This window comes from Vipera ursinii, assembly GCF_947247035.1.
Source record: "Vipera ursinii genome assembly, chromosome: 3".
NCBI classification, from domain to species: domain Eukaryota; kingdom Metazoa; phylum Chordata; class Lepidosauria; order Squamata; family Viperidae; genus Vipera; species Vipera ursinii.
In genome coordinates this window covers 199,068,532-199,140,620 of record NC_139516.1, presented here as the reverse complement: position 1 = coordinate 199,140,620, position 72,089 = coordinate 199,068,532, and the positions used below count along the sequence as shown (strand labels likewise).

Sequence of the window (72,089 nt, the reverse complement as noted above, 5' to 3'; positions counted from 1 at the left end):
TCCTTTCTGCGGGGAAATGAGGGAAAGGAAAGGATAAAGCGTTGAAAAGTCCCGAAAAGTGTTTTGGGGGTTTGTGTGTGTGTGTGTGTTAAAAAAAAGGGGGAAAAAATCCTGTTGGATCCCACGTGGGGAGAGAGAGAGAGAGAGAGAGAGAGAGAGAGAGAGAGAGAGAGAGAGAGAGAGAGAGAGAGAGAGAGAGAGAGAGAGAGAGAGAGAGAGAGAGAGAGAGAGAGAGAATAAATAAATAATAAATAAAACCCTGGGAATGCCGTTGATGAGCTCATTGAATGGAACTTCCCGCCTCCCTTTATGACCTAACGCCGCACCCTCTCCTGATTGGCTCCGGTCATGTGGAAGGGGTTCCCCGACAGAAGCAGAAGGCTGAAGTTTTGAAAAGAGCTTTTAGTGGGAACTGAAAAATCCTTTCTTTCAGCGGCCGAGTAGAAGGTTGAAGGAAATAATAGGAACTTTGTAGCCGGAGCAGTTTTCATTTAAGGGGGGGGGGAAGAAGAAAAAAAGGCTTTCCCATTGAAATAACGGTTTATAAGGTGGGATGTACGCCATCCAAGGGTTTTTCAGATGCAAGGCGATTAAAAAGAGATTTATCAGGGCCGCGTGATGAGAAAAGGAATTCTTTTGGAGCTGAATGAGCCTCGATTTGGCTGGCCGGTGTCTACAATTCTCTGTTTTAGATTCTGAAATCAAATGATGGTTTCTTGCAATGTAAAGTATTCAGGAAGAAGAGTGTAGCAAACTAAAGCAGTAGACTTGAACTGATTGTTCAGAATCTCAATGGGAATAATGGATTTTCTAGTTTATTATTTTATTATTCAAGTATATTGAGGCACTTGAACTAAAAATATTTTAGTGGGGGAAAGCAGAATTGTTGGCTCCCTTTAGTTATGTTTTGGTAACACTATTAAGGGAAAATAGTAACTTTTTTTCAGTGACGTACAGGTAGTCCCCGACTTACAACCATTCATTTAGTGACCATTCAAAATTACAACGGCACTGGGGAAAAAAGTGACTTATAACCGTTTTTCACACTTATGACCATTGCAGCATCCCGTGGTCATGTGATCAAAATTTGGATGCTTGACAACTGACTCATATTTATAACAGTGTCCCAGAGTTGTGTGATCCCTTTTTGTGACCTGGCAAGCAAAAGTCAAATGGGGAAGCCAGATTCACTTAACAACCGTGGTACTAATTTAACAACTGCAGTGATTCACTAAATAACTGTGGCAAGAAAGGTTGTAAAATGGGGCGAAACCCACTTAACAAATGTCTTGTGTAGCAACAGAAGTCTCGGGTTCAATTGTAGCCCTAAGTCGAGGACTATCTGTAATTCTTACTCTCCCCTGAATGACCTTTGACATTACACGTATTTGGCAAATTACAGTTTTCCTCCTAAAGCATCTCTTTTCAAAATAAAGTTTGTTTGCATTTCCAGTTCTAAGGTTATGTGCATTTCTGTGCAGCCAGACTGGCACTGTCTTCACTTTCACACTTTGACCCTCCCTGAAATGAGCTTGGAGTTAAAAAGAGAGAGAGAGAGAGAGAGAGAGAGAGAGAGAGAGAGAGAGAGAGAGAGAGAGAGAAAGAGAATGAGAGAGAGAGAGTTATTGGGCAGGTAGAAAATTCAGGTCTAAATGGTTAGCAAACTGTGGCTTCACCAATTGATTTCTGATTATTTAAACTAAAATTACCTTGATTTGATTCGGTGTTACCCTCTTTGCCTTGTAATAGGAATTACAAAAATTATCCAATCAAGCATCATAGAACATTTGATCTATGCTCCATGCACAGCATGCCATACTGCTGTTATTAAATTTATTGCTGCAAATTTCTACAACATTTCTGTCCGATATTTGTATCCCCATCACCATTCTCTCTGTTTTCATTGGTTATTTGCTTCCCTTCAAACTGGCCTCCCCATGCTGACCAGGGAATTCTGGGGAGTTGAAGTCCACACATTGAAAAGTTGCCAACACTGCTCGAAACATGTATTTTCTTGAGAGAGGAGAACAACCGCCTTAGATAAACACAAATATTTCATTCTCTTTGGTTTGGCCTATCATTGGCTTTCTACTCTCAATTGATGTCATCCATATTTGGCATCCCAAGCTTATTTGGCTAAAAGGTATATGAAAAAGATAAATAGGGAGACAGATGGTTCAGAGATGAGGTCCTTTGATCCAGTTTTTCTCAAGCAAGAATCCTGAAAAGGTCCTTCTCATCAACCTGTCTATTCCTTGCTTGGAAATTAGCAGTGTTCCAGTATTTGAGGGGCTGCCACAAAAAAAGGGGGGTCAACTTATTTTCCAAAGCAGCAGAAGGCAAGACAAGAAACAATGGATGGAAACTGATCAAAGAGAGAAGCAACCTGGAATTAAGGAGAAACTTCCCAACAGTGAGAACACTTAACCAGTGGAACAATCTGCCTCCAGAAGTTGTATGTGCGTCATCACTGGAGGTCTTTAAGAAGAGACTGGACAGCCACCTGTCTCAAATTGTATAAAGTCTCCTGCTTGAGCAGGGGGTTGGACTAGAAGACCTCCAAGGTCCCTTCCAGCTCTATTCTGATTATGATTAACAATCACCACCATCAAGAAGTTGAAAGATTTAAAACTGGTCCACAAGAACCAGACTAAATTGGTTTGATAATACGCCTTGGTTCTCTTGATGTTAGTACAAGGATGAGGATGGTTCCTAATTACCCACAATCTATCAAATGGTTGTGACAGGATTTAGCACTTCTGAACAGATCATTCTTCCCAACGATAGCTGAAATGTAGCTGGAATATATTGTAATACACACACTGTTCCAAGTAACACAGGTTTTTTTTAACTGATGAGTTGAGATTCTGTCCATTCCTATCATCATCATCATCATCATCATCATCATCATCATCATCATTATTGATAGTTTGCCATTCCTGAAAGCTGAGCTTGCATCTTCTTTCATTTGCACTTCAAACAGAGAACTGATGCCTTTCCCAACTGAGCCCTGCAGTGAAGATCATAACATGTAAAATCTGGAAATGATAAATGAGTTGGAGATGAAGTAGCAGAATTTCAGCAGGAAAGCCCTACAGATGTAACATAGCTGTACAGTTTCTTCTTCATTGGCTGTTAAACTAAAAGGCAAGGAATGCTGACAGCTATTTTATGTTCAGAATGAATGAGTACCGCAAATCATCTGTGCTTCAGAATTAGATTTACTTCTGCTATATAAGGGACGCGGTGGCTCAGTGGGTTAGGATGCTGAGCTTGTCGATCAGAAGGTCGGCAGTTTGGCTGGTCGAATCCCGAGTTCCGCATAACAGAGTGAGCGCCTGTTACTTGTCCCAGCTTCTGCCAACCTAGCAGTTCGAAAGCACGTAAAAATGCAAGTAGAAAAATAGGGACCACTCCGGTGGGAAGGTAACAGCGTTCCGTGCGCCTTTGGCATCTAGTCATGCCGGCCACATGACCACAGAGACGTCCTCGGACAAGCGGCTTTGAAACTGAGATGAGCACCGGCCCCTAGAGTCGGAAATGACTAGCACGCATGTGCGGGGGAACCTTTACCTTTACATACATACATACATGTGTGTGTGTGTGTGTGTGTGTGTAAATTTTTTGGATTACACAAATATGAGCTGTCACTACTGTGACCACTGCCTGTGGATGGCCTTGGGTTAGGCTGAAACAGGAAATAAGATTTGTCCCGTGTTTGGGGCCCAGCAGTAGCCACAGCAGTGGCAGCTCATATTTGTGTAAATTTTTTGGCTTGCTAACAAAGAATAAAGGGAGACTGATATGATCATTTCAAACTTATTTGTTCTCATCAGTCAGCCATACCCTTCTGAGATTCGAACCTGGGCCGACTGCTGTGGCTACTGCCTGTAATATGGCCTTGGGCTAGGCTGAAACAGGAAATAAGATTTGTCCCTTGTCTGGGACTAAGCAAGTGTATTCTGAATGCTTAACAAACATTTAACACATATCTCCCTTGCTTCTCAGCTAACAGAGAGAGCGAGCCTGTGGCCTAGGGGTTAAAACAACTGCTTAAGACGCAGTCGGCCCAGGTTCGAATCTCAGAAGGGTATGGCTGACTGATGAGAACAAATAAGTTTGAAATGATCATATCAGTCTCCCTTTATTCTTTGTTAGCAAGCCAAAAAAATTACACACACACACACACACACACACACACACACACACATCATAATCTTAGCCTGCTCCACAGAAATCTGGATTCCACTTAATATTTGTAATGGGAAAAAGGGGGATTGTGTGGCTACAGTATGTGCACAGATTCACATATTTGGAATTCATTACATTGATCTGCAGAGTAAGTTGATGGTTCCTATGAGCAAGACCAACAAATTCAGAGATCACGCAGTGTACTTGCCCAACGTTATCTAAGCCACAGATTAATTATATGTTCTGGTTGTGGATGACACAACAAACCACAATCTATAAAATATAAGTTATTAACTTAAAATATGGTTACCTAATTTGTCATTTAGTATATCATGTAAAATGCTGACATGACATTGGTAGTCTCACATTGCAATGAACGACATTCAATTTCACAGCTACTAAGATTGTTGGCTGAGCAGGTACAAAGACAGCCAGGGAAATGATTGAAGCCTGGGAAATGGGCTTCTTGTCAGTCAATAGAAGTGCTGATTTACCACCAGCTTATCATGTATTTAGGAGCTAAGGACTTGGCAGCACAAGGAAACAACAACCAATCACCGGCTATCAACACACCAATCAACCAATAGGAAGACACCACTCAAATACTGCACACAGAATATCCCAAAGCACACATTCTGGTGAGAGAGAAGTACCCTGAGGATGGGCTTCAGCATGAGTCCGAAAGCTTAGAGGACTAAACCTTTGGTCCCAGTGACCGACCCAGATTGGATCTTGCAATGCTGACATGATCCATATATGGAAGAGGGAGATCAGGAGGTTGGGCAGAATTGTGAAATATCATTAAGGATGGAATCCTTTCTCTATATAGTAATTTTATTAAAAGTTATAATGAAAAAAGATATAAATCAATACAAACTAAAGGAAAAAATAGTGCAGTAAATAAAAAATAGAAAAGTAACACACTATTGTCTGATAAAACTTGTTCCTCTTTCATAACATCTTTGAAACACAAAGACAGAGGCAGATACTCTTCAAGTTAACTTCTAGGTCCATTGTTCAAAACTATCCTTTAGTATCTTCAGTGTTAAAATATTTTGCTTTATTCTCTATTAATTGATATGGAATAAATATGAAATTAATAAATATGCATGGAAACTTACCAAGGAGAGATCCAGCATGCAGTGTGCTCTAGGACTTACAGGAACTGCAATCCAGCACATCTGAAAGGCACTAAAATAGTTATTAGACTATTTTTCAATCAGACTCATGAATAAGAAATTGGATGTTTTTTGCAGCTTTTGTCCTGAGGTGGGAACTGCTCCAGCCGTGCCCCCTTCCCCTTTGAAGGCTTATTCATTTGGGGCCTGGAACAGTGCTAGGAAGAAGCTGGGGCAGTGGCAACCACCATGTTGTTCTCTGGCCTGGCAGATCCTATCATCTTCTGGCTATCTGTTTGCAATCACTACAAATCCCATTACAACCTCAGGGATGAAAAGTCAGCTTTGCCCCCAGGGCTGCAATCTTGCACAGTATTTGGCTGTGTCAATCTGCTTGCCTTCCGTTGTGATTTAGCTGTCTTCCAGATTACATCTTGGACAGCTTGACAAGACAATCTTAATAGCAGCACTGATTTGGAAATTGCTTAGTGAATATTGTATAGTTGGGAAACTAATTTCACCTCCCAGTGACCTGATGTAACCTCCCCATCACAAGACCTATCACAAGACTCACTGATGACTCACATCTGACCCATCACAAGACCCTCACTCGACACACCCACACCTGAAGCCCTTATAAATAGAAGAACACTGACGCTGCCCAAAGTCTGCTGAAGATGTTACCTAGCCTGGTAACAAAATGTTTGGAAACCAACCCACAAGCTTGAACAACGTACCCTCAACCTACACCAGGAGTCCCCAACCCCTGGTCCATAGACTGGCACTGGTCTGTGGCATGCCAAAAACTGGGCTGTGCAAACAAGTGAAGCCCCATTTGCAGGATGCAGGCAGCACACGAAACCAGGCCCCCTCCAGTCCATGGAAAAACCACTCTCCATGGAAACGGTCCCTGGTGCCCAAAAGGTTGGGGACCGCTGCCCTACTCTTAAACTACAGATATTTGCCACTATTGCAAAACTAGTTTGTTTTCATTCCTGCTCCCTTCCTCAACTTGGTGCCTTCCATATATTTTGGCACTACAGATAATCCTTGACTTAAAACAGTTCATTAGTGACCATTCAAAGTTACAACAATACTGACAAAAGTGACTTATACCATTTTTCACCTGGCCATTTGCAGCATTCCCCACAGTCATGTGATCAAAACTCGAGACGTTTGGCAACTGACTCATATTTATGATGGTTGCAGTGTCCCGGGGTCATGTGATCACCTTTTGGGAACTTCTGACAAGCCAACTCAATTGGGGGGGGGGGGAAATTCACTTAACAATTAGGTTACTAACTTAACAACTGCAGTGATTCACTTAACAACTGTGGCAAGAAAAGTCGCACAACGGGGCAAAACACACTTAACAACTGTCTGACTTAGCAACAGAAATTTTGGGCTCAGTTGTGCCTGTACAACATTAAAGCCCATGCTGGTTGGGTCACCTGGGGGTTGTTGTCCAGTCAATCTGGAGGTCACCTTGTCAGTAGCAGTGCACATGGATCTTGAAGCAGAATTTTTGCAGGTCTGGAAATGAAACGAGGATGAATTTATTTATTTATTTATTTATTTAGTTATATTTATATACCGCCCTATTCCCTGAGGACTCAGGGCGGTTTACAGGAAATTAAAAAATCCAAAATACAAAAATTAAGAACCAAATTAAAAAATATTAAATTAACCCTGTAGTCAATTAAAAAGAACCCCAAATTAAAAATTCCTCCTCAGTCTGGGCCCGAGAGCTCGAAGAGCCAGGTCTTCAGGCCCCGGCGGAATGATCGAAGGTCGGGGGCAGTTCTCAGCTCCACCGGCAGCTGGTTCCAGAGGGCAGGCGCTCCCACCGAGAAGGCCCTATCCCTGGGTGTCACCCGCCGGCAGTCTCTTACCGGCGGGACCCTGAGCAGACCCTCCCTGTGGGAGCGCACTGGGCGAAGGGCATTTGATGCCGGCAGCAGGTGTTCCCTCAGATATCCCGGACCCAGGCCATGTAGGGCTTTATAGGTGATAATGTGTGGTAACAATGCAGCACCCAATATATGATAAAAGGATGGATTTCCCCATCCATTACCTTAACCAGATGATCATAGTGAGCTATAAAATGGCTTATTTTGGCATAGCATCTTCAGTGGACACATGAATTGCCTTAATCCAGATTTGTAGCAGTGTGCATAAAAGGAAGCCTGATATTAAGATTCAGGAACGTGGAGAAAAAGGATTCATAACTTGCCTATGGAGATTCTCAATCATCCAGGTTATGGTTGTCCCAAAGGTGCTTTTTCCAAAAGGCAACTGGACTCTCTTGGCTTTTTCCTTTGAAAACATTTCACTTCTCATCCAAGAAGAAGAAGCTTCTTAGATGAGAAGCAAAATGTTTTCAAAATCCAAGAAAGTCCAGCTGCCTCTTGAAAAAGCATTTTTGGGATGCAATACAATCCAATCAATACAATACAATTAATGCAATACAATCAATGCAATACAATACAGCCAGGACCTCAATCTGGGCCAGGTGTGGGGAACAATGGTCCCATTACGACCTGTGGACTTCAACTCCCAGAATTCCTGAGCCAGGCCTGGGATGTATCAGAAGTTGGGGAAGGCTTAGTTAACTAGTCTAAACTTCTAACTAAAGGAGAGCTGGGATTGGAGTAGGAAGAACAATGTAAATAAACAGTTGTACCAAAATTTCAGGATTAAGAAGTGACCAAGATTGCAAGAGCACACAAAAAATCTTTTGGTCTTGTTCCAAGTGTAAAAACATTGTCATACAGGAATATACAGTCTACACCTTCCTCTCATCCATGTGGCCTTCTAACTTCTACAAGTTTAACCCCGTAGATTATTTACCCATGAATTTCAAGATCTCATAAGTAATCTTTACACTTTGGTAGTTACAGATCAATCTGTAACTGACAGTGAACAATCAACTGAAATTGAAATTATCCACTATTCTGGGACCAGTTAAGTGCGTAAAAAAGTATTTTAAGGATAGTCCAAAATGGTTATGCGGAGAGAAATTGTTTCTATTTACCTTCTTTTATGTTTTCTTATTTTCCCATCTATCTCCTCTCCTAGAATTTCTTAGGGATCTTAATTTGGAATCTGGGGATAGAATGTATACTTTTGACAACCCGAGAATCTTTTCCATACATGCCAGACCACTTTTGAACACTGTGTGCTTTGTAGGAGGTCGAGTTAAAAAGTCTGAACTCAGAATGGAGATGATTGGAAAATGAGGAGGTTGCTACCACTAAGAAAAAGCAACTTTTTAAGAGTGAAATGAAAAGTTGATAGAGCTGTAGACTGGCTTTTTCTTTAGGACAAGTCCCCAAACTTGGCAACTTTAAGACTTATGGACTTCGACTCCCAGAATTCCTCAGCCAGTCAGGCTGACTGGGGAATTCTGGGAGTCAAAGTCCACAAGTCTTAAAAGTTGCCAAGTTTGGGGACCCCTGCTTTAGGATTTTGGCACTTAATCAAATGAGTTCAGAGAATACAATGAAACCAAATTCATGTAGGCAGGGGTGCTTTCAAAACTTATTGTGGGTAAGCAATTGTGTATATAGGTAGACCAGAATTGGGACCAGAATTTTTATTGCTAAGCAAGACGGTTTTTAAGTGAGTCGGGATTTTATGAGCTTTTTAGCCACAGTTATTAAACAGATCACTGAAGTGATCACCTGGTCATTGAGTAAATCTGGCTTCATCCATTGCTTGTTGGAAGCTGGCTGGGAAGGTCAAAACAGTGATCATGTGACCCAAGAATGCTGCAACTGCTGTAAATATATGCCAATACCCCAGGGCCCGAATTCTGATCACATAATCACTTTTTTCAAGGCTGTTGTAATTTTGAACAGTTACTAAACAAATGCTTGTAAGTTGAGGACTACCTGTATTGCAGCATATATATTTTTTCTTATGTAAGAAAAAAAAATCTAAGATGCCCTTAAATCAAACTCAGCATGCAATTTTCTTAGCAATGGCTTGGAAGAGGTTTGCGACTGTCTTCTATTATATTTTTCAACTTTCTTGTCTAACCTGATCCTACTTCCTCCTCCAAAGGCAGCCTGATATATATATAGTGGCTGAGAATTGGAATTGTTTTATTATGTCCTGAAATAGCCAAGCCAATAGGACGGGTATTTTAAGAGTATTAAACCTCCATTTCTGGAAGGCACCAGATTGCTACAGGATGACTAAAAGCTGCAAACCACAAGTTGAATTTTCACATAATTAGAAAGGTTTACTCTTAGTGGATAATTATCAGATCCCAACCCTTTGTATTCTTCATGGAAGAAAAAAAAAGCTGAGCTACCATGTCCCAGCAGTTTGATAGCTTTATTAGAAAGCACTGAAGTAAAAAAAAAAAGATGATTGTGCTTTGTTTTAACTCAATGACAAAGTTTTCCCTGAGTTCAAGGCAGCCCAAATTACATCTGTCAGATTGATTGGAGTCATTTGAAACAGTGGGCTTAATCATGGATGCCCAGGGCCGTTTTCACATGACCATTTGGCTCAAAACAAATAACCTTTCAATTCACCTTCAACCTTTTTTTTTTGTTATTGTTGTGTTGTTGTTTTTTACTTTGTACCATAAATGTGTCAGGAGCTTTGCAAGACTAAATAAACCAACATCTTTGCATCTAAGGGGAAGGAAGGCAAAGCAAGGAAGGGTGGGAAAATGGGTGTTGTTTTTTTAAAATGTCAGTTTATTTATTTGCAGTAAAGGGAGGGTGGATTGTTTCTTATCTAGTATTGGTCCATGGCACATCTTCCAGCTGGTAGATGGGTGAGATTTGAATCTGCTTACTGGTATGAAGAAGAGTTCCACCTTTTAGGAAAAACAAGACAAGAGGAAGAAAATACTGTCTTAGTTCACAAGTAAGGATAGTATGCATTTAGTGTGAGTCATACCTGATGGATTGATTTTACAAATTCATTGTCTAGAAACAGATTTATATTACAAGGTTCAATCAATCAGAATAGAGCTGCAAGGCTGAAAGTGAGTGTCTGGCCTAAAGCCACCAAGTGTGTTTCAACATTTGAGAGATGACTTAAATTTGGGTCTCTCCCATCATAGCACAGGAAAATGCCACAGGGCAGGTTCTCTGCTTCCTTTGAATTGCTGCCAGCATCATGATGAAGTCCATCCGAGTTTTCCTTCTCATGGGCTATGATAGGAGGAACGTGCCATCTGTCAGCTCCACATTTACCCTAATCAGTCCTATTGTGGACACGGGAGGCCAGGCCTGGATTTAGTGGTTCCCAAATGGATTTTCACTGTCCAAAGGAAACCCTATTCCTGGACTGTGAACCATCAGTAGACTTATTAAAGGAAGGGCCTCACTAATCACATACCATGAGCATTCTCTGCAGTAGAGGTATCTTCAATTTACCACCACAATTGAACCTGGCAATTACAGTCATAAATCGCGACAGTTATAAAACAGTCACCACTTGACCATAGCTGCTTTTTACAACCCGTTTTTGCACTTTGCTGTGCTAGTTAAGCAAACACTGTGGTTGTTAAGCAAAGCGAATCTATTGTTTGGATGGGCTGGGTTTTGCCTGAAACCAGATGTAAAAGCCAGGTTTCTGGCGGAAACCATCGTAAATCATTGTTATGTGACTGTAGGTTGCTACAAATAGCCATAAATGCAGGCCAGTTGCTGAGTGCTCCAAAAGTGGTCACATGACCATAGGGGAACAACGTCATAACTTCAAAACTGAGTCATAAGTGGGGGGGGGGTCCGTTGCTAAGTGACAGGTTGTAAGACGAGGACTACCTATAGAGTTGCTTTCTCCAGTTTTCCTTTCCTGGTGGAGGCACTTGGTAACCTTTTCCTGCCATTAGTGTGAATGCTTAACCTCTTTCAAATGGTAACAAGAGTGTGCAACTCCATTTGGCCATCCACCTTTGTGTGCAAGGGCAGCTAGATTCTTCTGGCATTGAGCTGAGAAGTGCTGCCATTATCTTCCTCATGTTACTGATACATTCTCTGGGATATTTGATATACCTGAAGAGCAAATTCTTTCTCCAATAATGTTGTTTACTACATGAATGGAAGAGTAGAAGGTGGTAGCAATAAAGCACTTCTGATAGAATTCTAGAAGTTATTAAAACAATCTGGTACCTGTATCTAGCCATCTCCATGTTTGTTTTACTTTGGTTCACAGATGTGAGCACCTTGCTTGATTCCTCAGTAATTGATGAAGCATCCTGAATGTGCAAATATACTCCATTGACTACGTATTGCATCATCCTTGGGTGACATTCAGATGAAATCTATGGCGTTGTGTCTTAGATGTCATATTCACACATGCAAATTGGATTTGGATTACTGCAAATGATTTGATGGACTGGTTGACTGATTACACGCCATTAGGTCATTGTTGACTCTTAGCAACCATATAGGCAGATTCTCTTCATGAAGATCTGTCTCTAACCTAAAGCAACTAAGTCCATCCATTTTGCTGCCAGTTGTCCTCTTCTTCTCTTTCCTTCCACCTTTCCCAGCCTCAGAGTCTTCTTCAGAGATCTCCAGACTATACTACTTCTGTTTTTATTTTATAGACTGTAAAGAGGATAAGGCTAATTTATATTAAATTGAGGGGAACAAGATTTGAACCTGCTACTTTTTTTGTCACATGTCATTTCACTGGACTTACTGTTTGGACTGGTTTCAAAATGCAGTCATTATGAGTTTTTGCAAGTCAAGCAAATGGTGTTTTGAAACTGTCTAGCTTCCAGATATGAAAACAAAACATTATTAGTATACGCAGCTCAGGGCTGAACTGTTGGGTTCCTGGTGTTCTCTGAGCTTGGCTATTTTCTACAGATATTTCATTACCAGGTGATGTTTCATCATCTGAATATGGAAATAAGGCAAACTATTTTCTCATTTTTAGCCCTGTACTTCAAGAAGTCAATTGACATCTTATCATCTGGCATCTAGAGATGAGGGATCCTTGGTGCTCTCTGAGCTTGGTTATTTTCCTGCAGACATTTCATTACCCAAACTAGGCAACGTCAGCAGTGCTAGGTGGACGTGGGGTTTGCTCTCAGTTTATATTCTGTGAGTGTTGGTGGTCTTGGAGGTTCTTTGGTTGGGCCAGGGGTGTCAAACTGCTGGCTCACAGGCCGGATGCATCACGTGGAAGCCGTGAAACATCATGTGACATGGCGAGTTTGACATCTCTGAGTTGGACTATTTGCTGTTACTTTAGAAGATGGTAGAGGACAGGAAGGCCTTGAGAAACGTTGTCCGTGGGGTTGCAATGGGTCGGACATGACTTCACAACTAACAACAACAACTGTTAACTTGTTCGGCAGATATTTGGGATATTGTTTATTTCTTGATTATTAATGTTAATCTTGGTGTTAATCTATGCTCATCTGGGTGTTGGTTGCTGGTGGGGAGATGTGTTGATCTTTTTTGTTCCATTTTTTGCTTGTTGTCTCTTTTTGCGCCCTGTCTAGATATTGTTTATATCTATGTGTCTGTTGATCTCCAATTCATCAGAGTGCCAGACTTCTAGGAATTCCCTCACATTTTTTGCATTGGATTGGTCTAGGATGGTTAAAGTTTCCCACTTGCAAGAAAACAACCAAGCTCACCCAGGGGCCCATCATTTTAACCCTGAACTACAACTATTCCCCTTTACCGGTACCTAAAGATGAAGAAATGAGTGTGGTAATGTTACAGACAAAAAATAGTTCTTTATTAATTTATGCAATTTACCTACTACCTGAAACCTGCCAGATTCTAGGTGGCTTCCCGAATTTCCGATATAAAACACCACATAATTTAGTACTCAAAAATGACTTCACAATAATGCAATCCACACAGTCTACTATAAATATAAAACGCCATATAAAACACCAGTATAAAACACCATATAAATCAGTATTCAAAAATGACTTCACAATAATGCAATCCACACAATCTACAATTAAACCACAATTTAAATACTAAAAATAATAGCAAAAACTACCCACTTGCCTGTGATGGCATGATGCAAGTATCAAAGGGTCCTATAATGTCACCATGCACATTTCATTATCTTGGCATTATGAATAGAAATGGACAACCCAGGTATACGGAAGCCAAGTGACAAGCCCTGATTGCAGAAGAAGCAACTTTAGAACCAACATCATTAGGGTGCATGGATGTGCGGTTTGCACTTTGTTTATATAAAGTGGCTTGTCTTGCCAGTGTGGGTCGGGGTGCGATTTCCCCCTTGGTAAGTTCCTTTATTAGGGTATGTCTTTTGCTTATTTAGGGACGCGGTGGCTCAGTGGGTTAGGACACTGAGCTTGTAGATCAGAAGGTCGGGTCGAATCCCGAGTGCCGCGTAACAGAGTGAGCGCCTGTTACTCGTCCCACCTTCTGCCAACCTAGCAGTTCGAAAGCACGTAAAAATGCAAGTAGAAAAATAGGGACCACTACGGTGGGAAGGTAACAGTGTTCCGTGCGCCTTTGGCATCTAGTCATGCTGGCCACATGACCACGGGGACGTCCTCGGACAAGCGCTGGCTCTTCGGCTTTGAAACGGAGATGAGCACCGGCCCCTAGAGTTGGAAATGACTAGCATGCATGTGCGGGGGAACCTTTACCTTTACCTTTGCTTATTTGTCTGTAGTCACAGACACACCGAAATAAGCCACATTTGCACACTAGTCAAAAGAGGCAATAATAAAAAAGTTAAGAAAGAAACATAAAGATCAGAGCATATCGTCTCCAGCAACCAACACCCAGACAAGCAGAGATTAACATCCAGATAAACAGGGAGCAAAGCCCATACTTACTAGCACTGATGATGTTACCTAGTTGGGTAATGAAACATTTGCAAGCAAACAACCAAGCTCAGAGAGCATCAATGACTCCACAGATGGATATTCTACCTTCATTTTGTATCGTTCAAGGCCGCATACCTAATGCTTCTTCCTCCTATGTTCCCCATTTAAAACAGCCCTGTGAGATGGATTGGGCTGAGCCAGAGTGATAGATTTAAAGTCACCCAGCTGCTTTTAATGCCTAAGGGAGGACTATGACTCATGATCTCTATCATGAGTTCTAGTCCAGCACTTTAACTAGCTCTGTCATATGAAGCCTATGTAGCCTTGCATCTCCGTCCTAAACTCTACTCTTAAGCTCTCCTTCCTTTCCTTTATAATTCCTGAGTCTGCAATCCTCAGGATGATCCTTTTCCTTTGCAAACGGGTCTTTGAATTAAAAAAAAAAAAGAGAGAGAGAATTTTCTCCCTTCTGGCTGCCAGTTTCACATGGATTGTGAACAGCTGATGTTGAACATAGTATGGCAGTAATTAAGTAGCAGCTATTTTTCCCAACCTTTCAAAGAGATGATCCTCCAGTTTATATGAAGTCAGAGGGCGTAACTCTAAAATCAGATGTGGCCAGCAGATGGTGCGGTGAATATTTTCAGTTTGTGTGTGTGTGTGTGTGTGTGTGTGTGTATTCGTAGATTTTCATGGGTATAGGTATTGGCGTATAGGTATAGGTATAGGTCTTGGCGTATTCGGGTCTTTTCCCGTGTAGGATTGAGGGTGTCTTGGCGATGTTTTGACGAGGTCCCACTCATCATCTTCAGGCTGGTGTCTTCAGTTTTGTGCTTGTGTGAGCGAAGCGTGATCAGAGCTGCCGTCTCTCCACACATCCCCACCAGTATTTATAGAGAGACGGCAGCTCCGATCACGCTTCGCTCGCACAAGCACGAAACCGAAGACACCAGCCTGAAGATGACAAGTGGGACCTCGTCGAAACGTCGCCAAGACACCCTCAATCCTACACGGGAAAAGACCTGAATACGCCAAGACCTACATATATATCTATATATCTATATCTATATCAGTCTCTCTACAGTTTTTTAAGGTAATATTCTGGGTTGTTTCTCATGTGAAAAAGTTCCATCTTTATCTTAGGTGAGTGAATGTATTACTTTTATTAAGGTCATGATTCCCAGCTGAGAGGTCAGAGAATTAAGTTTCATTGAATTGAAGGAGTCTCGTTCTTCAGGACATCTGCACAAACTGAATTAGAGTAGAGCAGGTAGTCCTCAGCTTACAACGGCTCATTTAGTGACTGTTCAAAGTTGCAGTGGCACGGGGAAAAAGTGACTTATGCCATTGGAACCTGATCTGTGGCATGAGGTTGAAAGGAATACAAAATGACACAGTTGGAAGGGACCTCAGAAATCTTTTGTCCACCCACTGCTGAAGCAGGAACCCCTATACGATTTCAGACACATGGCTATCCAATCGCTTCTTTAAAACCTATAGTAATGGAGCGATCATAATTTCTGAAGGCAAGACATTCCTCTGATTAATTGTTCTCACTATCAGGAAATTTCTCCTTAGTTCTAGGTTGGTTCTCTCTTTGATACGTTTCCATCTGTTACTTCTTGTCCTGCCCCCGTGTGCTTTGGAGAATAGATTGTTCCCTTCGGTCCTTCCGCAGTGACCTGAAGACATGGATGTTCCAACAAGCGGGCCTGGTTTTAAATTTGGCTTTTATTGGGTTAAATTGTCATTTATTTATTACATCCATTGTTTAATTCTTTTTTAAATTTTGTACTTTATGTTTTTTAATTTTTTTATTGTTGTGAGCCGCCCTGAGTCCTTGGGGAGAAGGGCGGCATATAAATTTAATAAAATCTAATCTAATCATCTTTATGACAGCCTTTCAAATATTGGAATACTGCTATCATGCCATTCCTAGTCATCCTTTCCATTAAACTAGACATACCCAATTCCAGCAACCGTTCTTCATATGCTTTAGCCTCGAGACCCCTAATTAATTCTGTCTTGAGTTATTATGTAAAAATAATAATATAGGTGGGATATAAACGAATATCAGTCAATCAATCAATAAAGACATTCTGAAGAACAGTGTTTAGAGGATTGCACAGACTTCTGAAAAGGTAACCTAGGACCGTTGGAGCATCCCCATGGTCACGTAATCAAAATTCGGATGCTCGGCAACTGGCTCATTTTTATGACGGTTGTAGTGTCCCTGGGTCACGTGATCCCCTTTTGTGACCTACTGACAAGCAAAGTCAATGGGGAAGCCAGATTCACTTAACAACTGTGTTACTAACTTAACAACTACAGTGGATCAACTGTGGCAAGAAAGGTCGTAAAATGGACTAAAACTCATTTGAGGAATGTTCAGCTCAGCAAGAGAAATTTTGGGCTCAATTGTGGTCATACGTTGAGGACTACCTGTACTAATCTAATATCCAGATTTAATATTAGACTAGCTCAAGTATTGGATGGCTTTTAAGAGGCCATGGATCTCAACAAAAGAGGACAAAAGATGAAGCAGACTTGGTTGACCTGATTAACTTCCATGGTTGGAAATAATTACAACAGTCCGAATTCAAAGAATTACCATAATTTGGTATATTTATTTATTAATCATTTATTTGCCATCCATCTTGTTTGGAAGCTGAGAGCACACAAACATTAAAATAATTAGAAATAAGTATTCTTTTAGCCACCTAATGAGAAGGAAGGACTGACTGGAGAAGAGCCTAATGCTGGGAAAGATTGAGGGCAATAGAAGAAGGAGACGACAGAGAATGAGGTGGCTGGATGGAGTCACTGAAGCAGTACACGTGAGCTTAAAGGGACTCCAGAAGATGGTAGAGGACAGGAAGGCCTGAAGGAATGTTGTCCATATGGTCGCGACTTCGCAGCTAACAACAAGTATTCCTTAACACAATGAAATGAAAATACCATCAAAGTACATATTACCAGAGTGGGAAAAACTGACCTACTCAGTTTGCTTAAACAACCCATTAGCTTAAGTTTCTTTATCTTTAAACTGGACTTGGATCAAACAGCCTTTCAAAGAGGGGAAAACTTCAAAAGAATGTCCCTTGGGGAGGCAGGAGGTATCATCCAAACTCAAGTGTCTCCGGCATGCAGCCCAACAGATGCATTTCAGAAGTATTTGTAATATTGCAAGGATTATATATGATCACATACAAGCAAAGACAGCTGGGCTCCCGAATCCTACTTTTAAATTTTGAAACACTTGTTCTTCTATTTACTTGGAACACCCGTCAATCTTGCAATTCCAAGCTATTGCATCAGAACGCTTCCATATTGAAACTTCAAGTGCATCGATTCAAATTTAAAGTTTAGGTCATTTGGGGAAAAAAAGATTAGAGTGTAATTAGCAAAAAAGAATAATTACTTTGATATTTAAAGCTGAGAATGCCAGGGAATTTATCCACATGGTCCCATAATTGGGTAATGAATGAACCGTAGTTCGTATTAAATATTAATTTGCTGGTTTTCTTGGCTGATATGTGTGAGAGACATTGCAATCACTCTTCATGTTTGAAATTAATATAATAGAGCAGGAGTGAGAAATCCTTCTTGATTTTCACTTTCTTCCATTAATTTGTTATTTCTCCAGAGCAGTTGAGATGAATTGTTTGAAACAAAGTCAATGGGAAAGCCAGATTCACTTAACAACTGTGGCAAGAAAGATAAACGAAATGGGGCAAAAATTCACTTAGCTGTCTTGCTTAGCAACAGAAATGTTGGGCTCAATTGTCGCAAGTTGAGGACTTACTGTAAAGAGTTATGTTTTAGAAATGTACTGTGGTAAGCAAAAATAATGACCAACCTTTCATAATAACTTAAGGGCAATAGAAAACAGTACTTGTAGCTCAGAGTTGAACTGTGGAGTCCTTGGTACTGTCTGAGCTGGGTGGTTTTCTGGCTAGCACTGCTGATGTTACCTAGATTGGTAATGAAATGTCTGCAGAAAAATCACCCAGCTCAGAGAGCACCAAGGACACCACAATCAAAGTCTATTCTAGGCAATATTGCTAAATATATTTCCTCAGCAGATTCTGAATGAAAAATACCCCAACAAATAACTGGGTTGGGGTGGGGGGGGAATGTAGCAATAGTGCTTTGCTTCCTGGATCAAGAAATATTATTAGTGAGTGATCAAACATTTTGAATGTGCATGTCCATATGCTTTTCTCATCTTGTGGGAAATAGTTTTTGGACCAAAGATCCCATGGAGAAATATACTTTTAGTTTCCTCTTAAGCCATTCCCATCATACAATTTCCTTTGGCCTGGGAAAACTTTGGCTGAAAACTCAATAGCAATGTAACGCAACTCTAATTTGAATCAAATCCTAATGCTTACAATAAGTACACATATTGAAATGCTTCTTAAATAATTGCTAGCAGAGATGCATGTTTCCCAACATAAAGTAAACATTATAAATAAAAGAGGCTTTCCTTTTGAAACCATATAATGCATTTTGACTTTCATCCTGATTTGTCAAACCAGTGACTCAAGACTATTGTGTGGAACTTCATCAACTTGCACAGATTTCATTAGGATGTCTTAATGTTCAAGATGAGTTGATTCTTGGCGGTTTGCTACATATTGTCCCTAGTCTTCTTGTGGGGGGGGGAACCCAGCAGGAATTAAGTACTTTAAAACTACTACGTTCTGTTGCAGGTAACTTTTGTTGTGATGCACAGCAATTGATCTGCAAGAGTTTTTATAGCTCCAAGAAAATGAGGCTGGGACTTTAAAAACCATGTTTACACATAGGATGAATCTATATGTGAACATAGAATGTACAGTAAGAATATCTACTGGAAATTTTAAGTTATCTTTAATCCAATCTAGGCAATATTACTAATATTCCTCAGTATATTCTGAACGAAGCTAGGGATAAATCAAATTCAAATTCTATGGATAAATCATCTCAGATTCCATCTTCACATTTTAGTGTTCAGAGAAGAGAAATACTAGAAGAAGAAAAAAGAATGGTGATAAAAATATCTTGAAATATTTCTTCAAGGTGCCAAGTCAACTTCTGCATGTTAATTTAGAAGTGAGATTCGCTGGTTTTATGTTCAGCTTTATGCAATCTTACTTATCAGGAAGTACACTGCCAACTGAATAATGGGGCTTATTTTGGAGTAACTGTGCATTAGATTCACTACTGGGTCTTGTTTCATTCGTTACATTACTCATTGCAAGAGCCCCTAAGCATCTCACTGCTTGTTAGGATTTGCATTTTGGTTAGGTCATGTGTCACATAGAGTTTGCCATTACAGATTTTGGAGCCTGCCGGATTCTGTTTCAAGTGTTGTAAGGGCTCGCACTATATATAGACAGTCCTATCTTGTTTCTTTTTTGTTGCTTCTGTTTTAAGACCATCTAATAATAGTACGAGCAGCATGGAGTAACATAACGAAGAAAGTTGCTTTGTATACCAAGTTTTATATAGCCAAGGAATGAGTGCAGTGTTTTGGATTCTATTCCAAAAAAATAATTTGGATCAAATCCAAAGTTCTCACTCAGGGCACAAATGGCCATGCTCAAATTATGATATTTTGGGCATATTATGCAAAAAAACACCCCCAAAACTAGCTCTCTGGAGAAGTCTATAATTTTGGGAAAGGAAAGAGAAAAAGAGATGGTCAACTGCAAGTGGATGGACATAGTTATAGCAGTGATGGATTCACTGGTGCAAAATATGAAGGCTAGTTTAGGGACCAAGTTCCTGGGAAAAAATCTATATTGTTGAAAGCTAACACCAGCCTGTTGGCATGTAATCAACCTGTTTGGAACTCTTTAAAATAGCTCAGTGGTTTCCCAGGCCTCTGTGGCAGCTACTGAGGGCCATTATGAGATTCCCAGAGAAGATGTGGGTGTTTTAAAGAGTTGGAGACTGGTGCTACTAATTTTGCTTTTCCATGTGCTCTGAAGCATTTAGATGTTTAGAAATACCTTCCCTCTCCCCCCTTTCAGGAATTCTGTACATATGCCTTTGAGAAATTATTGAGTCATCTAGAGTATTTGCTTTGGAAATCCTATTTGATCTAAATTCCCATATTTTGTCGATCAGAAGGTCGGCAGTTTGGCGGGTCGAATCCCGAGTGAGTGAGTGAGTGAGTGAGCGCCTGTTACTCGTCCCAGCTTCTGCCAACCTAGCAGTTCGAAAGTACGTAAAAATGCAAGTAGAAAAATAGGGACCACTACGGTGGGAAGGTAACAGCGTTCCGTGTGCCTTTGGCGTCTAGTCATGCCGGCCACATGACCACGGAGACGTCCTCGGACAAGTGCTGGCTCTTCAGCTTTCAAACGGAGATGAGCACCGGCCCCTAGAGTTGGAAATGACTAGCATGCATGTGCGGGGGAACCTTTACCTTATGTTTGGGCCACTGGTATGTTTAAAGGAAGAGACACTGTTTTATGTACTTTTAATCTGAGTTGTCATGTTGTCAACTATCGAGCATGGAAAGGGAAGAAAAAGAGACACCATCAATTGGAATTAGTCACTACAGGTAGTCCTTGACCGAAGTGGGACAACTTGCTGCAGCCAACTCACCATGGCCAACTCACCATGGGAGAATTCACTGCGGGACAATTCCACAATTTAATTTAATTATTTAAAATAATTTTAAAAATATTTTAATTTTTGTCATTCACATTTCATTTTGTCCCTCCTTTGTCCCTCCTTTCTTTAATGATTCTATTCCATGATTTCTTTGATATTAATGTAATTCTTGTCCTGCAGCAAGTTGTCCCCCAGTGAGCTGGCCACAGCAAGTTGGCCATTATGGCAAGTTGGCCGTGGTGAATTGATCATGGCGAGTTGGCTATGGTGAGTTGTCATAGACCTATCCTTGATTGTTAAACTTTGTGGTCATCAAGTGAGGCATCACATGGCAACACCTGATTTTGCTGTGGTCATTATATGATTAACTGGGGTCGTTAAGTGAGATTATCATGTCACTGCAACTTGTGACTTTCCTGCCAGCTTCTCTATTAACTGCTTCTTGGAAGCTGGCTGGGAAGGTCACAAATGGCACTCACATGTCTGCCAGACACTGCAACTGTCATAAATGTATGATGATTGCCAACTGCCCAAATCATTATCATGTGACTGAGGGGATGCTGTGATGATCATGTATGATGACCGGACATAAGTCACTTGTTTCAGCACTGTTGTAATGTTGAATGGTCAGTAAATGAATGGTTGTAAGTTAAGGACTTCCTGTATGGCACTGTGCTAATAACTAGATTTGCATTTTTAACCAGGATAGATTCCTTATAAAAATGGTTGCATTTCCAACAATCAGTTCACTTAGACAAATCAATCTTGTGTTCAGTTTCTGAAATGACCTTTCCCTGCAAAAAGCTCTCTTTTTATTACTGTATTTTATAATAATAATAATAATAATAATAATAATAATAATAATAATAATAATAATAATAATAATAATAATAATATAAAGTTGGAAGGGACCTTGGAGGTCATCTAGTCCAACCCCCTGCTCAGGCAGGAAACCCTATACCATTTCAGGCAAATGGCTGTCCAGTCTCTTCTTAAAAACCTCCAGTGTTGGAGCATTCACCACCTCTGGAGGTAGGTTGTTCCACCGGTTAATTGTTCTAACTGTCAGGAAGTTTCTCCTTAGTTCTAGGTTGCTTCTCTCCTTGACTAGTTTCCATCCGTTGCTTCTTGTCCTGCTTTCAGGTGCTTTGGAGAATAGCTTGACTTCCTCTTCTTTGTGGCAGCCCCTGAGATATTGGAACACTGCTATCATGTCACCCCTCACCCTTCTCTTCATTAAACTACACATACCCAATTCCAGCAACCGTTCCCTATATGTTTTAGCCTCCAGCCCCCTAATCATCTTGGTTGCTCTTCTCTGTACCCTTTCTAGAGTCTCGACATCTTTTTTACATCGTGGTGGTGACCAAAACTGGATGCAGTATTCCAGGTGTGGCCTTACCAAAGCGTTGTAAAGTGGTATTAGTACTTCACTTGATCTTGATTCTATCCCTCTGTTAATGCAGCCTAGCACTGTGTTGGCTTTTTTGGCAGCTGCAGCACACTGCTGGCTCATATTGAAGTGATTGTCTACTAAGACTTTTAATAGTTCTTTGAGATTTTTTTGTTTCCTTTTCAACTTCACGGTAGTGTTTTTGAACATGTTTTATTGTGGAATATGGCAGAAGATGATACTGCTGCTGTTAGTTTTCTGTTTCAAGATGGTCCAGTACTTTGAAATTTCCCTTGTTGTCCTCATTTTCTGATGTGAAAAAAGCCGAATGGAACAATTTCCCGTACGTTGCCTTCCCTTAAGATTTAACTGAAGCATCGAAAGCCAAGGAGCCTTCAGAGCACTAGAAGGATGACTGAACAGTTTTCAGGCCACCCCATGGATGAATAAGTTCATGAATGCCAAATTGTGCCCATGAGGATTTCTTTGAAATTCTCCATCTTTGAAAGCAACTTCCAAGCAAGTCTCTTTCCCTGAATTGAAGGTGAATTGATAGGAAATGTTATGGAGATGATTTCCCTTTGGCTCCAAAGGAACTCCTGGATCAATGAAACACACACACACACACACACACACACACACACACACACACACACAGTGCTTCCAGATACTTCAGTCAAAATTCCCACCCTCCCTGATTATTAGTTCATGAGATGCTAAGAGCGATGGTCCAAAAACATCTGGAGGGCATCAGATTGTTCTAACTTAGAAGTCACCACTGTGGGGAAATAAACAAGGAGCGGTATAGCCCATAATATCATTTATAGAAGCAGGACTTCATATAAATCAATTAAAGTAATCCTTGATGAAATGGGATTTTTAAAGTCTTGCTTTCTTTTATTGCTGTTACTTTGGATTTCACGTTTGTGCAATGTTAATTACTTTCTTATAAGAAAATAAGCTGAGCCAGTGTTTTGATTTTCTCGAGTGTGGTCAATGGTTTCAATTGTCCAACAAATTGCACCTCACATGACCTGGGAGTCATCCTCATATCCTGCGTACTCCAGCACAAAGTAAGCCCACTAAGAACAGGAATCATAATAGCATCCTCAACACACACACCCCTGTCCATTTTCATAGCCACCTACACCTCTCTTTACTTGTTCCATATCAAAATTGTGGTTTTTTTTTCTTTCCTTGAGTTTCTGGTCACTGGTCTCTCCATCCATTTCATCCTGATGCAGGCTGTTTCCCTCCACATAATGGAGAGGTGAGATGCTTTATTATACCTGCCCAGAGCCTTTGGTGGCCCAAAACAAATGTGGTCTAGAATTAGTTACTTTTCTTCTCTTGTGAAAGTAAGTTTTCACAGTGATGGTTATCAAAACAAGGAATGTCTATGGAGACAACCTGCCTCTAGAAGCTGTGAATGCTCCAACCCTGGAAGTTTTTAAGAAGAGACTGGACAGCCATTTGTCTGAAATGTATAGGGTTTCCTGCCTGAGCAGGGGGTTGGACTAGAAGACCTCCAAAATCCCTTCCAACTCTATTTATTCTTATTGTTATCAAGATTCTCAGTCATCCAGGTCATGGTTGTCCCAAAGGTGCTTTTTGAAGAGACAACTGGATTTTTTGTGTGTGTGTTTCCTTGAAGACGTTTTGGTCTCATCCAAGAAGCTTCTTCAGTTCTTCAAGAAAAAACAAAAAAAAATCCAGTTGCCTCTCGAAAAGGACAAAACAAGGAATGTCTCACAAAAGAGGCAAGTTTCCTAATGTTTGTAACTAAAAGGTGGGAGGAAGTGTGGAAGGAAAACTCTGTGTGTGTGTGTGTGTGTGTGTGTGTGTGTGTGAGAGAGAGAGAGAGAGAGAGAGAGAGAGAGAGAGAGAGAGAGAGAGAGAGAGAGAGAGAGAGAGAGAGAGAGAGAGAGAGAGAGAGAGAGAGAGAGAGAGAGAGAGAGAGAGAGAGACTTGTAAGCAGACTCCTCATTGGAAAACTTGTAACATTAAGCCTCCTTTTAATAAATACTCTAACAAGTATTCTTAGATTCTTGGTCTTCGGGTCAACAATTTCCATCCTAAACTGTAAAGTGGTAAGCTGATCCCTCAGTTGTTTTACTAAGTAACCCGCTTAGTGCTTCTATTAAGCCATAGAGCAGAAATTATAACTCTCGTTTTGGTTTTTACAGATGCATTGTGAGAGGTTTATATGCATCTTGAGAATTCTTGGAACGACCCTATTTGAGTATCTCTTCTGCTTGGAATTTCAGCTGCTTATATTGTGGGCTACCAGTTTATCCAAACAGACAACTATTATTTCTCCTTTGGACTCTATGGTGCTATTTTGGCATCCCACCTTATCATCCAAAGCTTATTTGCCTTTCTCGAGCACCGTAAAATGCGCCGATCTCTTGAGACGCCAATCAAGCTGAACAAAACTGTTGCCCTTTGCATTGCTGCCTATCAAGAAGACCCAGACTACTTAAAGAAATGTTTACTTTCCGTGAAGAGGCTCACCTACCCTGGAATTAAGTTGATTATGGTAATCGATGGGAATTCTGAAGATGATGTTTACATGATGGACATTTTTAGTGAAATCATGGGCAGGGATAAATCTGCCACTTACATCTGGAGGAATAACTTTCATCAGAGAGGTCCCAACGAGACTGAAGAGTCCCATAGAGAAAGCATGCAACACGTCACTCAGCTGGTCCTGTCCAACAAGAGTGTCTGCATCATGCAAAAATGGGGTGGAAAAAGAGAAGTCATGTACACAGCCTTCAAAGCACTGGGGAGAAGCGTGGATTATGTACAGGTAGGTCTAAAACATTCTCCTTCAGTGCCAAATAAAACAGGCGTCCCAAGAAAGCCAGTCTTGTATATTTTGAGCTGCTTGCAGCCCAACCCATCCTGCCCCTTATGCAAACAGTGTGCCTCTTTCTCTCTCCATTGGGAAACAGCAGAGCCGTTGAAAAAGCTGGACTTTTGAAATAGTTAAGATGATCAGATGGTACATAATGACAGTGATGAGGGCTCAAATGGGGAGGGTGAAAGCTTGCCATCAAGTTATGTGATGATAATTAATTGATCTAGAAAGAGACCCTGGGGCATCTGATTCCACATAGCCCCAGCAGCTTCCCTGATGAACTTTTTTGGGTAGCAAAAAGGGACACATCTCTACCAGGTGTCTCACAAGCTGTATTATTCCCTGTTCTAGACAGCATGCAATGGACTGTGGTCAGGGAAGCGTTTCTGCCTGTAGTTGCCTGGATTTGATTGCCTTCCATTGCTAAGTTGGCATAGACCTCAACAGAGCCTGGGGCACTGTGAATAAACTCTGGTTTGTTTTAGTGGGTTTTTCATCTAAACCATCTGTTTGTGTTGATAGCCATATTGCAAAGATGATTCCTTGGTTGTTCTTAAAGCTTAAATATTGTCAGACATGGCTGCGTATCACTAACCTCTGCTACATCCAGCAGCTTAGTACAGGTAGTCCTTGACTTACAACCACAATTGAGCCCAAAATTTATGCTGCTAAGTGAGATATTTGTTAAGTGAGTTTTGCCCCATTTTACAACAATTCTTGTCACAGTTGTTAAGTGAATCACTGCAGCTATCAAGTTAGTAACACAGTTAAGTGAATCTGGCTTCCTCGTTGACTTTGCTTTTCAGAAGGTTGCAAAAGATGATCACATCATCCCAGGACACTGCAAACCGTCATAAATATGAACCAGTTGCCAAGCGTCCAAATTTTAATCACATGACGAAGGGCATGCTGCAACGGTTGGAAGGGTGAAAAACAGTCATAAGTCATTTTTTTTCAGGGATGTTGTAACTTTGCATGGTCACTAAATGAATTGTTGTAAGTCAAGGACTACCTGTATTCTATCAGCAGAAAAAGCAGATAGTTGTTATAATATGGGTGCTAAGGTAACATGCAGTGCGAAGTCAGCCAGAGCAGTTTATTAATGATGTTTTATTGCTTAGTGGCTCAGAGGTTAAGACACTGTGGCTTGTTGCCTGGAAAGCTGGCAACCCAAATTCGAGATCTGAGTGCCACATGACAGAGTGAGCTTCCGCCTTTGCCCCAGCTCCTTCCAACCTAGCAGTTCGAAAGCATACAAATATGAATAGGTACCACTTCAGTGGGAAGGTAACAGTGCTCCATGACGTCATGCTGACTTCATGGAAATGTCTTCTGACAATGCTGGCTCAGTGGCCTTGAAACCGAGATGAGTAAAATCCGCAGGGACTCCTATGGTTTAGCATTGTAGGAATTCAACCCCAAATGGTTAACTTATTAAAGCAGGTATGCAGGTATCTTTCTGCATTAAACATTGCACTTGATTCCAAAGTATCATTTGATGTAGTGGGGGCATGTAGTGGAGGTAGGCAGAGCCAAACTAAATTTGATTTCATTTCAATTGCAATGCAGTGGCACTGAATTACAACTCATCAGAGACAATATTATTATTTTCTGGCTGTGGCTTAATAATTTTCCTCTTCAGACTAAATATGGCAATTTAATGTTTGAGGATTCTTGAGGATTGCACCAATATTTAGGGGGACCCGAATGTGGCCATGAGGTCATAAATATTTCACATAATTGTGGTCTGTACGGATGCAGTATTTGGTTTGAGGCTGCCTTCTGCTGGCTGGTCAGTTTAAAGCTAAAAAACTATTAAGAAGAAAGAACAGAATTTTATCATAGGTAGTATACTGTTAACATAGCAAAACTATGCCCAACTATAAGTAGTATGTAGTCAACATAGTGAAAAATATGCCTACCAAACAACCTGCCTACAGGTAATCTTTGACTTACAGTAGACCTGTCTTGGGGTTAATTATGACCTGGATTCAAAGTTCCAACATTTACCCCTTCCCTCAGTCACACAACCAAACTTCCGGCACTTGGTAACATGGCTGCATTCATGGTTGTTTGTTGTATCCCACGGAAATGTGACTGCATTTTATAGCAGTTTTGCTGAAAACCAACACTTATTTCCAATTTTTGGCAAAACTGCACCCATAGCAAACCATCAGTTCTCTTAGCAATCATACTGATCCAATTAACAACTGCTGCAAAAAAAGTTGGACATATGACTGACCCATTTTACGACCATGATAGGCAGATTCAGTTACAATTGTAAGTTGAGGACTACCTGTATAACAACCTGACCTCATTTATAAATTTGGATCCTATTTTTTTAGACTGAAATCACCATCATTAGACATTACATGTAATATTAGGAGTCAACTTTTAAGAAAAATACCCTCAATATTGTTATAGGAGATGGGAGAAAAGAACTTACTTCAAGAACTTAGTATGTCAAGATTCCAGTTTGCTTTTGTAATTACTACTTTGCCTGTAATTACCATTTCTTCTGTTTGCGTAGAAGTGTACTTCTCAATATTTACTGCTGAGAGCACAAGCAGGAGGAAGTCATTATGCTCATTTCTCACTTTTTGGCTTCTCAGAAAACATCTGATTGGCCACTGTGGAAATACAGTGGTTTGAATAGGTCTAGGTCTCAACTTTAGGCTGAGTTAGCAAAGTATTTTTTTTCTGATATTTGATTTCTCTCAGACCTTTGGTCTGCTATCACACGTGGAAGTTCAGATGCACCACAGAGCAACAGAGGATAGTTTATATATTTTATTTATTTGTATTTATTTATACTCCACCTTTTTTATTTTGATATGTAACTGAAGCTGGTGAACATATCTAATACTACTTCCCCTTATTTTCCACACAACAACAATCCTGTGAGGTTGGTTGGTCTGAGAGAGTAACTGGTCCAAAGTCATCCAGTTGGCTTTCATGACTAAGGCAGGACTAGAACTCACAGTCTTCTGGTGATTTGTCCAAAGTCACCTAGCTAGCCTTCAGGCCTAAGGTGGGATTAGAACAGGGCTTTTCAACCTTTTTACCCATTGTACCATTTTTAGGATATGGCAACATCCGAGTACCACCAGTTGCCTAGCAAGGTGTCAGAAACTTGGATGACCAAAAAAAAAAAGGAAAAAAGTGATGAAGTACAGGTAGTCCTCGACTTACAATAGTTCACTTGGTGACTGTTTGAAGTTACAAAGGCAATGAAAAAAGTGCCCCCAAGCCCCAGCCAAGCAAGACACCTGCCTGCCTGCCTGGCGGCGCTCTTCCTCCTGTCTGAGGTTTTCATTGTTGTGAGCATTTCTGTTGAGGATTGGCAGTGGGGATGGGGTGGGGGAGGTGTTTGGTTTTTATTCCCCCCCCCTCTGCTGGGTGGTTGCAGCAGGTTTTGGTCACTTCACATGACCCTGGGACACTGTGACCGTCATAAATATGAATCAGTTGCCAAGCATCTGAATGTAAATCACAAGACCCTGGAGATGCTGCAACATTCCAGATGATCAGCGCTTCTTCTGGGCTCAGCAGAAGCGCCGGGATCAGCGCCGAGCTCCAGCTGGAGCCTGGCGCTGATCCTGGCACTTCTGCTGAGCCCTGACAGCCCTGCAGCTCCAGCCATCTCTTGCTCAGGCTTGTGCGGTGCTGCCACCGGTTCAGTTCATTCCCCTCCCCCGCTGCTACTTTTCTAGGATGGTCGTGTACCACCTGCCAGGTGCCAATGTACCACAGGTGGTACCCGTACCACTGGCTGAAAAGCCCTGGAGTAGAACTCACCCTCTCCTGGTTTCTAGGCTAGTGCCTTAACTACTAGATCAAGCCGGCAGATGAGCTAAACGTGTGATCCAAGATAGGCTATCAAATCTGGCTGATAAAACACCTAAGATTCCAGGCCAATGTTATCTAATATTAAGACTACATTTCTCTCTGTCTTCCTTTAAAAGTTTTTTTTTCTATTGTCTTCTTTTTTTCCCAAGGAAAAAAAAATCATCAAGCTCATTTCTTTTTTTAAAAAAAGATAACAATGATCCCAGCTAGGAACTGAAGGCTTAGTTCATTCTGTGAGCATCTCAGAGGCCCTCTTATGAGAACATATGGTCTTATGTCTCAAAAGAGAATCTCAAAGGTTTGGCAGCGTCTATGAAAATGGAAAGTTTGTAGTCCTATTAAAACTTTTTAAGAAGCAGGGAGGGAAAGCGGGTTGGGTCAGGAAGGTGGGGGGAAGCTTAGAAATACAAACAAGACTAGTCCTTCAGCCAAGATCTTGAGCTTCAGCCTCCACAGCTGCATTACCTCACTCAAGGCAAAAGCTTTGTCTTTAAAGCCTTGGTTGATACTGTTCTCTTAAAAATGAATTAGACCAGGCCAACTCCCCAATTCTAAAGTGCAAGCTTTAGGCAGGGATTATCCGTCAGCTGGGCTATGTCTAGTAGACATCTCCACCCATGCATTACCTCCTAAAAATGAATTGGGTGGTGATGTTGGGGGAAAGCTTATCCCCCAAACTATATTTCACTCATGCAAGTTACTTGTATTAATCACCAGTGTATTTGTATTCTTGATACCCTCTTACATGTCTAGATGGTACAGAGATGTGGACAGATTTTCTGCATTATCTTTTTTTTTTTTTGGTGACCCACAAGAGCTGTGTTAAGATTTTTAATTTAATAGCCGGAAAGATTGGACAATGAGTAAGAACACACAGTTACAACAAACTGGTTGAAGAGAACTGGCCACTGCATGAGGGAATCTGAGCTGTGATTAGTTGCTCAGTGAAAAGGGGGAGTTTCCTTGTTTCCCACCTTTTTCCTCTGTGTGCTTTTACCTCATGATGTTCCTGCTGTGTTGATTTACCTGATGTTATTCTTGTTTGCCCGACTATTTAGTTTCCTGTGTATATAGTTATAAAATATATTTATTTATATAAAACTACAAGTCCATGACAGGGTCTCTGACTCCATTTGAACGCTAGCTATAAATTTCCCTGATAAGCTGGCCCTATTGCTGGGCAAAATGAGGTGGTCACTGCCAGCAGCAAGTGCTATGGGGCAGCAAAAGAGACAGAATGGGTACTCATCATCCTGAAAGTCATGGACCCGTTGTTAGTGTCCAGGAAAAACACAGTTGCTCATCTAGATGACTCTTCTGCAAGGGATGGGGAGGAGAGCAGCAAAATTAGTGGGATTTTCAGCTGGTCACACTCAGCAACCTAGCCATGGGAAGCACGATTATTGGGTTAGCCCAGGGGTCGGCAACCTTGGCTCTTTTATGACTCGCGGACTTCAACTCCCAGAATTCCCGAGCCAGCTATGCTGGCTCGGGAATTCTGGGAGTTGAAGTCCGCGAGTCATAAAAGAGCCAAGGTTGCCGACCCCTGGGTTAGCCAGAGAGGACAGGTACTAGAAATCCAGAAGAAAGTGGGTTGAAGCAAAACATTGAGTTGCGTTATGGCCACATGTGACCATTAATAAATACAGAAATGGTGGCAGAATTCTAGACGTCATTCAAGCCCCTTTGTAATGCAGAAATCCAAATTAAAGCAGCCCAGAGAGATGGCAGCTAAACATCCGGGAGAAGGATGGACATCCATCTTTCTTAGCCATTACCTCCAATTTTAAACTGCTCTTACTACTAAATTTGGCAAGAACTCCATAATTTAGAATTCAGATATAATTTCAATTTTATTTTATTATTTTACACATGTGATGTTTTCTCCCCATGAGTCACTAGGTTTCGTCTAACTTTAATGATTTGATCATGATGAATCACAGGCATTGAGGCCCTATTAGGAAAGTAGAAGCAGTGTTTGCTTGGCTTGAAAACATTATATTCTCTCATTTTTTTTCAAAATCTGAAAATTTTGGACACCTTCATTTGTGTATTGAAAGTTTATCCAATGTTCTTCCAAAGGAAGAAGGCTGATTTTAATAACTGATTTTAATTTTAAATATAATTTTACTGACTTAATTAGCATGTCCAATATTGTGCATATTCTTTTAATTATCTTAAATTGCCTTAAGTTGCATTCAGTTCCTGAATGGATTCTCTCAAAATATTGAAGGTCTGGCTCGCTCTGAAAATAAGAATATTTTTCTCCCTTTTCTTTATTCTGCCTTGATCTTTGAAATATCCCCTTTTTTATGAAATTCCTCCTTTATAAATTTGAACACCAATGGAGTCTGTTGAGTATGCTGGAAGCAGCACATGAAGTAGATAATTGTCAGGAATGCCTCAAATCTATAGAAGAGATAAGGTATTGTTAAGGGGTGCAAGAAAATTCTTGAGCTTGAAACAGGCCCTCTGATGTTCAACCAAAATGCTCAAGATAACCCTTCTTGAATCTGAAACAACTGTTTTGGTTTTAAGCTTAGAATAGACTGTTTTGAACTCAAAACTTTAAATTCAAAAGTGTTTTGTGCATTTTTAGGGCTGGACATAGAAGAGATAATGCCATTTACACTATACTGATATGCGCATAGATCCTCCAGAAAACCATGGACTAAAGTCAAAATTGCAACAGTACATAGAATGTGTTCACAAATCTGCTTGCTTACTGAATTAACCCATTCTCTCAGTTTACACAGTACTGTAAACCATAAACCAGCCAGAGAAGTTGAGTTTACATAGCACTTTAACACACACATACCTCCAGCAAGATTAAAAATAAACCAAATTTCACATAGCCACTAAATCTTTTTTTAAAACCAAGTGATGCAAAGTGTGCTGTATATACAACACAAATACTAGTTGTATTCACAACAACCATGCTCAAAAGAGCTATCTATTTCACATTTTAGGAAGACTAAAAATATAACCCCTTCCCAATCCATTGAAAACATGAGCATATAATCAGGAAATAAAATAACATGCACTCTAAACATAAGAGTGAAACAGACTTTTATTAATGTTTAGAAGTGTGGAGCCCCATGAATTGTGAGTTCAAAGAGAGCTGGATGGTGGCATCCAAGGTATATATTTCACATGAATAGCTAAACCTTCTGTGAGCAAAAAGGGCTATCATATTTCTTCCCAGATCCTCTGCCAATTTTTTTTTTGAAGCATCTGTAAGCTCACTCATCATTCATTTCCCCTTAGGACAGTGGGAAACATTTGAACTGGGGCACCAAATTCAATCTTTTTTCTCTCTCTCTCGAGCAAGATCAGGAACAGTGCAAAGCACCCACCAACTTGTGTTTCTTTACCCTGTTCTGTATAAGTTATAAGATAAAATAAGATAAGACAAGACAAGATAAGATAACCTTTGTTCACCAAAGAAAGAAAAAAAAATCACTGTGGAGAAGAACCACTACATACATAGAAAGACCAGCACATGGATTAGGGAACAAACGAAAGTTATACAATATCATCAAGAGAGTAAAAGAAATGAAATAGAAATGGGATGGTCACATAGCAAGGGGAACTGATGGCAGGTGGTCCAAGGCAGTCATAGAATGGATCCCACTTGGTAAAAAGCATCCATGAAAGAGACCTAAAACAAAATGGGTCGACAATATCAGCAAGTATTGCGGGCCCAATTGGCAAAACAAAGCTTAGGACTATATTGGGTGAAAAACATGCAGAAGAGGCCTTCATCCTGCAGTAGATGGACAATGGCTAAAATGGTGAGGATGGTGATGAGACCTTGACATACAGCCATCCGTTTAGTGACCATTCAAAGTTACAATGGCGCTTGCGACTATTTTTCATACTTACAAGCATTGCAGCATCCCCATGGTCATGTGATCAAAATTCAGATGCTTGGCAACTGGTTCATATTAAAGACTTGCAGTGTCTCAGGTCGTGTGAACACCTTTTGTGTCCTTCTGATAAGCAAAGTCAATGGGAAAGAATAATAACAGAATAATAGAGTAACAGAGTTGGAAGGGACCTTGGAGGTCTTCTAGTCCAACCCTCTGTTCAAGCAGGAAACCCTATACCATTTCAGACAAATTGTTGTCCAGTCTCTTCTTAAAAGCCTCCAGTGTTGGAGCACCCACAACTTCTGGAGGCAGGTTGTTCCACTGGTTAATTGTTCTAACTGTCAGGAAATTCCCTCTTAGTTCCAGGTTGCTTCTCTCCTTGATTAGTTTCCATCCATTGCTTCTTGTCCTGCCCACTATCATCACAACTACAGTGATTCACTTAATAATGGTGGCAAAAAAATGGGGCAAAACTCACTTAACACTCTTAGCAACTAAAATATTGGTCTCAGTTGTGACCATAAGTTGAGGAATATCTGTAATGAATTATAGCTCATTGAAAAGATATGCCTGCTACTTTGTGTTTAACACTGCTTGCAAAGAACAAGCAATATAATTTCCTTTGGGTGGTTTTTTAGAGATCCAAATTAAGTGCAAAAAAACCAACTGAACTTTCAGGGGGATGGGATAGCAGACTATATCTCCATATAAGGCAAGCATCCTGCCGAAATTTGTTTCTTCAAATTTACCATCAATTTCACAAGTCTCTTTGGCCAATATTTTAAAGGCACTGTGGTACATTTTACATTGTGGTACACCTATTCTGCATTTCCAATTCATTGCTAAACAATTGCTCAGTATTGGATTTAAGCATTATGAGATTTCTCAGGAAAGCCAGTGAGAAGATATCATCAACAGGCAAGCATTATTATTTAACTATGTAATTGCTTATAGTTCTACTTTTCAACAAACCTACCCTGGTCTCTTTCTTAATTGTTTTATGCTTTTTTTCTTTTATGGACAGGTATGCGATTCAGACACGATGCTCGATCCAGCATCTTCGGTGGAAATGGTGAAGGTTTTAGAAGAAGATCCGATGGTTGGTGGTGTTGGAGGAGATGTACAGGTGAATATAGTAATTGTTCTGACTTTAATACGGCATTTTTGTTTTTTGGTGCTTTCATGTACGTCTTGACTCTTCACGGCTGCTTCGACAAGTCTCTGCAGTTTACCTGGCAAGATTTCAGAACTGGTTTGTCCAGGTCTCTTTCCTATGTCAGAGAGACTGGCCCAATGAGCCCCTAGCTAGTTTTGTGAGATTAGAACTAGTGGGCAGGCTCCATTATGATCATAAACCAAGAACTACCTGTCCATCAGAAAAGATGACATAGAAATCTGTCGAATGCATATTAAATATGAAGACAGTGGTTATTGGTCTGATGAATTACTGAAGATTGGATTTGAACTCTCAGTCAGAATAATGACAAAAAGTAAAGCAAAGAAATCTATCCAAACTAAAATATTGGGTCTTTGAAACTCTTAGCTTAATTTACTACTAGGGCAGCAAAAGCAATAACAATTTTTGGGACATCCTAAGATCTTGAGAAATATTATTGTACAGAGGTTATTCTTATGCATATAAGAGCTGGTGAATGTAAACAATAAATGGGGAACCTTCCATAGTACAATATTTAAAAAAAACATTGACAGCTTTATGTCAAGGCTATCCTTGTTGTCTTTATCTCAGGAACTAATTTTTAACCTTCTCTTGCAGATTTTGAACAAGTACGATTCATGGATCTCCTTTCTCAGCAGTGTCAGGTACTGGATGGCATTTAATATTGAAAGAGCATGCCAGTCCTACTTTGGCTGTGTACAGTGTATCAGTGGACCCTTAGGGATGTACAGGAACTCCTTACTCCATGAATTCGTGGAAGATTGGTATAATCAAGAATTCATGGGATCCCAGTGTAGCTTTGGAGACGATCGACATCTCACCAACAGAGTCCTGAGCCTGGGCTATGCGACAAAGTACACCGCTCGATCAAAGTGCCTTACGGAAACACCTATTGAATATCTCAGATGGTTGAACCAGCAGACCCGTTGGAGTAAGTCCTATTTCCGTGAATGGCTGTACAATGCCATGTGGTTCCACAAGCATCACTTGTGGATGACCTACGAGGCAGTCATCACAGGGTTCTTTCCGTTTTTTCTCATTGCCACTGTTATACAACTTTTTTACCGGGGAAAACTGTGGAACATCCTTCTCTTCTTGTTGACTGTTCAACTTGTTGGCCTCATCAAGTCTTCCTTTGCGAGCTGCCTTAGAGGGAACATCGTTATGGTGTTTATGTCCCTTTACTCAGTGTTGTACATGTCAAGTTTACTTCCAGCCAAGATGTTTGCAATAGCCACCATAAACAAGGCAGGATGGGGCACATCCGGCAGAAAAACTATTGTGGTCAATTTCATAGGACTCATTCCCGTGTCTGTTTGGTTTACAATCCTTCTAGGCGGGGTTATTTTCACAATATACAAGGAATCTAGAAAGCCATTTTCTGAATCAAAACAGACAGTGCTGATCATTGGCACAATACTTTACGCCTGCTACTGGGTAATGCTTTTGACTTTATATTTGGCTCTTATCACTAAATGTGGCCGGCGGAAGAAGGAACAACAATACGATATGGTGCTTGATGTGTGATTTCACCAGCATGGACATTTTATTGTTGTTGTTGTTTCATTTTTTGCTGCCCTTAGCAAAGTTTTTTTTTCCCCCAAGGGACATGAAAACAAACCTTTTCAGAGTTGGTGGCACTGAATTTGACATCGCTAAGGGGAGAGGATTACTGCTGCTTGGACTTGAACATTAACGAAGCATGCCAAAGCAAAAGAAAAAAACAACACAAAAAATAAAGTAAAAATGTGATTGTGCCTTTTTTTTGGTAGGGGGAGGAGGAGAAAAATCATGGATTCAACCCATTCCTGTGGGTGGTCTCTGAAAATGCACTTTCTTCTATCATGCGTATGTCTGAAAGTGTTAATGTCCTATATACCTCATTAGTCACCCTGATATGGACAGACACAGAAGAAAGGGAATTTTGGAGACACAGGCAAAGGATTTGATGACCCTTGCAACCATAATTTATAAACGTCTTTGCATTGTTCTGTGATTTTTTTAGAATGATGTTACGTGTTTGTGTGTGTGTGTGTGTGTGTGTGTGTGTGAAACTGCCAAATGCAATTCCAAAGTCATTTTTTTCTAAGAGTGGATGACCCAGTTGTATTTTTATATCATTGTAATAATTTGTCTTTGTTTACCTTTTACACCATTTTTTTTAAAAAAAGCTCTCATATTTTATATTACTGCCAAAAATCTTTTCTTCCCATCCCACTTACAGCCCCTTTTCTAAATAGGTGTTGAAAAATTGTTACTTTAAAATAAAAGGTTTAAAAACAAAAACACCATTGCCCACAATGTGAAAATGGATGCTCTGTGTTTTTTTTAAGAATAAAACTTAATTTCTGTATTTTTCAATGGATGGATGGCTATTTCTATTACAGTATATATAAACATGTGTGACTTGCTTTCATTTTATTTGGAAAAAGCAAATTGTCAGTTTAGGGGGATAGAAAAACGGTGAGAGAAACGTCTAAAAAGGTCTTCTACAGCAGCCCACCAAGTGTTGCTTTTCATAAGAATCTCATCCCTTGCTCTCTGTTCAGTAAGCATGGGACAAACCAGTCCATCTGATGAAACAGCCAGAACTGTAGCTCCCCATGTCTATTTTCCCAGTTTCCTTCCAATAATTCTATTATTTGTTACACCTGCAGAGTGCTCCTCCTACTTCTGGGAATTCTTTTCTCCAAGTCATTATGCACAGCTCTTTTTATTCAGTATGGGTTGTACTGAAGAAGGTTCCGCCCCATTAAGGCCAAAGGGATAGATATGTGCAATTGTTTTCCCCTCCCAGACATAACAGAATAATAGAGTAGGAAGGGACCTTGGAGGTCTTCTAGTCCAATCCCCCTGCTCAAGCAGGAAACCCTATACCATTTCAGACAAAGTGTTGTCCAATCTCTTCTTAAAAACCTCCAGTGTCAGAGTACTGACAACTTCTAGAGGGAGGTCATTCTACTGATTAATTGTTCTCATTGCCAGGAAGTTTCTCCTTAGTTCTAGATTGCTTCTCTCCTTGGTTAGTTTCCATCCATTGCTTCTTGTCCTGCCTTCGGGTGCTTTGGATAGTACAATATTAAAATATTACAAAACAGAATATATTTCCTGAAAGATGAATAAATCCCATAATCTCTGTTTTAGCAAAAAAAAAAAAATCTGTGAGGATCTTTGAGAGCTATGGTGGTGAAGTGGTTAGAGTGCAGTATTGCAGGCTCTGCCCACAGCCTGGAATTCGATCCAGATTGGCTCAAGGTTGACTCAGCCTTCCATCCTTCTGAGGTCGGTAAAATGAGGACTCAGATTGTTGGGGGCAACGTGCTGACTCTGTAAACCTATCAGAGAGTGCTGTAAAGCACTATGAAGCAGTATATAAGTCTAAATGCTATTGATATTGATATCTTGGAACAAGGTAACAAATCTGGCTGGGAATACATGACATAATCAAAGATACTTTTAAAGGTACTCAATCATGTAGCAGATTGGTAACCATGATCCAGTATTCTTGCTTCCTGTCTTACCCAGAAATGTTTAAATGATACAGGAATGCCACTAAAATAAAACCAAAAGATTCACAAACCACAGCAACTTTAAATCAATGTTAGTGAAAGTGATTTTTTTAAAAAATAAAATAAAATTCACACACAGGAAATGAAACTAAAAGGAATCTGAACATCATTGTTCAATCCGAAGACCCAAGTTTGGGAACTGAAAAGTAATTCCGTACTTCCCAAGCTTTTAAACACATTAGCTGGATCTAAAGTTAGGTTAGTCACATATTAACCCAACATCTCATCTCAAAAAATTTTCATCCAGTATTCTCAGTCAGCATGTAAGGGTGTAAGGGTGGATGGAAACTGCAATCTTACCAATCAGAAGAATGCCAGCTTCTGGAAGATGACTTAAATAATTCTAATGTCCCATTGATTTTAATAGAGATGTGATTAATAATATAATCTCATAGGTGTTTACTATAAACCCACAAAAATGAATGCAATTTACTCCAGGGTAACATGAGCACACTAAATACAACTCTGTAATGAACAAACATGGACATGGGCTGTAGTAATTCCATCTATTCCAAGTTCATCTACATCAGTTTTTCTCAATGTTGACCATTTTAAGACGTGTGGTCTTCAACTTCCAGAATTCCCCAGCCAGCATGAATTCTGGGAGTTGAAGTCCACACATCTTAAAATGGTCAACATTAAGAAACGCTGATACACATGTTTGTAAACAAAGTTTGTTTTACTTATGCCTATAAGTCTGGTTCTAGTTTAGAAAAATAAAAATTTGGAGCCTAATGCCTATGGGGTGGGCAAAATCATATAATACTAACTCAAAGGATATTTACTGAAGTATTATCAGCACCACACTGGTTTGCATTTCTAGTTTCTTAACTGGATTTTGGAAAATACATTCATCTGATTCTCTTTAACAATCTTTTATTAAGATGCAGGTTTACTTCTTTCTCTGTCATAAAATGATGTGCAACACACTTCCCTTTATTTGTTTGTGATATGGAGACAAGCATGCTTGCTTGCAAATTTGTTTTTCATATACATTTCAGTTGGGCAGGGGAAGACCTTTTTAAATACCGAATCGATCAGTATTACATTTTTAAAAAATATGAAACAAAATAAATAAACAACACAAGTGGGAAAAAAGAAACTTGACTTTGCCTTTTAACTATTTATATTGTATAAGTTAAAGCTTTGGGTAATAACGTTTGAGTGTCAAATAATTCATTTCCTTTTATTAAAAAATATTGAATTTATTGCCTGTATTTATTCTAGCAATAATTCAATGCATTTCAAATATAGGTTGTTTAGTACAATTGTTACTTTAATAAATACAATATTTTTGTACAACTGTGAGTGTATTACATTTTTTTCTATAACAGTGTCTTCTGCATAGAATCTTAATTTAAATCATGGAAGTCACCACTAAAGGTCAATCTCTGTTTGGGTGATCGATGGTGTAAATGTTTATGTGAATCCATGTTTCCATCTAGATGTGTGCATAACTTGTCCCATTTCTATAATACAGAGTACTTTTTACTACACCAATTTTATATGCAGTTGTGTGCGTGAGAGAGAGAGGGGGGAGGGAAGGAGAGGGAGAGAGAGTCTTATGTTTCAGCTGTATTCTCATGACACCTCAAACAAATATCTGAAGGTCAAAAATGGAGGGCTCCTCAAACATTCATTCAAACACACAAAGTTTGTGACTGTCATTTTTTTATTTCAGTGAAAATGAAAACGTTTCTCAGTTTTTCTACCAGTGCCATAGGAAAATTCTATGGCTAGTTATTTCTGACAAAATAAAACAAAAGTGGCCCAGTTCTGGTATGAACTTGCTGAGGAATAAATTACCAAGGAATCTTCGGATTTCCTAAACTATCCAAGCCTTATGGGAATACCAGTGGCGAATTCCTTGTAGAACAAGCTAACCAGTCTTTATTACCCAACCCTTCCATTTGTTGTTGGGGAAATGAGATATGGTAAAAAAAAAAAAATCAAGATGGCAGATGACATGATAGCAGTGTTCCAATATCTCAGGGGCTGCCCCAAAGAAGAGGGAGTCAAGCTATTCTCCACAACCTGAAGGCAGGACAAGAAGCAACGGATGGAAACTACTCAAGGAGAGAAGCAACCTAGAACTAAGAAGAAATTTCCTGACAGAACAAGTAATCAGTGGAACAACTTGCCTCCAGAAGTTGTGAATGCTCCACTACTGGAAGTTTTTAAGAAGATACTGGACAACCGTTTGTCTGAAATGGTATAGGGTTTCCTGCCTGAGCAGGGGGTTGGGCTAGAAGACCTCCAAAATTCCTTCCAACTCTATTATTCTATTCTATTCTACTCTATTTTGGCTCATCTCAAAATGCTAAGCAGGGTTTGACACAGTTAGTATTTGGAGGGGCACCACCAGGAAAACCTGGGGCAGTAGACCAAAATGGGAAGCTCTCTCTCATCCCCAAATTTAAAGGAAGTCAGTGGCAAACTGCTTCTGTATTTTTGTTAAAGAATCCAGAGTCATCAGAATCTGAATTAAACTTGGAGATTTTAGGTTTTTATAATTCAGAAACGGACAAGAAATAGCCAGCCTAAATTATCAGTCTTGTAAGCTAGTTTGACAGATCAAAAACAATCATTGTGTAATGCAGCCCCGATTTTGTAGCCGGAAAGTCAAAATATGTAATTGATGGTGAGAAAAGTTTTTTGGATTCAGTTGGCGTTCTTTAATGCAAAACAGCTCTGGAGAAACAGGATATAGGATAGGGGGGAAAAATATCCCACCTCAGTAATTATTATTTGCTCAAACTCATCCAGGATACAAAAACTTGTAAGCCTCTGCATATGGGGGTTCATAATTTCTATGTCATTTACAAGGAAATTTAGGTAAAACAAAGAAATAAATTTCCTACTGAAACATAGGGAGAGCAGTACATTTAGCCAACATTTCTCTAGAGTGCAACTAATTTCCAAAATTCTTCTTGAAAACTAGTCTTTGAAGGGAATTTGCATGTAGCTACTAATTCAATTGCTTGCATTTTAAACTCTGGATTGGAAGCACTTCTAAACAAAATTGTATTAATAAAATCTTTTCCATCTGTAGCTTTTATTATTTTTAAAGGATTTTTTTTACTTATAAAAGTATCTTTAAAGAGTGTTTGCAAATATTTATTTCAATACAGTAGCCTATGTATTTTGTAAAGGAGTAAAGCTACCTAGCTGTCTCTCTCTCATCTTTGTGTATGTTCTCTCTCTCTCTCTCTCTCTCTCTCTCTCTCTCTCTCTCTCTCTCTCTCTCTCTCTCTCTCTCTCTCTCTCTGTGTGTGTGTGTGTGTGTGTGTGTGTGTGTGAGAGAGAGAGAGAGAGAGAGAAAACATGTGAGTGAAACAGACCAAGAAACCATTCATAGCTAAGGCATTTGTTTATTTAACAAGTTTTCCAATTTCAGTTATAGTAACGAGATGAATTATAATAAGAAAGAAATCAATAAAACATGTAAGCAAAATCTCTCCTCTTTAAGGGCTGTTCAAAATATTTCAGGCTATTTTGATGGGAGTTTGCTTCTGCAAAATAGGAAAAGTCAAGTCCAGCTTTTTCTGCATGCCTCAGAAACTTCTAGAATAAAACATGTCAACACATGTATTTCAAAAGAAGGTGCTTTTTTTGAACCTTACCTTTATTTACCAAGCATGGGGTATACTACACACTCTGTTTGTTCCAACTGTGAGCCTCTATTGAGCTGTATCATAAAGAGCAGGGGGGGGGAGGCAGATGTGTGTGTGACCAGAAGGAAAAACATTTTGGTGTGAGAGGCAGAGCGCCAAATGGTGCTTCATTCCCCAATTCACAGGATATAGTGAATCCACCAAGGCAGTTTAGGAAGAAAATCTCACAGGCTCTAACAATAAAAAAAGGTAGGGAGGAGGAGAAGGAGGAAACAGAAGAGGAAGAAATGGTGGTGATGGTAGAGAACAAAGAAGTTAAGGTCCTGAAGAACACCCAAACATAAACTGATACGTTTTTGGACTATAATACATTATAACTGTAGTTTTGAAGAAACAAAGATGGATGATTATTGTAATGTATTGGGCCTTTTACTTGAACTGTTTTCACGAGTCTTTTGAATGTTGCTTAAGATTGCTTAATTAGGGTGTCTGTGTAACAGACTGCCCAGACATGCAGTCTCCAGGATGATCATTGGTTGGCTCTGGGGTGGGAATAGGTTCCTTTAAACCTATTGGCTGCCGCCTAGTGGCCAACCATATAAGTAGCTGCACAGAAGCCTCTGGTTCAGTTCTGTTCCTGTTACTTCAATAAAGCAATGTTCCTGTTTGAACCCTCTCGTCTCGCTTCCAAAGAGCCCACTACACAACAATGATCATTGCAGGAGCTGTCAGTAGAAGGGTCAGTGAGAAAGAGTAGGGGAAATATAAAAACCTTCAAATAGGGGGTCAAGCAAATGCATTGGTGTCAATAGAGGTTGGTATGCTGGGTGCTTTATTAAAAGATTTAGAAACACGAACTGCAGTGATGAAAGAGAAGTCATATAAAGGGCACAGTGCACAGCCTAGTTTTCCTTATTTATGTCCTGAGGTTGAACACAAGTACGTAAATCATATGGTTTGCATGCAAGCATCACAATGCAAATTTCATTACTTGCCTGCCTTTTCCTTCTCCCTCTCCAACATCCATGTCAGGAACCACTCCAAAATGCAGGTACATAAACTCAGAACAATTGTATAAATGCAGTCATCAAGGTAAGAATGCCAGCCTAGCTGCTTAATGTGAGTTCCCACTGCAGGCTAGAAGTCCCAAGAGAGGGGTTGCCTATTTGCTATGTATGTTCAATACCCAAAATAACCCAATATGGAAAATCATAATAAAAAAGACATCTATCCAATCAAAAAATATTTGAGCAAGCTGGGGAAAATCCTTTCTTAGTAACGGTAGTAGCTTATCTGGATGGTGGTTAGATGATCTTGGTGGGGGCTCCCCAATTGTTATGCCCCTGTCATGGACCGATCATCATCTCCTGCAGCTGGTCTTCCGTTTTGCTACCCCCCGCCGTGGGTGTGTGGAACCAATTAGATGGTACCGCCCCAGACGCTTAATGGATCCCGAGAGGTTCCAGGCAGCGCTGGGGTCCCCACCTGCCTCCCTCACTCACAGCTTGGCAGATGCCTTAGTGGAAGCCTGGGAAAGGGCAGCCACTGAGGCTCTTGACCGAGTTGTACCCTTGTAGCCCCTGACCCGGTGCAGATCCCGTCGAGCTCCATGGTTCTCTGCAGAGCTCCGGGAGATGAAGCGTCGGAGACGGGGCCTAGAGAGCCAGCCGATCCGAATCCGACCGATTGTGACTAAGAACCTATATTAGGTCTTATCTCGCTGTGATAAGGGTGGCGAGGTCTAATCACTTCGCTACCCATATCGCGTCCGCAGATAATCGCCCGGCCGCCCTGTTTAGGGTGACTCGCTCCCTCCTTAATCAAGAGGTGAGGGAGGAACCGTTGCAGGGTCATGCCAAGGAGTTTAACCAACATCTGTCGGACAAAATCGCTCGGATTCGGACCGGTCTGGACTCTGATTGGGCAGAGTCTGACGATCAGGACACGGGCGGTCTTGTCGATATTACCTGGGAGGAGTTTGATTCTGTGACTCCGGAGGAAGTGGACAGGATTATGGGGAGGCTGAGCTCCACCACATGTTTATTGGACCCGTGCCCTTCCTGGCTGGTTTATGCAGCCCGGGAGAGGACACACAGCTGGTTCCAGGCAGTTATATCAGCTTCTTTTAGTGAGGGTAGCTTCCCTGCCGTCTTGAAAGAGGCGGTGGTGAGGCCTCTCCTCAAGAAGCCTGCCTTGGACCCAGCTGTATTGAACAACTTTCGTCCGGTCTCCAACCTTTGCTTCCTTGCGAAGGTTGTTGAGAGTGTGGTGGCGCATCAGCTCCCTCTGGTCCTGGATGAAGCAGATTATCTAGACCCATACCAATCGGGTTTCAGGCCCGGGTACAGCACGGAGACGGCATTGGTCGTGCTGGTGAATGATCTCTGGAGGGCTCGGGACAGGGGACATTCCTCTGTTCTAGTCCTATTAGACCTCTCAGCGGCTTTCGATACCATCGACCATGGTATCCTGCTGCGGCGTCTCAGGGGATTGGGAGTGGGAGGCACAGTCTTACAGTGGTTCTCCTCCTATCTCCAGGGACGTTCGCAGTCGGTGTTGACAGGAGGGCAGAGATCGACCGCGAGGTCTCTCGTTTGTGGAGTTCCTCAGGGGTCGGTCCTCTCGCCTCTCCTGTTCAACATCTATATGAAACCGCTGGGTGAGATCATTCGTGGCTTTGGAGTTGGGTATCATCAGTACGCTGATGATACCCAGCTTTTTCTTTCGACCCCAAACCACCCCAGTGATGCCCTCAACGTGATGTCCCGTTGCCTGGAGGCGGTTCGGGTCTGGATGGGGAGGAACAGACTTCAACTCAACCCCGACAAGACTGAGTGGCTTTGCATACCTTCATCCCGGGTCTATTCGGATATTCCATCTCTTTCTTTGGGGGGTGAATTATTACCCCCCGTAGATAGGGTTCGCAACTTGGGAGTCCTCCTAGATTCACGGCTCACCTTGGAAGATCACATAGTGGCTGTGACTAGGGGGGCTTTTGCCCAGGTTCGCCTGGTGCGCCAGTTGCGGCCCTATCTAAGCCGGGATGATCTATGCACGGTCACTCATGCGCTCGTGGCCTCTCGTCTAGACTACTGCAATGCTCTCTACATGGGGCTTCCCTTGAGGACCACCCGGAGACTCCAACTGGTACAGAATGCAGCCGCGAGAGTTGTGTTGGGGGTCTCCCGATACTCCCATGTTACACCTCTGCTCCGTGAGCTGCATTGGTTACCAGTTGTCTTCCGGGTGAGATTCAAGGTACTAGTAATGGTGTTTAAAGCCCTACATGGCAGGGGTCCAGAGTACCTTAGGGAACACCTGCTGCCGGCATCAACTTCCCTCCACCCTGTGCGCTCCCACAGAGAGGGCCTCCTCAGGGTGCCACCGGTCAGAGAATGTCGATTGGTGGCCCCCAGGGGGAGGGCCTTCTCTGTGGGCGCCCCGGAACTATGGAATCAGTTACCGGTTGAGCTCCGGATGGCGCCTGATCTTCGCTCCTTTTGCTGCGATCTAAAAACATTCTTATTCGAACAAGCAGGCCTGGCCTGAGGGGGGATTGGTGGGGTTTTTATTGTCATTTTATTGGGGTTTTATTATGTATTAACTGTTTTTAATGGGCATGTATTTAATTACTTTTTAACTTTTGTAATTCTGTGTTTTATTCTTGCCCTGTACACCGCCCTGAGTCCTTCGGGAGAAGGGCGGTATAGAAATATTAATAAATTAAATTAAATTAAATTAAATTAACTCACTATAAGTCAGCTTCTTCCATGCCTTAATCCAGGATTCCCCCCCCCCTTTTTTTTTCTGTTGCATATGGCCATCCATTACAGGTAGTTCTTGATTTACAACAGTTCATTTAGTGACTGTTCAAAATTACAGCTGCACTGGAAAAAGGGACCTATGAAGGCTTTTCACATTTATGACCATTGTAGCCTCCCATGGTCGCCTGATCAAAATCCAGATGCTTGGCAACTGGCATGTATTTATGACCCGTTGCAGTGTCCATGTGATCCCTGTGATTTTGTGACTTTCTGACGAGCAAAGTCAGTGGGAAAACCAGATTCACTTAATAACCATGTTGCTATCTTAACAACTGCAGTGATTCACTTATAACAATTGTGGCATGAAAGGTCATCAAATGGGGCAAACCTCATATAACAACTGCCTGAGTCAGCAACATAAGTGTTGGGCTCCATTATATTCATAAGTCAAGGACTACCTGTAGCGCTTAAAACGCCAATTCTTAACAGCTCGTTTTTCAACTTCTCCTAACACATGTATAACTTTATCTTTTGCTGAGTTTTCCTTTTTTGCAGATTCCTGCCTTGCTTCCTGTCCCACAGTGGAAGACAGCCCTGGCAACTTCAAGTATCAATGACTTCTGTCATTCCCACCCCTGATGGAACACATCTATTTCCTCTTTGATGTGCCTGACCCCTGTTGACCCAGAAGAGGCCCACCGCTTCTGAACTCAGGTTTCCCCAGGGACAATCAATTAGTTTGACAATAGACTCCTTACAAAACCCCTGACCTATCCTCCAGCAGGAAGAAGACCAGAAAATAAGGACTGAAGGAGAGAGCCAGAAGGACACACTTGTAATTAACGTGATGGCAATTTCATATTTCAGAAGCTGCTTTTGCTATGTTCTACCAAATGGCTTGGTGAGACTCTTCCAACCAGCTTCGTGGGCAGAGCATCTATATAGACACAATGTGCTTTGCCAAACGGGCAGTTCTCCAAAGTTACAGATAGTCCTCGACTTATAATAGTTTGTTTAGCAACCATTCAAAGTTGCAATGGCACTGAAAAAAGTGACTTATGACCACTTTTCACAGTTATGACCTTTGCAGCATCCCCATGATCATGTGATCAACGGGTTCATATTTATGACCGTTGCTTTGTCCCAAGGTCATGTGATCACTTTTTGTGACCTTCTGACAAGCAAAGTCAATGGAGAAACCAGATTCACTGAACAACTGGGTTACTAACTTATCAACTGCTGTGATTCATTTAACAACTAAGGCAAGAAAGGTTGTAAAATGGGGCAAAATATACTTAAATGTCTTACTTAACAACAGAAATTTTGGGCTCAGTTGTGGTTGTAAGTCAAGAACTACCTGTACTACAAAATGATTCTTTTTTTTTTCAAAGCCAGTGACTCTTGTGACTATGGTTGCATTTAATGCATTGCATTAAACTCTAAGTCACTTTATAGTTTCCAAACAAGAAGATCCATCTAAATCAAGGAAATGAATATATCAAACTTTCTTTTTTAAAAAAAATATAGGTTATATAAAAAGGAATAAAATACACTTCTGGACAATGTGAATATGGTGAAATTCTAACCACATTATTATTATTTTAAAAATAGCTTGTTCCTATGTAGAGATGCCAGTTGCAATGAATGGCAGTGAAAGTTGGACCGTAAGAAAGGCTGAGCGCCAAAGAATTGAGGCCTTTGAACTATGGTGCTGGAGAAGACTCCTGCGAGTTCCTTGGACTGCAAGGTGATCAAACTGGTCAGTCCTAGAGGAGATCAACCCTGACTGCTCTTTAGAAGGCCAGATCCTGAAGCTAAAACTCAAATACTTTGGCCACCTAATTTATTTATTTATTTATTTATTTATTTATTTATTTATTTATTTTTTATACCGCCCTTCTCCCGGAGGACTCAGGGCGGTGAACAGGGCATATAAATAAAAATACAAAAGTTAAAAGAAAGGATTAAATAATTGCCCAATTAAAACAATCAGAGTATAAAACCCATTAAAACCCTTACGTTCCCCCATCAGGCCAGGCCAGCTTGTTCGAATAAATGGGTCTTTAACCCGTGCCGGAAGGAGCGAAGATCCGGTGCCATCCGGAGCTCAACCGGCAGTTGGTTCCATAAAGCCGGGGCGCCCACAGAGAAGGAAGGACTCACTAGAGAAGAGCCTAATGCTGGGAAAGGTTGAAGGCAAGAGAAGAAGGGGACAACAGAGAATGAGGTGGCTGGATGGAGTCACTGAAGCAGTAGGCGTGAGCTTAAATGGACTCCAGAAGATGGTAGAGGACAGAAAGGCCTGGAGGAACATTGTCCATAGGGTCGTGATGGGTCAGACATGACTTCGCAGCTAACAACAACAACAACAAATGTAGAGATGGGATTTCAATTATTTACTAAGCAAATCTACCTATTTTCTCAGAGTGAATTTCTTAGTAACCAGTATATGCGTTGAGGTGTCGGGTTGACTGGTGGGACTCAGACTCAATTTCCCACTTGATTTCCTGGGCCAGTCAGTTTCTCCAAATCCAAGAAACCACACAAGTGTCTGTGGAGATTCTTAGTCATCCAGGTCATAGCTGTCTCAAAGGTGGGTTTTTTTACCTCTTCCCGTGTGGGTGCTGTTGATCATCTGTAACCTTAGGTGGCGACCTCTAAAGTGCTTTTTCAAAAGGCAGCTGGATTGTTTGTTTTTTTCTTTGAGGAAGAAAAAGAAAACTTTTCCACCCTCACCCCGCATCCCCCGTTTCCATCCCTTTACCATCAGAACGGATGAAGCTTCTTGGATGAGAAGTGAAAAGCTTTCTTCTTCTCCCTCAAAGAAAAAAAACCAGTCCAGATGCCTTTGAAAAAATCACCACCACCCAAGTTACAAATGATCAGCAGCACTTACATGGGGAGAGATAAAAAAAAAAGGTCAAGACAGTAATGGTACAATTAAAACACCATCTCTTCTATATGTGCAACCAAGTCCTACACACATTGTTGAGCCCTCCCCTCTCCCCATCTTGACTTTTTTTGGTCTCTTGCTCCCTAGGGATACAATTCACCTGGTTTGCCATGGAGAGAGTTTGGCCTCTCCTGATAAAACCATTGTTTCTTATTTTCTTGGCAATGAGGTTTGAACCCCCGTTTCCAATTCTCCATCCTTGGACCTTGGCTGGTGATCTCCTACTGGTATCAGTATGTTGTGACTTTCCATCTTATTATTCCTACTGATGTGTTCCCCATCTTCCTTGTATACCTGTTCCAGAAATGAGATTATTCTTATCCTTCCCTGGAGGAGTATTAAACTGCCCAGTCCAAAATGCCTGGTGTTCTAAACTCATTTCTCTCCAGGCATAAACTTTTATATAAACTTTTGAGTTCGTTCCAATGTCTCTTCAGTAAGTTGTAAGCAGAGAAGAGGGGACTTCAATTCCTGCATGGTTGTCCTTGGGAGCTTTGCAGTGAGAGAACACTAGTGTCCATCATCTCTGAGATTTGGGGCAGCCACCTGGTTTGCATCACTTTGGCACATTGGCTCCTTCTGATGCTCTGGTCTGTCGCTGGTCCATCAGAGGCATTGCTGTGAAGATGAGGCATGGGTCTCAATATTTGCAATGGTATATAATAATAATAATAATAATAATAATAATAATAATAATAATAATAATAATAATAATAATAATAATAATAATAATACAAAAATAGAACAGAACAGAACAGAACAGAACAGAACAGAACAGAATAGAATAGAATAGAATAGAATAGAATAGAATAGAATAGAATAAAATAGAATAGAATAGAATAGAATAGAATAGAATAGAATAGAATAGAATAGAATAGAATAGAATAGAATAGAATAGAATAGAATAGAATAGAATAGAATAGAATAATAGAGATGGAAGGGACCTTAGAGGTCATCTAGTCCAACCCCCTGCTCAGGCAGGAAACCCTATACCATTTCAGACAAACGGCTGTCCAGTCTCTTCTTAAAAACTTCCAGTGTGGGAGCATTCACAACTTCTGGAGGCAGTTTGTTCCACTGATTAATTGTTCTAACTGTCAAGAAATTCTTCCTTAGCTCTAGGTTGCTTCTCTCCTTGGTTAGTTTCCATCCGTTGCTTCTTGTCCTGCCTTCAGGTTGTGGAGAATAGCTTGACTCCCTCTTCTGTGTGCCAGCCCCTGAGATATTGGAACACTGCTATCATATTATAAATAAAACTTGACTTAAACCACAATTGAGTTAAAATTGAGCAAAATTTCTGTTGCTAAGTAACACATTTGTTAGATGAATTTTGCCCCATTGCACAACTTGTCTTGCCACAGTTGTTAAACGAATCACTGCAGTTGTTAAGTTGACCACACAGTTGTTAAGTGAATCTGGCTTCCCCATTGACCTTGCTTGCCAGAGACACTGCAACCATCATAAATATGGGTCAGTTGCCAAGCTTCTGGATTCTGATCACGTGACCATGGGGATGCTGCAACGGTCATAAGTGTGAAAAATGGTCATGTCACTTTTTTTGTGTGCCATTGTAACTTTAAATGATCTGTCGTAACTGTTTTAAGTAGAAAACTGCCTGTATTCTTCTGATTTTAGCTGGACAGCTATAGAGCACATCACGTTTTCTAGCATAGTTGCAAATGTAGAATTTGTAGGTATGTATTCCGCTCCTCTCCCTGTGAATTTTACAACTCTTCCACTTCTAAAGCAGTCTTAAACTCAGCCTGATGCCACAAAATTAGTTTTCTTAAAACATACCTGTGGGAGACCAAGGGGAAAACTCAGACGACATTAGAGGCTGAACCATCCAAACAATTAAGCCCTTGTATATCCTCGTGTTTTCTTTCCCCGACTTGGGAAAAAAAGATGGCTCTTTTTCCCAACAACAGTCTGTTAGTGCTTTAGAAACAGCTATTTGAAAATAACAAGTCAGTGTTTGCCTGTTTGAGGTATAGGAAGGCAGGAGGAAATCTTACTAGAAATGCAAATAAATGGAGAATCAATTTTATGATGTCATAAAGACAAAGGTCTTTCATTCCGTAGGCGTTCTACACATGTGAGTGTGTGGTACGGAGAGATTTGTGCCACCAACTGTGAAAAAGCACAGCTTTTAAATTCTTTAGAACAGCTTGTAAACTTAGTTGCATTTTAGACTCAACCAACTGGGAGCTGACTGGATTATAGACCACTGTAGTCTGTATGGAATATTGTACTATTTATAGTCTTGTTCCTACCAAGATGTCCCTGAATGAACCAGAACTTCAATCCAGTAACAATGTTTTCCTCAATGGCACTGTGACTTCATATTTGAAAAGGTGGTGTCTTTATAATCCAATTTAAATTCTGGAGTGGGGTTTTAAGAGGCAAATAATTGACATAATAGGGACGCGGTGGCTCAGTGGGTTAGGACGCTGAGCTTGTCGATCAGAAGGTCAGCAGTTTGGCGGGTTGAATCCCGAGTGCCGCGTAACAGAGAGAGCGCCTGTTATTCGTCCCAGCTTCTGCCAACCTAGCAGTTCTAAAGCACGTAAAAATGCAAGTAGAAAAACAGGGACCACTACGGTGGGAAGGTAACAGCGTTCGGTGCGCCTTTGGCGTCTAGTCATGCCGGCCACATGACCACGGAGACGTCCTCGGACAAGCGCTGGCTCGTCGGCTTTGAAACGGAAATGAGAACTGGCCCCTAGAGTCAGAAACAACTAGCACGCATGTGCAGGGGAAACTTTACCTTTACCTTAATTGACACAAAGACAGTAATTAAAACATTTCAATGTTTATTTTATTGATGCAAATATTACCCAGGTACAATGAGTGATTTTACAACTAGGCAACTTCCCAATATTTCTGTATTGATTTTTTTCCCCTCTCCTTTTCTTTACATTCATCTCTGGAAGTGGACTTTGAAGAAGCAAGATGGGAAGAGCATTGATGATTTTGGAGTTTGACGTTGGAGAAGACTCCTGAGAATTGTGAAAGATAAAGACCTAAAAGTTCGCTGAGCACCTGCCTCTCCCTTTCCCAGAGGTCACTGCAAAGAAGAGGAGTGGGAGGAAGAAGGCGCTCCTCTTCCTAAAGACTGAAAAAGTAAGTAGCAACCTGAAAAGACCAAACTGTGGACCCCACCTCATATAATCCCCCTCTTGGGGAAAAAAGGGCAGGGAAGCCTCCTCTTCCTTACGATCCACTGGGTGGTGGATTAGCAAATCCCTGAACTTGGCGCTAAGACGTGTCTCGATGGGCCAAAGGGAAGGCGGGGGGTGACTCGGCAAGACCCTTTGGCGACCGCAGGGTTGAGGTCTCTCTTTCTGTCTCTCTCTTCCAGCTGCCTGAAATACAAACATTAAATCAAGAAGCAGATGAAAATGACAAAGCCCTTATTAACGAAGGTAACTTTCTTACTGATAAAGTAATAAATAAAGATGCCAATGGCGGGTCATCGTGTTGATATGCCTAGGCTTCCCTTCCTTCTTTCTTTCATTTGTCTCACTTTTTTTTTTACCCCCAATGCAGGTGATTTAATTATCGAGGACATAGAGCTTCCTCCCCACCACCATCCTCCACCATCCTTCGAAGCACCTGAAGGCAGGACAAGAAGCAACGGATGGAAACTGATCAAGGGGGGGTGGGGGGGAGGCAAATGGGTTCCAATTTTATCTTTAGTTCCTTATTGGGGCTAAAAGCCTTGGTTGAGCACTTTCCAATAGGTTTAACCAAGATTAAAAGATCAAGAGAAGAAGCAAATGGATGGCCAAACATATCAACCAAGAGTTCTCACTTAGGACACAAATGGCCAAGCTCAAATTATTCTATTTAAGACACATTATGTGAAGACTGATAGGGACGTGGTGGCTCAGTGGGTTAGGATGCTGAGCTTGTTGGTCAGAAGGTCGGCAGTTTGGCCAGTCGAATCCCGAGTGCCGCGTAGCAGAGTGAGTGCCTGTTACTCGTCCCAGCTTCTGCCAACCTAGCAGTTCAAAAGCACGTAAAAAATGCAAGTAGAAAAATAGGGACCACTACGGTGGGAAGGTAACAGCGTTCCGTGCGCCTTTGGCGTCTAGTCATACTGGCCACATGACCACGGAGACATCCTCGGACAAGCGCTGGCTCTTTGGCTTTGAAACGGAGATGAGCACCGGCCCCTAGAGTCGGAAATGACTAGCACGCATGTGCAGGGGAACCTTTACCTTTACCTTTATGTGAAGACGTAGCTCTCTGGAAAAGGCTCTAACGAGGGGTCCTTGTTGCTCTCTGAACATGCTTGTTTTCTGAGCACTGATGATGTTACCTAGTTTAGGTAATAAAACATCTGCAAGAAAACAAGCAAGCTCAGAGAGCAACAAGGAGCCCTCATGTCAACCCTGAACTACAAATATTCTCCTTTATTAGTAAAGGCTCTAATGCTGAGACAGATGGGAGGAAAATGAAGAAGAGGATGACCAACTACAAGGATGGACTCATGGGAGTGCCATTGGAAGAGCTGAAGGACCAGATAAGGGACAGATCATCATGGGGGGGGGGGAATCTATCTCTGTTGGTTGCTAATAGTGAACAACAACTTGATGGCAGATTATTAATCAGTCAAACTCTGGAACAATAACAGATAGTGGTAATATAAATATTAATATTTTTAGAATTTTGTATAGATTTCTAGCTATTTCTCAATGAACTTAGTTCTATGTTGTTATTCTGCCACTAAGATATATCTGATTCTTCATGAGCTCATGGACCATATTCCCCTTCTCCTTTTGCCTTCCATCTTTCCCAATGTCAAGGTATTTTCCAATGAGCCTTCTCTATTCTTTTGGTGGCCAAAGTATTTGTCTTTCCAAAGAACAGTCAGGGTTGATATTAGGATTTTTAGGATCCTTTAGGATTGACTGATTTGATCTGCTTGCAGTCCAAGGGATTCTCAAGACCACAATTCAAAAGTGGTTCTACAGATTTAATTCATTGTTGGAATAATGTATTTTAAATATTGTAAACTGAAATTTTGTTAGGAAGCTCACTTTCTGGCATTCAGGATGCTGCTTATAAGCTCTACTGCAGGGGTGTCAAACTCAATTCCATTGAGGGCCACATCAGCATTGCGGTTGCCCTCAGGGGGCCGGGTGGGTATGGCCTGGGTGGGCGTGGCCTACTGGGTGGGCGTGACTAGAGTGCGTATGGCCTACTGGGTGGGCGTGGCCAGCTCTACATCGTTCGCATCAAGGGTGCCTGTGGGGGCCTGGGCAGGAGTGGGACAGATCTGAGGGTCTCTGGCAGAAGGAGGGTCTCTGGGCCAGGACCAAGGCAGTGGGGGCCGTTCCCTCCCTGTTTCCAGGATGGCTTCACGGGCCACATGAAACCACTTCGCGGGCCGCATCCGGCCCCCGGGCCTTGTGTTTGACATGTCTGCTCTACTGTATGTCAGGAGTGTCAAACTGCCAGCCCACAGGCCAGATGCATCATAGCGAAACTGTGCCCACCCCATTGCCGGCAATGGCAAAAAAGACACATCATGTGATGTTGCGAGTTTGACATCCCTGCACTATGTGCTTAGAGCTTGAAGCATTGTTAGAGACCCTATACTCCCACTTTACGGTGTTTTTGTTGCTCCCTCTGGGAGGAGGTTTTGAAGTTTTTTTACAAAGACTACCTGATTCTGTAATAGCTTTGTTCCCTATGCCATCCATCTGATAAACTTGCAAGATTTGGTTTTTTTCATCATGCACATGTATACATAATCAGAACTAGACTGTGTTGTTTCTCTGTGTCATATAATATATGTGGGTATATGCATAATTCAGTATTTATTTATTTATTTTTGTCAAGTTATGTAGAGTATATTGGAGGTGGTGACACTTTGAGAGCTGTATGCAACGAAATTTTATTTTAATGTATGCCAGTTAGTATACATTAAAAGTGACAATAAAGATAATGATGATAATAATAATAATAATAATAATAATAATAATAATAATAATAATAATAATAATAATAATAAAGTTGGAAGGGATCTTGAAGGTCATCTAGTCCAACCCCCTGCTAAGGCAGGAAACCCTATACCATTTCAGACAAATGGCTGTCCAGTCTCTTCTTAAAAACTTCTAGTGTTGGAGCATTCACCGCTTCTGGAGGCAGGTTGTTCCACTGATTAATTGTTCTAACTGTCAGGAAGTTTCTCCTTAGTTCTAGGTTGCTTCTCTCCTTGACTAGTTTCCATCCGTTGCTTCTTGTCCTGCTTTCGGGAGCTTTGGAGAATAGCTTGACTCCCTCTTCTTTGTGGCAGCCCCTGAGATATTGGAACACTGCTATCATGTCCACCCTCACCCTTCTCTTCATTAAACTAGACATACCAATTCCAGCAACTGTTCCTTATATGTTTTGGCCTCCAGACCTTTAATCATCTTTGTTGCTCTTCTCTGTACTCTTTCCAGAGGCTCAACATCTTTTTTACATCGTGGTGACCAAAACTGGATGCAGTATTCCAAGTGTGGCCTTACCAAGGCGTTGTAAAGTGGTATTAATACTTCACGTGATCTTGATTCTATCCCTCTATTAATGCAGCCTAGCTGTGTGTTGGCTTTTTTTGGCGGCTGCAGCACACTGCTGGCTCATATCTAAGTGATTTACCATTAGGACTCCAAGATCCCTCTCACAGTTACTACTATTGTGCAAGGTACCCCCTATACTATCCCTGTAGTTATTATTCTATTCTATCCTTTGTACCTGTTTCTGTCTTCTTCTTTTTTATGTAGCTATTTATTCTGTTTCTTTAAATGTTTTGTTATAATAATAATAATAATAATAATAATAATAATAATAATAATAATAATAATAATAATAATAATAATAATAATTTTATTTGTATACCGCCCTTCTCCCGAAGGACTCAGGGCGGTGAACAGGGCAATACATGTTAAAAAACAAGAATACAAATATTAAAAGAGATTAAACAAGATGCCCCAAAACTACAGCAATAAGTTAAAATACATTAAACAACAATAAAACCCAAATAAATTTAATAAATTTATAGTTTTAATAAATAAATTTAATAAATTTATAGTTTTAATAAATAAATTACAACAACAACACAAAAACATCATTAGTTGCCTTGAATTCTAGAGTTATTCCAGAATTAGTCATCTATGCAGGTTAAAAAATAGTTGAGAGGAAGACAGCCCTGTAAGAAGTCATCAGAAAATGGAGGGTGGTTAGGCATCAGTTAAGAATGGCAGTTAAGAAGCAAGGCTCTAATTAAGCAAGATTTAGCCTGAGCCATGTTTTGGAGAACTTGCAGGTTTTATGCTGATACTTGCATTTTTGGCTGATGCGTGAAATTAAGTCAGACGGTCAAATTGCAGAGCGGGGAAAAGTTGGCCATGGAATCAAGAAGTCTTGGGCTGTCAGGGTGTGCTTGGCAGAGAACAGTCTGTACAGTTTCAAAGTAAGGAATCATCAGATTGCAAGGGGAGTAATAATATAAACCATTCAGAGTGAGCACCTGTAGAGCAGAATGACAGAGATGGAAAAGACCCTACTTAGAGCGGGCTGCAAAACACACTACAAAGTGGTATCTAAGTCAAAGCACTATTGCTAAGTGCTAAGTGCTATTCACAACTTCCGGAGGCAGGTTGTTCCACTTATTAACTGTTCTAATTGTTCTAAATTTCTCCTTAGTTCTAGGTTGCTTCTCTCCTTGATTAGTTTCCATCTAATCCAGACTGAGTCATCCTTGGCCGAGTATTTATATCTATTCGACCTACAAGAACTGTAAAGTGAAGAATGCAATGAACAGGTGACCTAGTCACTTTAATGCCAGAAAAGTCCAAATGCTGGGATGCCTTAAGGATGTTTTTGTTTTCAGTCTACATTATACAAAGAGTAGGTTTCTGCTAATGGATGTGAGCTAGGATCTCAGTGACCATTGAAAAATAAAAGGCTTGCATCTGGTTGATTGGGCTTGACCCTGTTTGGTGTTCCTTTCTTTCTCTGTTTGCCCAATCTAACTCTGCTTCCAGAGATGTTTTTTTTTATTTAAAAAGTTTTACAATACATTTTGACTATAATCCCCCCTCCCCCACCCATATCCAACCCTCCCTATCCCTCTCCCCCATTCCCTCCTCCCCCCCCGGACTTCCCAGAGCTAAATATAGGGCATAAAATCAAAAAACAAACATAAACACCCCTATGTTATCAACAATAAACTATAAATTCTATCTCTCTCTAGCTCATATAAAATGAATACAAACAATATTAATATTACAAATAAAGTAGAAAAAAAGAGGAAAACAGAAAAAGAGCTTTACTCAAAATAAATTTTCTTAATCCCAGTCCTTATTCATATTAATTTCAAAAAAAAAGAAAAAAGAAAAGAAAAAAAAACAAAAAAACTTTCGCCTGCTATTTGCATTCTCCCACCTTTCTCTAATTTCCAAACAAATTCTCAGTTACACGCCAAAAGCGCCTATCTCTATTAATCTTAATAATCTCCAACCAAACTAAACTATGATCAAAAATAGTTCTTGCATGTATCACGTCAAATGTCTCGCAGTTCCAAATCATCCTTAAGTTCAAATAAAAGTTCAAATACAAAGAGTATATATAAAAAAAGATTTAGGCAATCTCTAAGACAACTTGTTGTTAATTAGGAGCTTACATACCCATTCTTAGTTCAACACATACTTTAAGTCCATAACCCTAATATACTTTTCTAGCAAGCAATCTTAAATTGTGTAAGATATTAACAAAAAGAAAAGAAAAGAAAAAAGCTTTCTTTCTCCTCTATAATAATTTTACTCCACTAACATTCTAATCTAAAAATTAATCAGCAATCTTAACGCCCCAAAACTTTTGGAGCACCTCTGTCATGACCCCCAAAACTTCTTTAGACCGCTCTCCTCCCACATCTTCACTATAAGCACATTTTGAAGATTCCATAACTTTCTGCTGGTCTTGCTCTTGCTCTCGCCTCGCTCTTCTTAGGGCGGCACGCGTCTTCTTCTGGCCTCCTGCAGCAACCGATGAAACTGTCACTTGATCCCCTCCAACACCATTGTCCTCTGTCTGTCTATCTGCAACGTCTTGAAGCTTTCCCCCACCGTATCCTTTTGCAGCTTCCAAAAATGATAGGGGGGTTGCTTTTAACACATTACTATAAAAATCACGTGCCTGAGCCACAGTAACCAAACGATGTCTTTTACCTTCATGCGTCGCCACCAATCCAACTGGAATCTCCCATCTAAACTTAATATCACGTTTCTTAAGTTCCTGTACCAGAAATGCAAAATCTTTCCTTCTCCTTAGGATCTTCGGAGGGATCTCTTTTAAAATCAAAACTTCTTGCTCAGCCACTACCAAATTAGTATCATAAGCAGCTTGAATAACTTCATCTCTCATTACTCTCTTTGTAAAATAGACCACCACATCTCTGGGTAAATTCCTCTGTCTTGCAATCCATGAATTTACACGAAAAACTTTGTCCATATTTCCCTCAATTTCAGATGCTGACTGGCCCAGTACCCCTTCCAGAGCCTCAGAAATCAGCTGCTTTAAATCTTCTTTACCATTCTCCTTTAAACCCCTAATTCTAATAGCATACTGCATCTGATTATACTGAACAAGGCTCAATTCTTCGTCTATTTTATCCCTTATATTTTCATTTTCTAATACCTTTGCTTCTAATATAGAGTTCTTTTGACTGAGATCCTCCATTTTTATATCCAGCTGTAGCACACATTCAGCTACGGATTCAACCTTAGACAAGATGTCCACCCTCATTGCTCCCAGCTTCTCTTCCATCTTCTTCTCCAATTTCTCCATTTTCTCCTCCATTTTCTCCTCCAGCTTTTTCAACTTTTCATCCATCATATCAGACATCAATTGTGCATGCTTTCCAAGAGCGTCTTGTAAATCCTTAAGCATCAATGCCGGGGGAGATGCAGGAGGAAGCAAAGCTTGCAATGAGGTCTCTTGCACCAGGGAAGATCCCGCATTCCAAAGAGCTTTAGAAGTTTTAGCCGCCATCTTCCCCCACTTTCACTTATTACACACTTTCACTTTGAAGCTATAAAATTCATTGAGCTAGAGAGTAAAAATAAAGAGTCCACTTCACCTTGACCTCCTGTACCGCTCTGCCTGCATCTTGATAATCAAAAGTATTTCCTTTTGGCAGGGGTGGTTGCTAATGCCTGGCTCTGCTCCAATAATCCCAGAGCAGAGGCGCTGCGCAGCTCGGAGCAACCCAGGCTTTGGGGGGGCTCATCCTTCAGCCGCCCAAGCTCTCAGCTCAGGCGGCCCCGGAGAGCTCAACCCCTACCTGGGGCCTCACCCCCTCCTCTTCTCCCGAGGAGGGGGCTTCAAATCCATCTAAACAGCTGATCGGCGCTGTTTACGATGGAAAAAACACAGCTGCGGAGCGGGCAGCCCGAAAACGGCTGTCTTCGGCGTTGCGTCGCCACCGGAAGTCCAGAGATGTTTGAGATGTTGACATTCAGCTCCTGTTATGGTTCATTGATACTGAAGGAAGAATGGACATTTGGATGACTTGGAAGCAGTAAGTTGGATCTAGATCTAGTTCTCTGCTTTTGTGTTTTCATCCCTTTTCTCTCTCTCTTAATCTTCTTTCTTCAACTAATCTGACTCTCCCCTGAATTTTGCTTTGACTCTCTGATTACTTATCCCGAATTCCACTGTTCTCTTGTTTTCGCTGCCGATGTCCCAAAGCTGCTGCTTCTTCAAAAGGCAACTGGACTTTGTTTTTCCTTGAAGACATTTCACTTCTCATCTCATCTTCAAACTGAAGAAGTTTCTTGGATGATAAGTGAAACGTCTTCAAGGAAAAACAAGGTCCAGTTGCCTTTTGAAATAGCGCCTTTGAGACAACCGTGATCGGGATGACTGAGAATCTCCATAGACAGTTCACCTCCTATGTTTTATGCTTTCTTGGACCTTTTCGGATATGTTAGGAGGCTGAAATTCTTAGAACTGCCCTTAACACGTTCTGTTTTCCCATTTTCTTGCCTTTTTTCCCCCACTTTTCATCTTCATTCTTTGTAAGAAGATTTGAAGTCCAAGGGAGAATGCGGAGAAGTGTCCAACAACTTTATTGATTAGCCCTTGGGCCATATCAAAGTACAAAGTTCCAGCAACAAACCGTCACTGAAACTAGATAAAAACAATCCGAAATGGAATTTGATAAAATACAATTTAAAATGGAATTAAAATACAATTTAAGTTAAAATAGTAATAAAATACAAATTTAAGATATAGATAAAATATGGTAACATTATATTTCAGAGTCGCCCTTACAATCTACCCCAATCAGTCCCACATATGCAGATCTTAACTGGATCATTTTGTTTAAATACTGCACTACGTTGAATGTTCTTTTCAAGTTCTGGCCGGACATAAGGTAAGTTATTTTAATATGGGGATCCCAATGAGTCATTCGTTTGGTATATAGACCAAGATACCTGTCTCTCACCCTCTTATACAAACAACAGTCAAATAGGATGTGAGCCAGGTCCTCCACCTCTGCCGCTCCGCAAATGCAGAGACGCTCATTGTACGGTATAACATGAAATCTCCCATATCTGACCATTGTATCAAGCTGTTCGAATCTCGCTCTCGTAAATATCTCCCTAAGATGTTTTGGGAGTTGTGACTTCAAATAACTGTCCACTTGAAAAGTACATTTGTATTTACTCAGCCATTTCAAGTTACCCACCTTACTAAGGATAGCTATATCAGTTTGTGCTTCTATATCCTTAATTCTTTGGGCAACTCTTTTTTTAGATTGTTCTCCTGTTACGCAAGAAACAGGAAGGCCACAGCTTCTTACAAAATTTGTTAGTTTGGTGATCCAGGAGATTTGTGATTGCAGTTTTATTTGCTCTAGTAGGCATAATTTGGGGAGTCTATCAGTCTCCATTTCATTAACTTTGCACCAGTAGTTATAAGCTCTAATTTTAGATAATGCCTGAATTGTATGAATTCCCAATTCAGCTCTAACTGCTGCAGCAGATGTTCTTGGGTCTACACCCAAAATACATCTCAGATGCTGGGACTGTGTTTGTTCTAAAGCTGTGGTTGAATAAAGACCCCAAATTTCTGCTCCATACAAGAGCATTGTCGTAACCTTAGCCTTATAAACTTTGAGTAGTGGAGCTAGGGACCCTGGGTAACTATGGTTCTTTAGTTTGAGCAATAAATTCAAATGGGCTTTTGCTCTAAATGTACTTCGTTGATGATGGCAGGCCCAAGATCCAGTCTTGGAAAAAGTTACTCCCAAATATACAAAGGTATTAACCTGCTCAATTGGTTCACCATCTAATTGCCACTTATGTCTCTGATGGTTTCTTCCAAACACCATTATTTTCGATTTGGATTTGCTAATAATTAGGGAGTTATCCTGGCAATAAGAGCTGAATCTTCTTAATAGCCTACGTAATCCTACTTGTGAGTATGATAATAAAATCATATCATCAGCATAAAGCAAGCTGTTACAGTAAGTATTTAGGATCATCGGCATGTGTACCATGGTATCCTTCATTAACCCTGGCAAGTCATTGATGTATAAATTAAATAATAATGGGGCCAGGATACACCCTTGCCTTATCCCTTTATTTGTGTGAATCCTGTTAGTCAGGGCCCCATTAACCCCATACCGCACCCTCAAACAGGTACTTGTGTAAAGGGCTTTAATCAAAGCCAGAAGTCTGGGTTCTATTTTAAGAGATGTCAATTTACTCCATTGTACGTCTCTATTTACCATATCAAATGCTGCTGTAAGGTCTATAAAAGCAGCAAACAGTGGTCTCCTCTTATAGGCATATTTGGCAATCAGATGGTTCAAAACAAAGCAGTTATCAATAGTAGATCTGTTCTGTCTAAAACCTGCTTGTTCTTCTGTGAGGATGTTGTTTTCCTCTACCCAGATTTCAATTCTGTTCAAAAGGTACCTAGCATATATTTTTGCTACAATGTCAATCAGGCTGATGGGCCTATAATTACTAGGATCCTTTTTACTCCCTTTTTTATATATGGGGACAACTATTGCCATCTTCCACCCATCTGGTATATGGCAGGTGTTATTTATGTGTGTAAAAAGACCTGCCAATACAGGGCCCCACCAGTTGGGAAATTTCTTAAATAATTCTGCTGGTAAAAAATCCTCGCCTGGGGCTTTATTGCTCTTTAAGCTTTTAATGATGGACTGTATCTCCTTTTCTGAGACTGGTGGCCAAGGGGGGAGAGTTCTAGGATTTACTAAATCACTGTTTAAAAATAATTTCTTTACCGGTTCGGTGGGGGCAAACAAGCACTGATAATAATTCTCCCAGTCCGCAGCAGAGATTGGTATGTCAAATGCAAATCTCCGTTCCTTCAGAATACCTGCTACAGAGTGCCAAAATAATACTGAATTATGACTTCTGGCAGCCAACTCAAGTTCTGACCAGATTGAAATGGCAAAACATTTTTTCTTTAATGTTATAGTTTTTTATATTCCCTTCTTGTGTGCAGCATCTTAGCTTGTGTATGGGCAGTAGGATTCCTCTGGGCAAGCCTCATGGCTGCCTTCAATTTCTTTTTCTGTCGCTGACAATCAGGATCAAACCAGCGAGGTCTACCCACTTGGGCTCTTTTTGTAGTAGGTTTAGCTGTTAGGTGTTTCTTCAGTATGTTGCAAAGATTGGAGAATGCATTGAAGGCTGACATCCAGTCAGTAGTAGATGACTGTATTGTTCTAGCCCACTTAGTAGCATTCTCTGTTTTAAGGCATTCTAATATTGCCTTAGTATCAACTTTGGCCCAAATTAACCTTTTATTTTGGGTCACCTCTACCTTTTTGGTGAGCCATCTGTCAGCCATGTTATATGGTCTTAAATCTGAGCGGCCTCGCAATGTCACACTTACAGGCTGATGGTCGCTATTGTCGCTAAGGTGTACTGTGACCTCTGAGAAGAGGTCAGCCTTATCTCTAGACACACAAAAGAGATCCAGTACGCTACTTGAATTGGCTGAGTGGTATGTATAAGGGTATGTATAATTCTTGTCCTTACCTCCCAAAATTTGGAGATTACCCTTAAAAATTAAGGAGACTAGGAGCAGGCCAGCGGCATTACTTTTACAGTCTCTCGAGAGCCACTGAGGATGGTTATCAAAGAACTCCCCTGGGATTCCCTTCTTCTGGGCAAGCTCATACAGAGAGGGACCCAGTCTAGCATTCAGATCTCCTAATAATACCACTATGGAACGAGGGTACAATATAGATATATCTTCTAAGATAACTTCCAAGCCCATCCAATATTCAAAATTATAGTGCTGGGATGTGCTTGGAGGAATGTACACATTTACCAATATTAACTCAAACTGGTCATATTCAAATTTGACAGCTAGAAAGTACGGATACTTATCTTCGTTATATAATTTCTCTCCCTGCCATTGCAACTCTTCCTTTATAAGAATGCATAGCCCACCAGAGGGTCTCCCTTTGTTCTTTGTTTTTAGGGCTGGGGAGGCCCATCCCTGAAAGCCTGGCAATTGTACTGGTTCATCCACTTCGGTTAGCCAGGTTTCTTGAAAGGCTATTACGTCAAATCTAGAGAGAAAGCTCATTAGTCCACTATCAACCATCCCTTTCCAGCCAGCTATGTTCCAGGTCATCAACTTTATGGGGTTCTCAGAGGCAAGGTGGTCTGACTTGGTTGATTGGCTAGATGGTGGAAATGCCAGATGTCAACTTGACAATGGAGCTGAGTCAATATCATCTAAGCTTCCCATATAAACACAGTTGTTGTGAGGATCGATATTTCTCCTCGTGGGTTGCAGAACTTGTTGGTGCTCCTCTACTGTATATCTCGGTTGCCAGTGTGCCTCTGCTCTTGCTCCAAGAATGATTTTTTTTCCCAAAGAGCAGGTACTCTGGCTTAAGTCTATGAATGTAGATTTATGTCCATTTTTGGAGGGGCTTGGCTGAGGGTTCATCTTGTGAAAAGATGTTGTGGGAACTTCTAAATCAAATGAGGATGGAAGCTGGATTATGTCCTTAGTGTTTGTAAGCTTAGGGGGCACTGTGTGATGAAGCCCTTTGTCTTTCAGTTGTTTCTCAGAGGCTGGGTCAGTCAGTGCAGTTACTCCACTCTCAGCCTGTGTGACAACACCTTTTTTTACTGTTGAGGTAAAGGCAGATTGTTGATTAAATATCTTGTCACAAGGTTGCGTGTTTAGTGGAGCCAAATTAAATAGAGGCTTTGCTGTAGATTGGGTTATTGTCAGTGCCTCTTTTAGGTCGTCCAGTCTTTGAATGATGTTAACTTGCTCAGGTTCTGGCAATGCACTGAATAGGTCAATCAACATTTCCTCTGGCACATCCTCAGCAGTTCCTGCAGCTGTGGGTAACACAGTTCGTATATTGCTTCTTTGCTTTCTCAGGGTCAGTTCAGTTGCAGCAGCCTCAGGCCTAGTAGTGTGAGGGCTGTTGCAGCCTAGATTTAAAGTGACAGTTCCCTCTTGGTGACGCTGTTTCAGGAGTGGGCACACTTTTTCTGAGCAAAAGACCCTTATTGGAAATATTGAGAAAAAGCTCAGAAAGGGCTTCATTCTGAAGAGCATGGAGGGAATTGTGGGCTGCTTGAATGATAGGAGAATTCTCATACATTGTGATCTTGCTGGCAGCCACTCTGCGTGTAGTAGATCTATCAGAGTGAATTCACAGCAGAGCAGCTGGCTCAGAGACAGCCTAATAGCTTTTCTGTTGCTCCAACGCCCTCTATTTACTCTCTTGTCATTAATTTGCAAAGTAACCTGGTTAGTTTGCAGACTGTAGTTATATTGGTCATCTCTTAGACCTTTGCCTGATTGAGTGTTTTCTCTGTAGGTGTTCAAATTTTTGGGAGGAGAACAAGGTCCTTCTCTACTTTCACCTTCTGAGTTAGCCATCCCATGTCTGTCCATGGTTATCCTCCCAAGTCCTTCCACAGTATTTGGGTGGCTCCTAACAAACGCTGCAAAAGACTCTTTCAGGCAATCGACCTTATCCATGACAATTGACAAGAGATCATATATGGAGTTTACAGTTTGAGCTGTAAGCAAACATTATCTAGAGAAGAAGTCTGTCACATTTCCCCCCTTCAAATTTGCCACATCTCCCTCCTGTGTAAAAGAGGCTGTTGCCAGATTCCAAGGAGGGGAGCCATTCTCCAAGAGGGAGGAAGACAACTCCACACGCCGTCTGCTCTCCAGTTCGGCCTGTAAGTCCCATTCCAATGAGTCACATAAATTAACTTTATCTGATAAGGTGCCTGCGAATGAGTTACTTACTGGAGCAGACTGTCTATTTGCAATATAATCCTCCATTTTCTGCTGCTTCAAAGGCTTGGATATACTTTCTGCTGCAGAGTGCTGTCTCTTCCTTCTTTTCCCCATTCAGGTTTGTTAAAACAGGTTTAAAAATAAGTTTAAAACTATGGTTTAAAAGGTTGAAATGGGTTAAAAATGGGTTTAAAAAGTTTAAAAGAGGTAGGTTAAAATACAATATTAAAAAGATTAAAAAGTTAAAATAAAAATAAAGTAAAATAAAATAAAACTTTTACTTTTGGAGGAGCTCTTTACAGCCTTTGCTGCCTCTCCACCATCTTGGCTCCGCCCCGACTCGAGAAGTGTCCAGAACAAATATTAATCTAAATTTGGGGTGGAAAGTCTCTGAAGATCCAGACCTGCATGGCTCCTCCAATAAAGGTTGGGAGTGGACCCCCACCACCCCCACCACCAAACTCTTCCTTTATTAACTGCTGAATTGCGATTTTTAATTTGCGAGAAGCCAAATGCATTGGGAGAAACCAAGTTGAGCCATATGGTTTGTAAAAAAAAGGGGAGATGGATGAAGGTTAACAGAATGTTTAGTTTTGCCCACTGATTATATTATGACCTACAAACAAACAGAGCTGTCTGGACAAAATTCTCTTTTGAAACTCCTACTGTTAGTGGTTTTGTTGCCAGTCGCCAGTTCTCTGACTGTGGTCTTGCAGCTGCTCTATTCTTTAACTTTGGGGTAATCCAGAAATCTTTTTTTTTTAAAGCACGCTCTGTTCTATTGTCCATTCATTCATTATGGATCATCCTTTTTCTCAATGGCTGAGTTTTATCCCAGGTTTTTATTTTTTAAATAAATAAATAAATAAACCTTTATTGTCAAAGTACAACATGTGTACATTGAGATTAACTGAGCCTTCCCCCATGCTCTCTCCCCCCAACACACAGTGACAACAAACCCTCCATCCCACCACACTATGTGAACCAACTACACCACACACCGGCCTCCCAAGTCAATTCTGCATAAGATTACATCCCATTCAAAAGCCTAACAGCCCACGGATAAAAGCTATTTTTCAGCCTGTTGGTACGGCTGGCTATATTCCTATATCTCCTACCGGATGGTAGTAGAGTAAAGAGATACCGTCCAGGGTGTGAGTCATCCCTGAGAATCTTCCTCACTCTTCCAAGGCAACGAGCCCTGGCGATGTCATCCAGTGGTGTCAGGGAACAGCCCACAATGTCTTGTGCTGTGCTCACTACCCTCTGTAATACTTTCCTATCCGCGGCTGTCAGACCAGCATACCAAACCACAATACCATACGAGAGGACGCTGTCTATAGTAGACCGGTAAAAGAGGGTCATTAGCTGTTGTTCTACCCTGTTCTTCCGCAAGACCCTAAGAAAGTGAAGCCTCTGTTGGGCCTTTCTAGCCACCTGGGTTGTGTTAACTTTCCAGGTCAGATCTTCACAGAGGTAGACTCCCAGAAATTTAAAGGAGGAAACTCTCTCTACACAGTCCTCCCCGATGTAAAGTGGGGCAGGTTCCTTCTTTTCTCTCCGGAAGTCTAACACCATCTCTTTCGTCTTGCCGATGTTTAGGTGCAAGTTGTTGTTGCTACACCATATGGATAGTTTTTGTACCTCCACCCTATATGCTGTCTCATCCCTTATGTTATATATTTGCTTTTGATCTCTGTATTTGCACCTGGAAGGGAAAAAAATTGCCTTCAGTTTTGTTTCTCTAATAATCTTTAATATCCTTAATATTCCATCTGAATCCCACCTAATCACCACAATCTGGCCTCATTTGTCTAATATGCTTCCTTATGATTGCAAGTGTTGATCAGGTTTCCCAGTGGGAAGCTGCCCTGCATCCATGGGTCATATTACTAATATGAAGAAGAGAGGCTGAAATTGCTCTCCAGATAATTTCAGTACTTAATCAAGCATCATAAAATGAACACCATAATTTGTGGAGCAGGGAGCAGCTGAGGTATAATGAATATGTAGGAAGTGGTTTGCTTTGTTCCATCAGTGTTCAGAGAAATAGCAAAATAAATGAAACACGGTGACATTATTCAAGAAAATTTGTCTGCTTTGTGATGGGAAAGTAACATTTTAGCAGGATTCTTGTCACACCTGAGGGAAATAGGAATTCCACAGGCAATCATAGCTAAAGGGCTGAGTATCTGTATCATTGGTCCAGTCCAGTTGGCTTGGTTAAAGTTGTTGAGGTTCTAGAGAAGATGTCTTCCAGAAGAAGTCATAAACTGGTTGCTGACATCCCCTGGGTGAGGGCAGTCACACAATCCATTAAACTAAACAGATGGACAACCGTTTGTCTGAAATAGTATACGGCAGTGGTGGCAAACCTATGGCATGCGTGCCAGATGAGGCACTCAGAGCCCTCTTTGTGGGCACACGTGCCATGCCCCAGAGATGGCAGCCATCCCTCTTCAACCAGTCGTCCGAGGTCCCACGTGGCCAGATGCATCTTGGCACGGCTGGCTTCTCTCCCCCCCGGTCTCGTCCCTCCTGGCCTCACATGCTCTCTTTTTCCCAGGCACGACCCACTGCATTGCCTCCTCAGCTATTGGCCAGCTGTCCAGGTCAGAGGTGGCTTCTCTGAACTGCTGGTGGAGGGCTACAGAGCCCTAGAGTGCGCTGGTCGAGGAGTCGGCAAGCTGTGGCTGCTGATGGACACTGTCAGCCCCCATCTGCTCGCTGGCCTCTGTGTACGGGGACCGATGGTGTCAGGCAGCAGCTGCCCCTGCCATACCTTGCCCCGTGGCAATGGCACCCCCACCCTGCCTCACCTCGCCTCACCCTGCAGGACGAGCCTTCTGCCCACCACCCCACCTGCCAGAGACCCCCTGGATCTCCCCCAATTCTACCCGGCCCCCACAGGCGTCCCCACGAACAACATCGAGGTGACCACGCCCACCTTGGCCACACCCATCCACTCTGCCATGACCACCACAGCCACGCCCACCCAGTGGGCCACGCCCACACGGCAATAAATAAGTGGGTTTTGGGTTGCAGTTTGGGCACTCGGTCTCTAAAAGTTTCGCCATCCCTGGTATAAGGTCTCCTGCTTGGGCAGTGGGTTGGACTAGAAGACCTCCAAGGTTCCTTCCAACTCTGTTATTCTTTACAGAGATTTACACAGCATGTTGCAAATAGTCCCCTACTTACAACCATTCATTTAACGACCTTAACAAGTTTTAAAGGCTCTGAAAAAAATGACTTATAATTTAACGGCTGCAGCATCCCCATGGTCTTGTGATCAAAATTCTGGGGCTTAGCAACCAGCATATATTTCTGATAGTTGCAGCATTTCAGCATCACATGATCGCAATTTGCTATTTTTCAAGGCTACTTGGGTATGTGAACAAGCAACATCTTAAGTAAACCGTAGCCAAGAAAGCCAACATTAATATTAACCAATGTATCGTGAACTAGAGCTACCATTATCAGGGCTGCAAAAGTTCAGACCACCTTTAGATAGCAGCAGAGATGTTTTTACAGCCATGGCTATTTGCATTTTTTTTTGCCAATCAGATATGGTATCTTTAATATGAATAATAATTGAGTTTGCTGCAGAGGAAAGCGACGTCCAGAATTTTTATTTCCTTGCAGCCAACATATGCAGCCTAAAATCATCCTCAGGGTTCAAAATTTGCAATTCCCCCAAGCTCTTCTCCAGTCATGGTTTTTTTTTTTTAATATGAGCATCTATATAGCAACGCATTCAGGGATCATCTTGTCTATGGGTGAGGGTGCCTAGTGGTACCATCACCCTTGAGCCTAGTGTGTGTACTCAAAATCTTTGCTTCCTAGCAGCCTTACTACACTTGGTTAAAAGCAGCTTTAAACCCCCTACACAAAAAGGCTAGTGATCTGGCTAGTCATGTAGCTGACTCAAAAATAATAACTGTGAGAGGGACCATGGAGACCTAGTGGGTGATCAATTAAATATGAGCCAGCAGTGTGCAGCAGCCACCAAAAAAGCTTATACAATCCTGGGTTGTATAAACAGAGGCATAGAATCAGAATCACATGAAGTATTAGTACCACTTTATCAATCCTCAGTAAGGCCACACCTGGAATACTGCATCCAGTTTTGGTCACCACATTACCAAAAAAGGTGTTGAGACTTTGGAAAAAGTGCAGAGAAGAGCAACTAAGATAATTAAAGGCCTGGAGACTAAAACATAGGAAGAAAGGTTGCAGGGTTTGGGTTTGGCTAGTCTAGACAAAAGAAGGACTAGGGGGGACATGACAGCAATATTCCAGTATTTGAGGGGCTGCCACAAAGAGAAGGGGGTCAATTTATTTTCCAAAGCACCAGAAGGCAAGAGAAGAATCAGTGGATGGAAAGCAATCAAGGAGAGAATCAACCTGAAATTAAGGAGAAACTTCCTAACAGTGAGGACAATTAACCGGTGGAACAGCTTGCCTTCAGAAGTTGTGGGTGCTTCATCACTGGAGGTTTTTAAGAAGAGCCTGGACAGCCATTTGTCTGAAATGATACAGGAACTCCTACTTGAGCAGGGACTGGACTAGAAGACCTCCAAGGTTCCTTCCATCTCTATTCTGATTGATTGATTGATTGATTGATTGATTGATTGATTGATCAGTCACAAAGACAGGAGCCAACAGGAACCTCTTTCTAATCCCTTTTGTTGAGGTGCATCCTCAGCCATCCCTAATCTTGTCTATCTTTTATGACATCTGATTTGTCTTCAGCAACAGCAGGTTGAATTCTGGAATACCACAGAATGCATTTGGTAGTATACAATTGGCTCATCCCTTGATCATCTAATGATGTTCAAAAGCTGTGGGTCTACCATCACAGTCATCTTTATCCCACAGACATGCTTAGCAGCCTTGAGGCGGACTCTTCTGCTCAGGAAAGCTAAATTTCCCAGAGGATTCACACACGCACACACACACACACACACACACAAATTGCAATGGCTTTCTCAAATGGCAGGCATCCAAAAGCATTGTGCCTTGAGCAGTACAGTTGTCTCTTGTCTCCTCTATTACTTGGATGCTTTGGCAATTTTCCTCTTTGGCAAAGGTGCATTATGCATTAATGGACAGGTTATCATAGGGCCAGTGGCGCAATGGATAACGCATCTGACTACGGATCAGAAGACTGCAGGTTCGATTCCTGCCTGGCTTGACTTTTCTTTCCTGAAGAAAAAAAAAGTTTGCTTCTAGCAATGGGTAGCTGAATAGCAATTCTTCTTTCTCCAAGCACCTTTAAAATGTGTCCGTTCCACCTAGCTATCTTTTCTTTCATGGCCCTTCTGCTTCTCTTCTTTGGAAGGGAGATAGATGTCAATTACCTCAGCCAGACACAAAGAATCATTCAACTCTTGCAAAGCTATAGCTCAATCAACAATTATATGGTTGATTTACTTATTTGATTTTTATCTTGCCTTTATTACTTTATAAAGAACCCAAAGCAACTCTCATGAGTTCCTTTATGTATATCCAGGTTTGTTGTTGTTGTTAGCTGCGAAGTCGTGTCCGACCCATCGCGACCCTATGGACAACATTCCTCCAGGCCTTCCTGTCCTCTACCATCTTCTGGAGTCCATTTAAGCTCACGTCTACTGCTTCAGTGACTCCATCCAGCCACCTCATTCTCTGTCGTCCCCTTCTTCTCTTGCCCTCGATCTTTCCCAGCATTAGGCTCTTCTCCAGTGAGTCCTTCCTTCTCATTAGGTGGCCAAAGTATGTGAGTTTTAGCTTCAGGATCTGGCCTTCTAAAGAGCAGTCAGGGTTGATCTCCTCTAAGACTGACCGGTTTGATCGCCAGAGAGTCCCACAGTCCTATACCGGAGCTGGCTAGGCAGAGGTAGTAAAGCAGGGGTGTCAAACTGCCGGCCCATGGGCCGGATGCATCATAGCAAAACTGCGCTCACCCCATTGCCAGCAATGGCAAAAAAAAAGTCTCAATACATCATGACACATCACATGATGTTGTGAGTTTGACACCCCTGTAGTAAAGGGAAAGGACACCAGCAGCCCAGGTGCTGGCCATTATGCAGGCAGCCTTTCATGTCACAGTGGCAAATATTCCTACTATTCCTTCCTCCTCCTCTCACAACAACCTTATGAAGTGAGTTGGGATGGGAGAAAGTTACTGGCTCTAAGTCACTAGTCAGCCGTCATGCCTAAACCGGAACTAGAACTTACTGTCTCCTGGTAATTGGCCCAAAGTCACCCAGCCAGCTTTCATGTTTATGGCAGGACTAGAAATCACCATCTCCTGGGTTCTAGACCAGCACCTTAGTCACCGTGTCAAACTGGTTTAACACTTTCTTACTTATAGCTTCTTTTAGAATAGTAGAGAGTGAGTGCCTTTGGGCCACATTTCAGCACCAAAGTAGAGGATTGGAAAATGGCAGGTTTCAGTCTTTCTTCGTCTTACTTGGGTTCAATCAAGTGTCACTATTCCAGAAAATTGCAAGAGAAGTTGCAAATGATTCTAAACAGGGTTAACTTTCCTAGTGAAATGGAAGTTTTTTGTTTTTTTAAAATTCCATTTATATCCCACCCTTCTCCGAAGACTCAGGGCGGCTTACAAGCTTAGCAGTAGCCTTCATTCTATGTATATGCCTGCTTATTAGGGCTTTCACACAAACCCCCCAAGCAGCATTATTACAAAGTCAGCTTAATTGCCCCCAACAATCTGGGTCCTCATTAGCCCACTGCTCCACCAAGGCTCAAGTTGTAAGAGATCTAATCCCATTTTATCCAATACTCCTTTTTGTTTTACTCCTTCCCTAGAATCAACTGGTTGGCTCTAACTTTGAGTCTTGCATTTGGAAAAGTTGTAACTTTGGGTTCCTTTAGATGGTAAGATCCCACCTTTCTATTAAGAGCCTTGGTGGAGCAGTGGGCTAATGCCTCCTTAAGTAACACCAGCTGCCTGCAATTAGTGAAGGTTCGAGTCCCACCAGGCTCAAGGTTGACTCAGCCTTCCATCCTTCCGAGGTAGGTAAAATGAGGACCCAGATTGTTGGGGGCAATTAAGCTGACTTTGTAATAATGCCGCTTAGGGTGTGTGTGAAAGCCCTAATAAGCAGGCATATACATAGAATGAAGGCTATTGCTAAGCACATTGATTTGTGCTTCTTAGATTGTAAGCCGCCCTGAGTCTTCGGAGAAGGGCGGGATATAAATGGGATTAAAAATAAATAAATAAATATTACAGACTTTAGACATCAGGCTACATAGCTAGGCATCAGCAACTTGCAAATTATCCAGAAGAGGTTTAACTTCATTTCCTAAACTTTATAGAAATGTATAAAGAGAATCCTATATGTATTATTAATGAGAGAAGAACCCTGACCTGTAATCCACATTAAAGATCAGGGAACAGAGTCCAGATTATTTGGAAACCAGTAAAGACATGTAATACTAGCCCAGTTACAATATATCATGGCTATATTCCATGTATACAGATTAATCTACTTTTGTTCACATTTATCTGAATTCTGTTTACTGTAAAAAAAAGCATCATGTGAGAATCTGACATCTGCTCACTTATATTCAAGCAGACGATAGAAGTGACCATCTCAAGAATGGAGTCACTTAAGTAAATCTCTGGTTTCCTGGGAGCCCTAGGCCTAATAACATAACCAAGTCTTGAGGGTCTTCTGGAATGGAATCAAAAGGGATGGAACTCATCTAATTTTGGGAGAAAGAATGTTCCATACGGTGGGTGCCATGGCAAAGAAGGTACATCTTGTGGCACCCTCACCTGCCTTCTCCGCCAGATCTAAACATACAGATGAACAGCTGTGTCTGAAGTAATTTACTAAAGGATATACTGACAGTGCCTGAAAGTCATCCAAATACACCATTACCATATTAATGTAAACACATTGTTCTTCTCTTTGATTCATGCATGAAAATTTCTGGAATAGATCATTCTTCAGACCACCGTTCACACTGTT

General features: G+C 41.2%; 1 protein-coding gene across 1 annotated transcript; it reads left to right on the top strand.

Moving 5' to 3' along the window:
• Positions 1–24,300: 24,300 nt before the first annotated feature.
• Positions 24,301–35,402, top strand: HAS2 (hyaluronan synthase 2; the record flags this gene model as incomplete). The annotated part of the gene is given in 4 exon segments (XM_083360405.1): positions 24,301–24,351; positions 24,357–24,926; positions 33,723–33,824; positions 34,473–35,402. Coding segments are annotated over 4 exon segments (1,653 nt in total).
• Between the last annotated feature and the right edge of the window lie 36,687 nt (positions 35,403–72,089).